This window comes from Peromyscus californicus, unplaced genomic scaffold (assembly GCF_007827085.1).
Source record: "Peromyscus californicus insignis strain IS unplaced genomic scaffold, ASM782708v3 Scaffold_4__1_contigs__length_199733344, whole genome shotgun sequence".
In the NCBI taxonomy this organism is placed as follows: Eukaryota; Metazoa; Chordata; class Mammalia; order Rodentia; family Cricetidae; genus Peromyscus; species Peromyscus californicus.
Window position 1 is genome coordinate 2,845,286 of NW_026294562.1, and position 72,089 is coordinate 2,917,374.

General features: G+C 39.7%; 1 protein-coding gene across 1 annotated transcript; it reads right to left on the reverse strand.

The window, feature by feature from the left end:
* Positions 1 to 3,066: 3,066 nt before the first annotated feature.
* On the reverse strand, positions 3,067 to 58,313 carry Ccdc172 (coiled-coil domain containing 172). The gene is made up of 9 exons (XM_052713271.1): positions 58,235 to 58,313; positions 58,019 to 58,104; positions 42,518 to 42,634; positions 40,934 to 41,099; positions 16,966 to 17,067; positions 15,895 to 15,997; positions 6,247 to 6,249; positions 3,786 to 3,873; positions 3,067 to 3,219 (listed from the first exon to the last, which is right to left on the reverse strand). Exons 1-9 carry the CDS (start codon positions 58,311 to 58,313, stop codon positions 3,067 to 3,069), a joined length of 897 nt encoding a protein of 298 aa, XP_052569231.1.
* Positions 58,314 to 72,089: the final 13,776 nt, after the last annotated feature.

The window sequence follows — 72,089 nt, forward strand, 5'->3', positions numbered from 1 at the left end:
TCTTGCATTAAAAAAAAAAAAGTAAAATAAAATCTGTTGTTTTGAGATAAAAGGGCCACAAACCTCCAAGACTTAATCCCTGCTTCAGGCTAATGACATAAAAATAGTTTTCATTTTTAGTTCACATTCTAAAAAATATTCTCTTGACAGAAAATGTTCTCAACTAGATTTTGAGAGGCAAACTTTGGGGTTTTCAAAAGACAGAGGGGAGTGAAGAGAAGTAGATAAAACAAAACAAAAACAAACAAAAAGCCATCCAAGCCCACCTTAGATCAACTCCAAATGCTGAAAGACTCTCTGGCGTGCTTAGCAACTCCACATTTCAAATTCATACTATAATAAACATTTGAATAAAGAACACCCTAGCCTGGTGTCCTAATGACTAAAACTGACTCCTTTTTTCTAGTCATGTCACTTGACTGCGACTGGGTTCTGGACTACAAATAAACGATTTGTACATCACAATATGACAGCTACTTATGATTGGTTGGTGCAAAATAGAAAGAGACTTTGTCCTCAGCCAAAGCTGGCAACAGGGCTTGTCAGGTGTGCTGTCTGTCCATCTGCAGCCATCCAGTGTGTCCATCTGGGAAGAGACTCAACAGACTGCTCCCAGCAGAGTCCCCCGACTGCTGCCTGGGTCTGACTCATTACAACACAGCGACCTCAACCTTCTTCGAGGCTGTTCAGAGCTCATCACGGTTTTACAAGTTCAAGGAAAGACAGGCAGGCAAATGCTCTTTAATCTTTGTTTCTTTTACAAAACAAACATGTTATGAACAAAACAATGATAAGACAGCCATATCTGGCTGTACAATCCTTAAAGCTTTCCCTTTTCTTTGTCCCTCCCTCCCTCCCAACAATAAGGTCTAAAAACAGAGAAAGGAATCTTCACCAGGACCATGTCCATATCCTATAATTTTATTGCTATTTTCCCTCTAGCCAAATGGCTCCATCAATCAACAGGAGAATATGTAGCAAACTATACATTCAAATACAGTCCCCAGCGGAGAATTAAGAATAAGAAATTGCTTCTTGAAAGACGTAGGGTAGCACTAAGGACCCATGGTGGCCTGCCAGGCAGCACGTGCAGTGCGGTGACTGCTTGGGTTAGTGGCACTTTGCTCGTCACTAAATGCACAGTCAATCCAATGAATTCATGTACAAGCTACCGCCCTCTAAAGCCACTATCTCACTTCCAGAGTAATTAAATTCAGATTTTATATATATCATCTCCAGACAATTTCAGTTAATTTTCCTTCCACGAGGTTTATGACTTACAAATATGTAAAAAGGAGAAGAGAGCAACAACTAAAGAACTCAGCCACCAGGAGCAGTTCAGCTTTAATAGTGTGGCTGCGGCTGCTGTTTCCTTTACTTCACAGAACCTGCTACTTGAACACAGTCCCAGCCAGGTCACATGGCTACTGCTTTGCATTGCTCTCCCACACAATGCTCACAGTACCATCCCTTTGATTATATGAACAATGACTTAAATCTTGAGTTATGTACCTTATTTCATTTTGAATAATGGAAACAGCAAATTTAGTCCTCTCAGGTCCAGCTCACATCACGCCTGATCCTGTCACTGAATACTCTACCACACATTCCATACGGCACACACAGATGGAGAGTCGTATCAGTGGCAGTTTATTCTGTGCACATGCCACTTCATGGAAGGGGACAAATAGGGTATTCCTTAAGCCACGTTAGTGTTTCACTCTAAAACCAGCCATGAACAAGAGTGACTGAGGGTGGAAAGGAGTGTCTGCATAAATCCACTCAGCACATTAATGCTATATAATAGTCTCAAGAGCTAAGATTTGGGCACAAACAGACCAGCCATGACTGATCCCAAAAACTGGTCCTGCTCTGCATCTGTATTATATATAAAACAGATTGCAATTCCCTGGCAGAACTGACGGCATCTGAACAGATGACAGTCACAGGAGTCAGCGCTCGTCTCCCACTACAGAGGTCTCAGGGACTGAACTCAGGTCACCTGGCTTGACAGGAAACAGTGTCACCTGCTAAAGCCATCACACTGGCCCCCAAAGGCAAGTGTTTTAAGTTTGCTACTTACCAAAACCAAGAGTATACAACAATTACAAAAATAGCTGTAGCAAGGTAAGACTCGCTTTGAAACTAAGACCAGACCTCAGCACTCTTCTTTTTCTGAACAGGTCCCATGTGGCACTAAATAAATTCAACAGTAACTACAAAGGAACATGGGTCCAACTAAACACTTTCAGACACTCTCCTCTCACCTAGCCTAGCCTAGGCTCTGACTGGGCAGCGCTGACACACTTTTAAGCACTAGTGAAAATACCCTTTCTAGGAGTCAGGACAGGTAACTGTGAGCGGTATATGATGTTGGCCATTCTATCCTCCCCAAGTGGAGACTTTCCTTTGCTCCCAACTGTCATTAGTAAGATAAGTGGTAGGCAGGAGCCACTGGCATATGTCTGCAAATGCCCCAGCTTCAAAGCTCTGTAGACACACAGAGGAATGAAAGGCCCCAGATGATCACTGTCGACAGACACTTTATGATTGGAAAAAAAGATTAAAATCAAAGTAAGCACTTTTGCCTGGCAGAAACGCCATGAACAAAACCGAGTCAATAACCTGAACACTTCTTTCACTGTGTGTTGACAGGACCTGAGGTAAGCTACAATAAAGAATGACACGCACCGATCAGCAAGGACGGATTGGCATTAAGAACCCTGGACTATGTTATCTTTTCCTTTCTCTTCCTTTAGAAAGCACACAGGGGCCTCCTAAGTAACAAGATAAAACTTAGTATGTAGATATACAGAAACCAACTCTAGATGTCAGCATGTGGACTATTCTGAACCTCGTGTTTACATGGGGATCTGCCATGCAGGTGCCATTCAGGGTTGATTGTAAGATGCCATGGTCAAGTGTGGGACAGCTCATCAACTCTGAGAAGTTACTTGTCCTGAAGACCCTTCTGAGTCAGTATCTGAAAAGCAAGCATGCAGTGCATATTCAAAAGAGAAAGTGAATTCTGACATGCTAGTTATCAAGCCCAGGGCCTTGCACATGCTAGGTGAGGGTACAATGATCCAGCTGCACACCTAACCCAAAGTCATTTCTTAAAGGGATCACACGAAATTTACCTAAATTTAACACAGCAATAATTCTTGGAATTTCTGACGTAGGTTTTCCAAAGTTCTTATAGAAAATCAAAACATAACTCTGTTTGAAAAACCAACAGTTTGCAGAAAATAAACAGGATGCAAAAGGCAGAGCATCAGATCAAAATTGTATTTAGTACACCCTGCTTTTGCATGTCTGTGCTAATCTGTATTAGCACACCCTGTGCATGTCTGTGCTAATCTGTAAGTTAGTTACAGCACTGCTCTCACACAGCCTGAAAATGTCTAAAGGGTCTGAGATCATGAGAGTCTGAGGTATAAAGCGCAGGATTAGATGTAGCAAGCACAGTTTATGCCTGCTAGAATCAGAGGCAGGCAAGTGCTAGACAGATTCCAGTGCAGCTGTCTTCTAACAGGACCGTTTCTGTGAAAGGATGGAACTCCGAGAGAAGCTGTCCTGCTCCCTGATGACAAGCTTATGGAGCTGGCCCTCCAGGAGCTCAAAACACCTCACGGCTTATATCCCAACTTTACTTTTGCTCACTTGCTTTAAGGGTTTTGCAGCGGTGCAAAGCCCTAGCTCCAGGGTATGCATGTCAGCGAAGTCTTGCTTCGCGGCAGAAAAGACAATGTTGGAGAGAGGAGACATGAAGAGTGGGGGCTTACCGACTCCAGAAATTCTACTTCTGTTTGGAGCACTTTGTAGATGCTTTCCATTTCATCTTCTTTATAAAGATCTAACTCCTGTTTAAGTCTGTTTTAAAAGCAAATCACTTCATTAGTTTGATATTAAGCTTTTACAATAATTTTATTACATACGGATTGGCAGGTTTGTAGCCTCAAAAATATCAGAATCAGGTTAAAAGCCAGAAATATTCAGGAAATTTAACCCTCTTGGATTCTATACAGACTACATAAAATTTTTAGAGGAAAAACTCTTACAAAGAAAGAAAGGTAGAAAATAAATCACAGATAAATTTCAGTAATTTAAAAAGTCCTCCTGGGTTATATGACAAGTACAGAACCAGCTCTCTACTGTGAAGGTGAATACACAGGGGAGTCACTGGGCTTCTCTGATCCTAACTCAAAACTTACGTTAAAAAATTACTTGTGACAGCTGCTTTTGCTCTAAAATTAAAGTTAACACATAGTACTTATATAATTAAAATATATCTGAGAATAAAATAAACTGAGAATTAAACATCAGTTTACTTTTATCAATTGTGTATTTAAATTTTGGAATAATTTATTGAGTAAAAAGGTTATTTTTGTCTGAATTCAGTGTGGAAAGTAGGGAAGAAGCTCTTTCTTCTCCAGTATAATGACTAACAAAGTCCTGAGCTGTGTGAGGGGTAGAACACCAGGGCCTTGACCATGGCTGGCTTGTGTGAAGCAGCCCCAAGGGCAGACTCTACAAGCCTGGATGTGCTCACAAAGCTAAGCAGCCAGGTGGAAGCTGACACCCTCAAAGGGAAGGATCTTAGATCAGCTCTGCTCCCTGTGTGCCAACAGTAGCCACAGAAACCCCTCTTTGAGGGCAGGCCTAACATAGTTAGACCCACTGGTCTTCCACAGAAGGAGAATAACAAGCTTGCAATAAAAAAAAATCACCAAGCACATTAATAAGAAAATCCAGTGTAAATCAGCGGAGGCCAGAAGCAGATTATACCCACATGTCAAAGAACCACACACTTACAAGGAAAACACACACAAAATGGGCACAAACTAAGCATAACGAGACCTCCAACTCTTAACGGGCTATTTACAAAAGCGATCCAATGTCTAATAAAGACATGAAATAGTGTCAACTGTGTGAGTCACGAGGGGCACACCAAGGAAAACACAAGGGACCATCAGGAGGGAGGTCACAGACCGTGGCACTCAGGAGGCAGAGTCAGGCAGGGCTTGTGTGCCAGGCCAGCCACAGCTACACAGTAAGATCCACTCAACGAGGAAAAGGAAAGAGAGGAGGAGAGGAGAGGGGAAAAAGAAACTGGAACTTTAGTGCTCTAGTGCAGGATAGCTCATTCCTTTTTTTTTTTTTTTTTTTTTTTTTTAACTTTTAACCCACCTCTTTATACTTAAGGTTTTTCGGGGCTTGGGGTAGGAAGCATATACACCTGTATTACTCTTTAATATGAAAATCTCTTATCTTTTAGCTGGCATGTTATGGCCACTTACTTAAATTTAATGTCATAGCTTATATGGTAGGACTCAAAACATATCCTTTTTCTAGTTGTTTTCTGTTTCTCCTGTAGGCTACTCATTCCTCCCCCTCTTTTCAGTAGATAATGGGGTTGCTTATTATCTCCTCTGTCGACTTTTTTTTCCTCCCGAGACAGGGTTTCTCTGTGTAATAGTCCTAGCTGTCCTGGAAATCACTTTGTAAACCAGGTTGGCCTCGAAGCTACAGAGATCTGCCTGCCTCCGCCTCCCAAGCGCTGGGATTAAAGGTGTGTACCCAGCTAGACTTTTTTCTTGTACCTACTTTAAAACTGTACACAGCTTACAGTTAAGTTTATAACACACACTCACCACTGTCTTATCACACACTACAGCACAACTGCACTCATAGGGAAGAACGGTACGGCAACGTATTTTCAATATTCCCCTCAAATTCTTTATTCTATTATCATCATACATTTCCCATATAAATCTAAAACATAGTGCTAATACTTTTCTTTGCTATTTATCTTGTAAAGTGACTTAAAATCACAAGGGAGCTTTTAAATTTACCTTTGCCGAACTTGTTTCTAGAACTAACTCCACCTTCCTATTTGGAATCACACCCTTCCTCTTAAAAAATGTGCTACAGCCTTCTTTTTCAGTGTGGTTTGTAATGGCAAGGATTCAATCAACTCATGTGTTCCTAAAACTATACTTATACTTTCAGTGTGAGATGTCATTACTTGTCTTCTGGTTACATCATGTCAGATAAGAGGTCTCATTCCTTTCTTGAGAGGTCTAAATATCCTCCATTTTACAAACTGGGTCTAAGTTTCAGTTTCTTAAACAAAGGGCTATTAATCAACAACTCCCCTAACAACAAGGAAGAGGGAGAGAGATCGTACAAGGTCAGTCCCATAGTATCTCAAAGCAATGACCAAAAAAGGACCATTCCAGTAACCTCCTGAAATAGACCCGGACTTGCCCAAATATGGAAAAACAAAAATAAAAATGTATAAATGTAACTGCTGCTTGTTTGACCAATCATGTTAGAAATGACTTAGCTGTTCCTGGAATTGCCCTAGCTCCTCTTAAAAGGACCTGCATGCCTTTGTCCCTGGTCGACATTTTGTACAAGTGGTGGGCCCCGCATGCTGGAAAATAAACGCTCTTTGCTTTCACACACCTTTGAGTCTGGAGTCTTCTTCAGCACTTTCTCGGACCCCTACATTCTCTTTCAGCCAATGTGTCTTTTCCCCTCTGCTTTCCTGCATGTTTTCTCTTTATGTCTGTTTTTCAGAGATGCAGGTGTGTATAGAAGTTGAATTTCCTGAGATGCTGCTTGGTGTTGTCTGAGCTCTTGTACTGTGTTTAAATGTATTTTGTTATTTTTATGAAATGTCCTGCTGAGACCTCTCACATATGCAGCCCTATAGACGAATTTCAAATGTACCAGGCTTAATTTAAAACAGACTCCAGAGGCTACATGGCCTATCATCCTGTTCACACAATGTGTTGGAAAACATGCGTGATGAAGGCGGTACCTTAGCTCCCTGGGGAAGAAGATGCTTTTCAATAAATCATGCTGGGACAACTGGACAACAGCCCGCAATGGATAAAAACTAAATTGATCTCAAAGGCAAAACTGGATTTGTACTTCACAGCATATCCACTCTAAATGGATCAAATATTTATATATTAAAAAAAATAAAACCATACGAGACAGGGCATAGGTAAATTGCTGTGTGTGACAGGAGTGGGTAGAACTTTCACTATGGTTCAAATACAAATGTGATTTAATTTAAAAGAAAAAAATTAAATTCAACTCTGTTAAAACTTTCTATAGCAGAAACCACATGTATAAAGACTAACAGGAGATGATAGTCTAGAAGAAATATCTACTATATAAAGGCTCTCTAAAGATAAAGACGTTTTCCAAACCAACACTCAAAAGGAAGTGGGGTGGTTCTAAAGAAGCAGTTTGTAGAATGACACACAAGTGGTTCTTAGAGGTATAAAAATGTTTCACCTAACTCATGACAAAACTTTCAAATGTTCGAGCCAAGGATGCTGGCTCTCTTCTTTTGGATGGAGCTTCACTCACTTGACTGCAAATACTTTTGGTGAGGCAATGAAGAAATAAATCTGCTTAAATATTTCCTAAATAAGATCCAAAATGGTACAACCTCAAGTGGGGAGAATGAAACACAACTAATTTGCCTATTTCCTATAGCCCTGCTTTTTCACATCTAGTAATATAAAGTACAAGACAACATAAACACAAGTATGATATGTAAATCAAAGTATTAAAAAACAAGTTTCCTGTCCATTGATATGGAATTGGTTAAAGAAACCATAACATACTCATTACAATAGAATATCATACAACCATGAGAATGAAGACGATCTCTTTCAACAGATGTAAGTTAATTCTAGCATGCACCATTAAATGATAAGCAGTAAGATGCAAAAGATCACATAAACTGTGTTAGTGTTTGTTTATCCATTTATTTCTGTAAAAGAAACACAGAAGGGTAAGCCAGAAGCTAATGGAAATGGTTATATGCAACAGTGAGGAGGAATGGAAGAAAGATGGGAATGAATGAGACCCTGCTATCTGTCTCTTTTCACATGACTTTAACTTTTGAACCATCCTGAAGGTTTTGATATCCATCACGTAAAGTTGAACCAACACAGCTAAGGGGAAGAGCCATTAATGCTTGACATAAAACAACACTCGAGTCAGAGGCTGGGGATGTGGTTTGGTGGTAGAGCACTTGCCTAGTACAAGCAGGACCTTGGTTTCTATACTAAGCAACCCTGGGTAGAAAAACAAGACCAAAACAAATTAATAAAGCAAAGAAACTAATTCAAGACATGAGTAGAAATTCAGCAGAGAGAAAGAGTCTGAAGAAAAAATTTGGAAGGAAAAACTTGAATAACTCAATGGAAGCTGGGCATGGTGGAACACACCTTTAATCCCAGCACTTGGGGGCAGAGGCAGGTGAATCTCTGTGCATTTGAGGTCAGTTTGCTCTACATATCAGTTCCAGGCCAGCCAGAACTGCATGCTGAGTGCAGTGTATTCTCAGGGCAGATGGTCCTGGACTGTACAAGGACGCTAGTTGAGCATGAGCCTGAGCAAGCCAGCAAGCAGTGCTCCTCCATGGTTTCAGTTTCAAGTTCCTGCCCTGACTTTTATCAGTGATAGACTGTGACCCAGAAGTGTAAGTCAGATAACTCCCACTCCTCCTTAAACCACTTTTGGTCAGTGATTATCACAGCAGTATCGATGAAAACCCAACAGTGTGTTTCTCTGTTAATATCCATATTATTTCTTTGAAACTGGACACCCTCTGGCATCAGTCTGTGAATTGCTAGGATTATAGGTGTGCACCACCATGCCCAGCTTCCTATATCCCAGCTCAGGTCCTCACTCTGTGTGGCAAGCAATTACTGACTGAGCTGTCTCCCAGCTCCCTGGGCTGCCTTTTCTACTTTCTATGCATTTTTATAGTTTGACTTTCTTAATATATTTCTCTATATTAATTCATATGGACTATCTCATTGCCATTTTATCTTTAAACGCTAAAGGAGGAATTCCTCTTTCATATATGATTTATGAAAGTAAGTGTATGAAAGAGGCATGGTCAGTTGTTCATGTTTTCCTTAGTCAAGGCCCTGCCCCCACCTGACAGGTACTATCCCCTCAGGAGGAGAAGGAAGTGAGGATAAGGCAGGCTCGGGTGGCTGGCCTCCACATCACCTTTCTCATGTATTTTGAAACAAGGTCTCACTATGTAGCTCTTGCTTCCCTGAAACTCACTACGTAGACCAGGTTGGCCTTGAACTCACAGAGATCCTTTTGCCTCTGTCTCCTGAGCACAGGAATTAAAGGTTTAATAATAATTCTATGAACACAAAAGGATCATTGCAATGTTACATATTACTTGTAAAGACTATTTTTTTTTTAATTTCAGGGGTAAATGGGTACATTTATAACAGAATATAACTTTGAAATCAATTGCGTCTAATACCAAACTTCCTCTCTATTTATGTAGAAGCTTCAATAACTACAGCATGCGCCAAGACTTCACAGAAAAGGGATCTCTCCCAGCTTGACACTCTATAATCAATGCTGTGGAGACATTTCTGTTAGTGAATAAATAATGAAGTTCTACCAGAAAAGATGCAGAGTTAACAGAAATATTCAACAAATGTAAAGCTACAAACGATCCTGAAATTAAACCAGAATTTTCATCTACTATAAATGTTTTTAAAAGAGAAAGTCAGTGTGGATTGGGCTCAGATACAATTATTTGACTAGACTTTTACAGAAACTTCTGAGCAAAGACCTTTTTACACTTACCATTATAAACAAGGAACAAATGAATGTATACTATTTTCTAAATGAAGGCTGGTGTCTTTGTTAGGATTGTAATTGCTATGATGAAACACCATAACCAAAAGCAACTTAGAGAGGAAAGGGTTCCATATAACAGTTCAGTATCAAAAACAGTGAGGGCAGGAACTCAAGCAGGGCAGGAATCTGGAGGCAGGAGCTGATGCAGAGTCCATGGAGGGTGCTGCTTACGTGTTGGCTCCCCATGGCTTGCTCAGCCTGCTTTCTCATAGAACCCAGGACTACCAGCTCAGGGATGACACCACCCACAATGGGCTACACCTTCCCACATTAATCATTAATTAAGAAAATGCTCTACAGGCTTGCATACAGCCTGATCTTATGGAGGCATTTTCTCAATCAGCATTCTCTCCTCTCAGATGGTTCTAGCCTGTGTCAAGTTGACATAAAATTAGCCAGCACAGCTAGATAACATTTCCCACTACACTGCTAGTAATTCTAAATAATGTCAGGAATATTCCTGTAAGTAGTTAAGGATATGTTTATAAAAATACACATAGACACTGGGTGGTGGTGGCACATGCTTTTAATTCCAACACTCGGGAGGCAGAGCCAGGTGGATCTATGTGAGTTCGAGGCCAGCCTGGGCTACAGAGTGAGTTGCAGGAAAGGCACCAAAACTACACAGAGAAACCCTGCTTCAGAAAAAAAAATACACATAGTCATGATGGTTTAAAAACAGACAATGTCAGCCGGGCGGTGGTGGCGCACGCCTTTAATCCCAGCATTCAGGAGGCAGAGCCAGGCGGATCTCTGTGAGTTCGAGGCCAGCCTGGGCTACAGCGCGAGATCCAGGAAAGGCGCAAAGCTACACAGAGAAACCCTGTCTCGAAAAACCAAAAAAAAAAAAAAAAAACCAACAACAACAAAAAAACAGACAATGTCATTTAGAACATGAAGCTCATTAATTCAAACTAATGTGAAGAATGCCTATAGCACCTAGCCAAACAATGAAACAATCAAGCAATAAATGTGATACCATTACCTGACTGTTCTAAATGCGCATGAACACACACGCATCAAATACTTACACACATGGACACAGACGGAAAAATGCACAAACTCAAACAGGATACTCACAAAACCTTAAAAAGTTGTTATGCTTCATGCATCAGAGTGACCTTTTATATTACTATAGTTCTTATATCTTTCTTCAATAAAAATATCCTACTCTCATAATTTAAATATGTATATACACTTGGGTAAATATATATATGTATATATATATATATGTATATATATACATATATGTAAAATGCATATTTATCAGTGCACCTGCTGGAGAGGCTGAGAGTACTTCAACCTCATAATGTGTTTGTGTATCTTATAAATCTAGGACCATCATTGTGCCCTCTCTGACCAGCTGAACTGGATGACCATGGAAGGGGCTTCCGAATGACTTTATTGTCACCTAGAAATGTGCTCAGAGTCTCTCAGTAGCAGATGCAGATTAATTTTTGTGCATTTTCCATTGCTAAAGCTCTTCACAAACCCACATTATCTTTTAAGTATTCAGAGTGAAAAATCTCATGTTGACTTTGTAGATTTCTTTCTAACACAAGCTTCTTGTTGTACCAAACACTGGTTATACAAGAGATGAAATCATTCAGAAAAGAAGTTTTATTGATTAAAAAAGAATGCCTGAAACACTTACAGTGGTCTGTTTTGTGATTTGTACTACTCAGAGTGGAAGAAGAAAAAACAAAACACTGCCACAGTGGTGCATACAAATAATCCCAGCACTTGGGAGGTGGAGGCAGGAGGATAAATGAGTTTTGCAGTCAACTTTGGATATATAAGGAAAGAAGGCAAACAATTAAGAACTATGTATAGTGAGGCCAGCAAGAAGGCGAAGAGGGTGAAGCCCTTGCTATGGAAGTTGACAACCCACATTCAACCCCAGGAACCTATGTGAAGGGGGAAAGAGAAAGCTAACTCCTGAAAGTTGGCCTCTGACCTCCACTGTAGCACAGGCATGCCCACATGCACATCATACACATATAAGCAACAGTAGTCATTATTATTATTTTTTAAAGAACTGTGTACTGGTAACCCTGGAGTTACTAACTAAACATAATAGACTTAGGGAGGTTGAAGGTACCCAAATATTAACTTCTTTCCTCTTCAAAGCTGCCTCTAAGTTCAGCACTCAGGAGGCAGAATTCTGCAGGCAGATCTCTGTGAGTTTGAGACCATCATAGTCTAAAAGTCAAATTCCAGCCAGGCTCTGTCTCAAAAACAAACAAACGAACAAAAACACCATCCTGAGGGTGTAGAGGCACAGTGGGATGCATCTCTACCACAGTCCAAAATGAATGTGAACAGGGAGGCCCTGAGCTCCTGGTGATGTCCCATACTGCCGAACTCTGGCCAGAGTCCCTCCTCCACAGAGTCAGACAGCTGGGCAGAGGGGAGATGAGAGGTTAAACTAGTTCCCTTTCTTTCACTGAAGACAATTAGTCAGAAGTGAAAAGAAGTCCCATTTCAAAGGATGCTACTCTAGTAGTTACAACACACGATATCAGTGCATCAACCCTGACAACACATAAGTGTTCTCACATTTTTGCAGTGAAAATTCAATGACATTCAGGCTCCATCACTGGGACAATGTGTGTCGGGCCCCACATTCCTGGACTGTGCTAGAAAGAAACACATCACTACAGCACACGAATATAACAAAAGTCTACGCACTGAGAACTAAAGAGCAGAAGAAAACTCCCATAATTCATTAATTCATTCATTTTCCTCTATTTATTGGACACTAGCATCTATCACAGTATTAAACTGTAAGTAACATTGGTACCCAGAGTAAACAAGATCCTTCTTACTTGGCACATAGTTTAAATGGACACTGACAAAATAATGTATGTAATTATAAGACAGGATATAGTATAAAGGAAAACTGCAGGATGCTACTGGCAAAAATAACTGGTGACATGATTTAGAAATAGGAGGGAGGATTGTCTAAAGAACTATTCAACGGATACCTAGAAGGGTCACTGCCCACCAAGGGTAGATAAGCAGGCAGCTAGAGCAGCAAACTGCTAAGTTGGGGAGGCAAGGGGAAGAGTCATTACAAAAGTCTTCAGGTGGATGGAAGCTTGGCAGGTTTGAAGTAGCAGAGCAAGAAGGGGCCATATTGAGGTTATTTAGGCCACAAGGACTTTAGGTTTCACTATGTTCCCTAGGAAGCCAGTGGACGGCTTTAGTAAAAAGGAATGATGGGATTCAATTTACCACAGACTGGAGGCTACCCGATGCAGACAAGGCAAGCAGAGAAAGGATTGTGACTGAGATCTAGTGAGAGAGAAAGAATGGTGGCTTGAACTTGGGTAAAAGCAATGGAAACAGAAGTGGAAAAATTCAATAAACATCCCATAGGGAGGGAAAAGTAGCAAAATATGGAGGTGGATTGGGGTGAAAGGCCTGACCAATGCCTAGAAAGCAGGCTCAGAGGTTGGCTCTTGAAACTGAGCTGGGTGTTAGCTGATGGAGCTGAAGAGGGAGACAGGGAAGAGTGAAGGCCTGTGCCACATTCTTGAGAATCACAAGTCAACAACACGAGCTGGTATAGACTATGAGGGCTTTAAATTGTGATAAGAGTTTTGTTCTTGTTGATCTGCTTGTTCAGTCGGGGAAATATCTTGTCAGATTCATTTCTAGTTTCTAATCAATTTGAAGAATTCAAGATTAAGAAAGATTTGGGGCAAAGATTTGGAAATTATGTTTAGATGATGAAACCAAGGCACCCAGGTAGGGCATGAAGCAAATGGAATCCATGCTTAATCTTTGGGAGACTTCTGCTTTTGAGGAACACACAGAAAGAAAAATGAGAGAGAAGCTGGGATACATGAAGGCATCATAAAGTGTGATATAAAAGCAAAACTCCAGTTATCTGATAATTACAGAGCATTTTTATGTGTCAATTTCTGTCCTAAGGTGTTCATACATACTGAGACTATTTACTGAGGTGTGTTCTATTGTCAACCTTACTTATAAATATGGAGACTGAGGCATAGGTAGTTAACTTGCCCAAGGTCACTGACCTAGGAAAGAGTAGAAATTGTAAATACTATTGCTGTGGAACAATCTCTAAATTCTGTAAATATGTATTACTCTCACTGGTTAATAAAGACCCAACTGACCTATACCTGGGTTGGAGAGATTGGGCAGGAGAGCCAGACTAGAAGGATTCTGGGAAGAACAGTGGAGTCAGAGGAGTCGCCAGGAGACACAGAGGGAGCAAGACATGCTGGGGGACAGGTAACGCTACAAGCCATATGATAGAATGTAGATGAATAGAAATAGGTGAATTTAAGTTGGAAGAACTAGCTAGTAACAAGCCTGAACTTTTAGCTGAGCATTTGTAATTAGTATGTTTAACTGGGAGCTGCTATTGGGACAGTAAGTTCTGCTTACATCCTATAAACCTCCAGGTTGAGACTTTAGGATTTCATACCCACTGTCCTCTCCAGACTGTCAGCAACACAACCCTCCACGCAGCTTCTGATGAATCATCCCGGCCTCTGGATTTCATGATAAATTTGACTGGGGCAACAAAGGAATGAAGAAGGGGCAGACACATAGGCAGACACACCTACAGGGAAGCCAGGATTGGGTGGCTGGGCTTAGGGCTTATATTAGGCTCAGCACTGGGGAGGGGGGGGAAAAACTGGTCTCAGTGGGAGGTCTCTGTAAGGCTGCAGCCTCAGCATATGGTCATCACAGAGGAAGGAGGAAGCTGTGTCAGTTTTTGCACACACTTGTCAATTACTCATTAAAAAAAAAAACACTTGTATATGGACCAGGGTCATTGCCTCTGAGCCTTATCAAGAGGAAGGTTCTGCCAGTTCCCATGGGTCTGAGGCCCTAATGTCCTTGACATGGCCCTGCCCAAGTCAACAACACACATTCATTGAGGACCTAACCCACTCTTCACACATTCACTCAAGGCTTCCTCAGTTCCTTATCTCCACTTCCGCACATTTAGTACATATTAACTCATCCCACCCTATTCAAAACAGAATCTTTGAAATAAATAAATAGGGAAATATTACCTATAGAAGGTCTCATTATACCCTTGTGGTTGCAGAAATACTGGGGTTGGCACTTTACATTAAACAAGACCATCAAATCACCTGGAAAACAGGCTAACTTTAAAAAAATATAAACCATAATCCTTACAAAAGAATTTTACACACACACACACACACACACACACACACACACACACACACACACACGAGTCCCTCTGCCTAGGGTTTCAGTTAACTGGAGTCTAATCTTCTCATTCAACCTAATCTGAAAATATTAACTGGAAAATTCCAGAAATAAACAACTCATACAATTTAAATAACTTATTGTAGAATATTAAAAGTATTCTATATATTATTAGTTGTTATCACTTACTGTGCCTAATTTATAGATTAAACATTCACAGGAATGTGTGTTTCTAATAGTATATACCAGGTTTGGGACTGTGGCTCTGGCAGCCACTGGCATCTTGGAATGTTTTCTCACATTGGGAAGAGGGTGACTGTTTATACGTAAAGATATTTGTGGAAAATTTCAGGTCACAGTTACCATAGATACCTAAAACCAAAGAAATTAAAGTGGGTAAGGAGGGGACTACTGAAGAAATAGACAGTAGGTTGTGAATTTTATCCTAGACTGTAAAAACTATAATGTTAGGACTGACAGAAAGGGGAGCAGCATTAACTACTGAAATGAAAGTAACAGTCTATGAACTAGAAAGTAAGAATGAATTCCCCACTATTCCCTGTGCATAGTGAACTGACATGTAGTATGTTCAGGCCAAGGGATGGTTTGCCTATCAGCAAGTTTCAGAATACACAAAGATGCAAACGACGTCTTTATCTGGAGCTTTAAAAACACACTCTCCCCCCCAAAAAAAAGGCCGGGCGGTGGTGGCGCACGCCTTTAATCCCAGCACTCGGGAGGCAGAGCCAGGCGGATCTCTGTGAGTTTGAGGCCAGCCTGGGCTACCAAGTGAGTTCCAGGAAAGGCGCAAAGCTACACAGGGAAACCCTGTCTCGAAAAACCAAAAAAAAAAAAAAAAAACAACAAAAAAAAAACACACACTCTCAGCTTTATACTGAAATCCATTTAACTTAAAAAAAACCTCACTATTAAATTTTATGTATAAACATAATAACAGAGGCTTACCTCAAGCATTCAGCATCATATTGAGGCTTTTCTTTGACTTTTATTTTTTCTGCCTCTAGGTATTTGGTGGTATAAATGGCTTCAGTCTCTTCATCTTTAAGAACTAAACAATTAAGAAAATTTCTATAATCATTTAATAATTGAACAAAGAAGTTATCTTTAGTCATTCATGAAAAACTCTTATTTTTGTGTTGTATATCAAATATACATAAAAATGATATTTATTTTCTAATTTAACATAGCAATTAAAGGCACAAAAGATCTTCACAGAATTTGGACCTAAGGAATATCAGCTCTTGCCAGGTCTGGTGGTGCAGGCCTGTAATCCCAGGTTTTCAATAGGCTAAGGCAGGAGAGTTGCAAGTTCAAGACCAGGATGGGCAACTTAAGCCCTTTCTTGAAACAAAAAATAGTAAAGAGTTGAAGGCACAGCTCAGCGCAGAAAGCCTGTGTGTAGCTAGAGTTTTCCTGCCTGGCCCACAGTCAGGGCAAATCTCTCTCACCTGCCAGTCCCACAGCTGATCAGACCCGACCAAGTAAACACAGAGACTTATATTGCTTACAAACTGTATGGCCGTGGCAGGCTTCTTGCTAACTGTTCTTACAGCTTAAATTAATCCATTTCTATTAATCTATACCTTGCCACGTGGCTCGTGGCTTACCGGCATCTTCACATGCTGTTTGTCATCATGGCGGCTGGCAGTGTCTCTCTGACTCAGCCTTCCACTTCCCAGCTTTATTCTCCTTGTCCCGCCTATACTTTGTGCCTAGCCACTGGCCAATCAGTGATTTATTTATTGACCAATCAGCAACACACTTGACATACAGACCATCCCACAGCACCTGTGTAGCCTGTGTCAGGCCTCAAACTCAATCCCCACAGCTGGAAAAGAAACAGACAAAAAGCAGCTGTAATAGTAACCAATTCAGCTGTGTGTTCTATCCATTATTTCTGTAAAACAGCAGAAGCACCACCCACTAGGATAATGTGTCTTTAAATACCAACCCAACACAGTCATACGCAGAACACTGTATTTACTAACAAGACAAATGGACTCATGAAGCTAATACCTTTAAGCTCTTTCTGGAGAATAAATAATTCTTTTAACAGTTGACTTTTTTGTTTTTGAAGTTCCTGTAACTTGGCACTGTTACATTCCATTGACTTCATTTCTAGAAACAAATACATTCATCATCAAAAAGTTACCCAGGAATAAATTTAATCAGGAGGTTAACAATCTGTACACTGAAAACTATCATTGGTGAGAGACAATGTGGTGAGAGACACAACTAAACAGAAACAACTCCATTCATGAAGAATCAATACTTTTAAACTATCCAAATTTCCCAGAGTATTATACATGTGCAGGGCCATTCCCATAAAATCTTTAACAGCATTATTCACAGAAATTGAAAATATAGAGAAATAAATAGAAGAAAGCATTTAGGCTTTGGTGTATTTAAATATGGCATCAATTATTAACCCTTTGTCATCCAATAAAAATCTAGGCAGCATATGGTCAACTTAAAGTCCCAATCGGATTCCCTTGATCACTTAAGGAACTGTCTTTATTAAACTAACCAGCATGCATCAGTCACTAGTATGATAGGTTAGTTGGGCTAGCAAAAGGGGATGTAGAAATATTCATTACCACCAAATGAAAGAAAAACTTCACAACTTCCCAAGATAATAAGGAAGCCATACATTGTGACTGAAACTTATTCAGGATGACCTCCCCACAAGCCAGGACATGACTACAGTTTCCCCAATGCCACTTGAGTTTCTCATACCTAAAAGCCTCTACCTACACCTTTAATTTTCCCAAATGACACCAATTGTCCTTAAGACTTGTCTCCTAGTTTTTTAAGTAATTTACTCTTCTGCCATTGATTTTGGGACTCCAATCCCATATTCTGTAGGTCTCTGAGTTTTTTAAAGTCTTAATTCCCCTCTATGTTTCTGCACTCTCTGGTTGGCTTACATACCTTCTAGGGAATTATCATCAGATACTGTACTCTTGAAGCCCTAGTGCTCTTTTTGTTTTCATAGAACATCTTTATTGAAATCAACTATGGTATGATTAACCCCTTAAAGCACACAATTCAGCAGGCTGTAGAATATTAACAGGCCCCACATCTGCCATCACTACGTTGGACCACTCCACTTCTGTCAGCACACGGCTTAGTTTCCCCAGATCCTCCTCCTCCTAGGCAACCACTGTTGCACTTTCTGTTTGTATGGATTTGCCTATTCTGTCAATGAACCAAAGAAGAGTCACAATATGCATAATTTTGTGTCTGGGTTATTTCACACAATGCAATAATTTTAAGGTCTATGTTGTACCATGCAGCTGTGTGTTGCGGAATATTTGTACACTGTGTGAAGATGTGTTGCTGTGAAGCTAAATGGCCAATAGCTAGGCAGGAGGTATAGGCAGGACTTCCAGGCAGAGAGAGAGGAAGTCAGAGGGATGAATCTAGGCTCGCAGGAGATGTAAGGAGATGCAGAACAAGTATGATGTGCAGAAAGAGAGGTAAAAGCCACCACATGGCAGAACATGGATTAATATAAATGGGTTAAGTTATAAAGCTAGTTAAAAATAAGCCTAAGCTAAGGCCAAGCTTTCATAATTAATAATAAGTTTCCATGTCATTATTTGGGAGGGACAGAGATAGACTCGTTATATTTGGCATTCCAAAGTGAGGCACAACCATACGAACAGAGAAGTCACACAAGCCGGCACTGCCAATAGTTGCCGCCTGGGCCTCTCCAAGAGCCCAGAGCCACTTGCAGGGACTCCACAAAGTGGACTCAACAACTTCCCAGAGCTGGAGCAGTAAACCTGCCAGCATGAAACTAGGCTCTTGGTGAACCGAGGGGGTGGGGGAAGCCAGCTACTAGAGGCACATGGAAAGAGGGCCTAACCATAGCCTTACAATTTAAGATTTCTCTTGTGAAGTCAGAGAATGCTACAGGTGCTTAGTAAAGCCAGGTATACACACACACACACACACACACACACACACACACACACACACACACACACACACACACTAAAAAGGTACAGTATACTTAAAAAGGTGCTTAAGAAAGAAATGAAAATAGGTATAGACAATCATAGAAAAAATAGTTTGAAAATAATAAAGTCTTTAAAAAAAGACTGAAGTAATATAAAAATAAGCCACTGTAAAGATGGAAAATATTATAACACAGAGAATTTGGACCTTATATGGTGCTTCATTAATTTTGAATTTTTTGAGTACTAATAAACAAGAAAAACAGCTGCTGAGAGACATTGAATTATGGAAACTGCTATATTATACCAACCTATATATTTTAAGAATGTCTTAACTTCAAACTGGAAATCAGAAAATATGTTGTGTTGTGGGAGAGGTTATGCCTTTGTTTCCATAGGAAACTATGGTGATATTTTATTTGTATTGAAATGTGATTTTATTTGTATGTTAATAAATAAAGTTGCCTGGGGGTCAGAGCTAATAGCAAGCCACAGCAGAAGCTGTAGGCCAAATACAGATGCCCAACATTACAGAGGAACCTTGGGTGACTGTACAGGCAGCCAGATGTCTTTGTCCTTTCTATAGTTTTGGAAGTTTCTTGCTCTGCACTTCCTGTTTATTCAAGTAATATTATATCTTTCTCAGGTCTTTGATGGGGGTTGAAGACTAGATAGTTATAGTTTTCCTTGTTACCAAATTTTAAAAAAACTTACAAAAGAGATGTAAAGTTTATAAAGGTTGAGAGACATAAAAGTTTAAGTTGTTTGTTTAAGAAAATGTTTTGAGGTCTAAAAAGATAGGTTTAGGTTGGTAATACAAGTTATGATAAAAAATCATTTAGGTATAAAACTGTGGACTAAGATAGAATAGATAATATAGTACTTTCTCTGAATTTGTCAAATACATATGGACTAAATGTTGTAAATGTAATTCTTACTTGATAATTATTCTTCCCTTTTTATTTAGACAAAAAGGGGGAAATATTTGCAGAATATCTGTACACTCTGTGAAGATGCATTGCTGTGATTAGTCTAATAAAAAGCCAGATGGCCAATAGCTAGGCAGGAGGTAGAGGTGGGACTTCCAGGCAGAGAGAGAGGAAGTCAGAGGGATAAATCTAGGCTTGCAGGAGATGCGAGGAGATGCAGAACAAGTGAGATGTGCAGGAAGAGAGGTAACAGTCATGAGCCACATGACAGAACGTAGATTAATATAAATGGGTTAAATTATAAGAGCTAGTGGGACAAGCCTAAGCTAAGGCCAAGCTTTCATAATTAGTAATAAGTCTCTGTGTCATTATTTGGAAGTTGGCTGGTGGGACACAGAAAGGCTCATAACACCTATGTTTTATTCTTTTTTTAATGAGCTCCTCCAATTTCTACCATATAGATATACTTTGTTTGGGCATTCAGCAGCTGTCAAAGTTTGGAGTTGCTTACACTTTGGGGCTACTATGATTGGTGCTTCTGTGAACACATTTGTACAAGTTCTTATGTGGCTCATGTTTAGTTTTCTTAAAAGCCTAGGATAGAATTGTTAATCCACCCATTCTTAGGATGGATGTTTTGAGGAATCACCTGTCTCCTAAAGCAGTTGCATACCACATTCCTTCAGCAATGATGAAGTTTTCCGTATCTTTGTATCCTTGCCAGCTCTACCGGTCCTTTACAGCCACGCTTATGCTATTTTGTTGCAGTTTTGATTAGCACTTCCCTGATGTTGAGTTTGATTTGGCCTTTCCTCTATCTTTTGGGGTATGTCTACATAAATATTTTGTCCATTTAAAATTGGGTTATCTTTCCAATATTTGTAAGAGTTGTCATATTCTGGCTACCACTCTTATCAGATGTATGATTTGTAAATAGTTTCTCCAATTAGTGGGTCTTTTCCCATTGTAGATAACATCCTTTAAAGAAGTCTAAATTATCTATACTTTGTACGCATATCACAATAATGCTATTATTCTGTTTTAAGTGCTCTGTCTACTCAAGGTATTCTGTTTTAAGTGCTCTGTCTCTCTGGCTCTCAAGTTTAGGATTTTGGTCCATCGTAAGTGACTTTTTGTACAGTATCAGAGCTGCCCAGTATTAAGACTGGCAGAAACTATTCTTTCCCAGTGAATTATGATGACATTATAATCACAAATCAGCTAACCATAAAAGAAATTACTTCTTGGCTTTAATTAAATTTAATTGATCTACATGACCATCTCTTACCAATGCCACATTATCTTTATTACTTTACTTCTTTGGAAGTTTATAATTGGGAAGTCTGAATCTTTTCTCATCAATATCAGTGTCAGTTTGCTGATTATTTCTCAGGTATGAAGCTAATTTTGATACACTGACTACATTCCTAAGTATTTTAGTTTTTCAATATTATTATAATAGATTTTTCTTTTAATTTTTTTAAAAATTATTTATTGTGTATGTGAGTACTGGCATGAATGTGTGTGTGGTGTGTACCTGCAGAGGTCAGAGGAGGCTAGCTAATCCCTGAAACTTAAGTTACAGATGGCTGTGAACCACCTGTGGGTGCTGGGGACAACCTGAATCCTCTACAGGAGCAACAAGTGTCTTAACCACTGGGCCATCACTCCAGCCCTATAAATAGTATTGTCTTAAATGCACTTGAAATGATTCAGTCTTGCATGCTGCACTTACACCCTGCAGCTCTGCTGAGCTTGCTGGCTCCAGGAGCTTTCCCTGGCTTCCTTGGGATTCATAAAGAGGTTAGACTATCAGTGGAGGTACTACCTCAGAGAAACAGTCTTGGAGAGGACAGGTTTCTTCTGGCTCTCAGCTTCAGAGGTTTTAGTCCAAAGCCTTCCAGCTCTACTTCTCTTGGGCCCATCATGGAACAGAATATTGAGGTGGGGGTACATGGTAGAGCTTCTTCATGGAAGCCAGAAAGTAGACAGTAAGTAGATAGGAACAAACACATCCCCACACGGTCTACTTCCTCCAACTAGATCCTAACTCCCACTAGCCCAACCAGCTATGACTTCATGATCTAATTATCTCTTAGTAGCATCAGGAGCTGGGGACCAGGCCTTCAACACATTTAAATCCCCAGTACTGTGTTAAGTAGTCATGACTAGTGTGGCTACACTTACTTTGTTCTTCGGTGGGAAATGTTCCTTCTTTTACCATTAAGAATAACATCAGATTTGTGTTTTTCATAAATACCCTTTAGGCTAAGGGAAGTCCCCTTCTAGCTTTAGTTGACTACATGTTTTATCAGTAAAGGGCACTTGATCCCACCAGTTATTTTTCTACATTTGCTTACTTTTCAGTACTGTCCATTTAGCTCCCCATTACACTCATGTCCCTGACTACTCTTACATGTATTGGGACAGTTTTCATTTTTTCTTCTAATTGCATCATCTCTGTCATTTCTGTTTACATGTTTGCTGATCCAATGGCCTCACTGCTGTAAGTTATAACTTTCGCTTGATAACATGTCTAGCAGTTTTCATACTGCACATCACACATTTTGTTTGCAATATCATTGAATGCTTGAGTTTTGCTTTCTTCTTCTAAGGCTTGCTGATGTTTGTATTAATGGAAAGGTAAAGTGCTTTTGGGTCAGAGTCAGACACTGTTTATAACATTTTTATAGGGTGAGTCTATGAGAACATTTAGTCTTAATCTATTTTTAATGTTTCTTTCAAATTTATTTTATATTTATTGTGTAAAAGTCTTTGCATTCATGTATGTGCACTATACATGTTCCTGGTGCTTCCCATAGTCAAAATAGGGCATTGAATCTTCTGGAACTGGAGCTATAGATGATGATGTAGGAATTGGGAACTAAACTAAGTCCTCTGCAAGAACAACAAGGGCTCTGAACCACTGAGCCATCACTCCAGACCTCACCCTAGGTTAACTCAATCTAACTTTATCAAGTAGGGCTTTCTATTTAATAGAAATTTTCTATTGTGACTTCATGGCATATCAACACCTCCTTATTCCATGTCACTGCTCAAAACTGCCGACTTTATCATTTCCTGGAACAACTTCTGTCCTGTTTGGAAGGTTTCCTCCATGTAAGGACCAGTTAAAAATCCTCCACAGGAGTACAGTTTAAACTTTGCTCTTGATTTCAGTGTAAATTTCTCCTCTTCGTGGACCTGTCCTGTAAGTTCTAGCCTCCTTGGCCTCCTTGAGCGCCAGTCTTCACATCTTCAGGTCAACCAACCACTTTGCATTACATAAGTTCTTCCACCCTGTGCAATAAAAACTGCATCCTTTTGAAAGCAGAGCAAATACGAGGCTGTGCTAATGTGTTTCTCCTCTCCACTGAATCACAACCCTGCATCATTTCTTGTTCTGAATATCTAAAATCATGTTTTCACATTTTTTCCAGTCATCCAGTTGTTTGTGGTAGGAGGGAATTCAGGAGTGGAAGCCATCCACACAGCATTCTTATCACCCTCTCACCGGTCTCTCTTCTATACTGCATTGCAAGCTCCTGAAAACATGACCTGGGCTTTGGCCATCTTTAGACTTCAGTTCTTATTTCTGGCATAGTATATGCAGAGCACATAACAGTCCACAAGAAAGCATGTGGAACTTAATTTAATGGATCATATAATTGCCTTTAACTATTTGTTTCTAGCCAAGATAGATGGCTCAGAGGTTAAGAACATTTATTCTTACAGAGGACCTAGGTTTGGTTCCCAGCATCCACATGGCAGCTCATGACCATCTGAAACTCCAGTTCCAAGGATTTGACTCACTTCTGACTCTTCTGGCTCCTGAACACATGTGGTGCACAGACACTTAGGCATAAACACACAAAATAAAAGAACTATACTTTTAAAATAATTGTTTCTGTTCATTCATTAAGTAAAATTTCTATGAAAAGAAAATCAACAACCTCACTCTGCTCTTTTCATAAATGGGAGGAAAAAAGAAAGATGCTAATGGTTAAATAATGACTCCAGGACACCACATGACCCTTAACACAGAGGAAAGGCATGGCATCGTACTCAGCATCATCAGACAAAACAGCTTGTAACACTTGGCAAGAATCATGGAGAAATTTTGGACTGAAGTATTCCTAAAACCGAGGATGTGTTGTTTTCAGCCCCCAATCTCTAGGCTAAATAATTTAAAGATTTATATATTTATTTTGTTTGCCAGCAAAAAATTAGGTGTGAGGAAATATGCACAACAAGGCACACAGAAAGAAAGATCTGGTGCAATGCAGGGGCCTTGGGAGACTGAAACCCAGTCTTACCTTGATTTGCTGTGGGATGTTCTGTATGTTAAATGTGTTGCTCTGATTGGTTAATAAATAAAACACTGATTGGCCAGTAGCCAGGAAGGAAGTATAGGCAGAACAAGGAGAGAAGAGACTTCTGAAAAGTAGAAGACTGAGACAGAGTAAAAAAAAATAATAATAAAAAAAAAATTAAAAAAAAAAAGGTTTCTGGGCTACACGTTGCTTAGATAAAAGTATAAGCCCACTATGGCTCCCAGCTCTAGCAATAAATTATCTCCACCATGTTGAAAAACTAAATTGGGCAGAGCTAATAGCCAAGACTTCTGCTTTAGTACTAACTGCTGCAGTTTAAAACAATAGTTACACAGTAAGACAGATTCAGATGAAACAAGACTTCAAATGGTTTACAATATATGTAAAAATATACATAGGCTTCAAAGAAAAAATATATATACAGTTATATAAACAAATAGATAACTTTCAAAAATAAAGTCTTTAAAGAGACATTAAAGGTATTATAAAAAATAAACTACGTAAAGATATATATTCCACAAAAAATCTAGATTGTGTTGTCTTTGGGATTTTTAACTACAAAAAATAATTTGATAGTAAAAGCTGTTGAGTTAAGCCAGTATATATATACATATGTATATATATATATACATATATATATATACATACACACATACATACATATATATATATATATATATGTATGTATGTATATATATAAAAGGTACCTTGACTTCAAAATTTAGATGTAAGGATATGTTGCTTTGGAAAGGAGGCTCTGCTTTTATTTCCACAAAAAGCCAGAGACTATGGATTTGTTCCAGATTAAGATACATCAGATTTGACCAGCCAAGACCCCCAAAAAGGTCTCAGATGACACCATGGCCCAGATGATCCAACATCCAAAATGGTTTCAAGGCAACTGTCTCAGATGATACACCCTGATGAACTACTCCATAATCCTAAAATTTTCTTTGTGTTCCCATAAGATACAGCGCCCCCCCCTCCAACAAGAAGTAGTATGAGAAGCTATGCCCAAATTCCCAAATATACCAAGTTGGCTTTAGAGATGGAATTGGCTCACCCCTTCTCTAAACCCAAATATATTGCCAAAAAAAAAAGGGTTAAAATATTCTTGTGTCCCATATCAAAAGAGCCCTCTGGTGTGGAACAACAACAACAACAAAAACCAAAACAATATTTTTATTTAAAACAGGTTGATTACAAATACAATCTCTTTCTAAAAAAACAAAAGAAAACAATATAGATATTAATGAGATAAAGGGGTAGATTATTAAACCTACTTTTAAAGAGCAACTTGTTTAAAAATGTTTTACATTGCTATGGATTGTAGTTTATTAATACAAATTTAAAGTTAATTTTGTTATGCTGTATGTGTATTTTTACTCGTTTAAAATATTATGTTTATACAACTCATTTAAATTGTAATAAAATAATTATTCTCCTATGATAGTCAAACTTGTAGCATGTTAGTTAAGTTTTGTAGGTATATAGATATATTTCAGATAGATAGGTAATCTTCAAACACTTCAAAACATGACATTTAAAATGTTTTTAAAAATTTAGACTTTCTGGACAGTGAGACATGTCTGCTCCTGGCAGCACCGATTTACTTCAGAGAGGAGGATGTGCATCAAAGACACTCCATATGGAGTTTATCTTCACCTTGGCAAAAATAGCCATTTGGGTAAGAAACTGTTCTTGCCTGGACTGCTTGATCAAAAGTTGCCTGCATCCTTTTCCCGTTTCTCAGGTAATAGTATATCCTTCTGGGGTCTTCGATGTAAAGTCTAAAGTTATAATTTTCCTTAGTTATAATAAAAGATAAGTTAGATATAAAACCTTAGACTCACAAATATAAGATAGATAGGGTATCTTCTTTAATTTTGCCAAATACAAATAGACTAGTTATTATAAATAAATATTGTAACTGTAATTCTTGCTTGATAGTTGTTTTGTAATCTGTAATTTTACTATGTAAAAGTTAAAACCTTCCTTTTAAAAAAAAAAGAAAAGGGGAAGTGCTGTGGGATGTTCTGTATGTTAAATGTGTTGCTCTGATTGGTTAATAAATAAAATACTGATTGGCCAGTATCCAGGCAGGAAGTATAGGCGGGACAAGGAGAGAAGAGAATTCTGAAAAGTAGAACTGAGACAGAGAGACACTGCCAGTCGCCGCCATGAAAAGATGTTAAGATACCGGTAAGCCATGAGCCACGTGGCAAAGTATAGATTAATAGAAATGGGTTAATTTAAGATACAAGAACTAGATAACAAAAAGCCTGCTGTGGCCAAACAGTTTGTAAGCAATATAAGTCTCTGTGTGTTTACTGGGTTGGGTCTAAGCGACTACAGGACTGGCAGGTGAGAGAGATTTGTCCTGACCGTGGGCCAGACAGGACTAGAGAAAACTCGAGCTACATTGATTGACATGGGTTTTAAGGGTCGTTGCGAGGGGTGGGGGGGGGGGGTGAGGGAGATCTTCCTCTTACCCTCATTTAGGGTTGGTCAGTTTGAACACAGACAGGTGGCTGATAGGTCCACAACTTTCGGGTAACCATGCCCTGGTGTGGCCTCAAACATGCTCAACAGCCCACAGGCAGGGTAGCTCTACTGACAGGGAAAAACTTGCTAGGCTTTAGTCTCAGGTCAGAAGGATGAGGAAAAATGGCCCATCTCCACAGCTCACCTCTTTATATCTAGCCATGGCTCCTCTCTCTTGAAGACTGATTCTTAAAGGACAAAAGAAAACAAATATACTGCCTCCCAACAAAGCTTACAAAACTGAAAGAACTGAACCTGTGTTTTAGGGTAAGCTGTCCTCTCCTTTTTCTGCTGCCTCCTTTTTAATTTTATATTTTAATTTACAGATTTACTGGGGTACAACTGATAATCACTTTTAGTTTCTTCCTCAGCCTTAAAGTCCAAGGCTTCCATCAACAGCTATATTGGTTTTTTTTGTTGTTGTTGTTGGATTTTTTTGTGTGGCAGCGGGGGGGGGGGGGGGGGGGTGTTGTTGTTAAGATTTTGAAATAGGGTCTTACTATGTAGCACTGGATAGCCTGAAACTTGCTGTGTAGACCAAGCTGGTTTCAAGCTCACAAAGTTCTGCCTGCCTCTTTCTACTGAGTACTGGAATTAAAAGTGTATATCACCAGGTCAGGCTAGTAACTAGGTTTTAAGGCTATAAATATTAAACCAAACTAAGAGAAGCAAAATTCATTCTCATCTTTTAACAAGAGTGCTTTCCCATATGCCCACTGCAAATCATTAATAGACTAATTAATAACAGATTAATTATTAGGCAAGGTCAAAATGAAATACATATCTTATTTTCTATCCAGGAAGAGCTAATTCACCAATTAAGAGAAATGAACATAAGAAATACTTTGAGAAAAATGTTATGATAATCATGGAAGTTATTATTCTGAAGGAAAATGATGAACCATCAATCTATAAATTTTCAAATGTTTAAAATAAATATACTTTCACAAATACACATATATATATATATATATAATATGAATTATTCCACATTCCTAATTACTCAGGCCCCAAATGCTGGCCTCAACACCTCTTTTCTATCACATGGATCAACACTGTTGATGCTCTGCTGCTACAATCCTTATCTGACTGCAACATCTCTTGCCTAGATCCCTGCTGCCCTCTCCTGCTCACTCTACATCTCCTTTTTTGGGATTTTACTTCTCTTAAGAATGCTTTCAGCTATCAGAATGATTTGTCTGTCTGTCAGTCCATCCATCTATCTGTCTATCTACCTACCTACCTATCTTATGTGTATGTGTGTGCACCATGTGTAGGCATGCATGCCCTCAGAGGCCGAAGGTGTTGGATCCCTGGAACTAGAATTACAGGTGGTTATGGTCTTCCAAGTTTTGAGTAGATTCCATAGAGATGTTTCTAGGGACCATGCATGTGGCAGTGGAAGCAGAGAAAGGAACTATTCAACTCTGAGCAGAGAGCGGAGACACCAGGGCAGGTTTCACTTCCATTTGTCTTTGGGCTTGTCAGGGTTTGCTCTTCCATTCCTGCTTTTAATTTGTGCCACCACATTTGTTACCCTGACACTTGCCTCTCCTAACTCTTCTATCTACCCTTGGCTGCCTCTGCTTTTATCTTCCTTTTGTCCTGTAACAGTGATGAGCCAGACAAGTGCACTGAGATTGAATAATCCCCATTTTTACTCTTCATGGCTGTTATTATATCCTTCTACTCAAGTGTCTCTTTTCTCTATCAGACATCTTCCTTGGTTTACTGTTATTTGTGAGTGTGCATGTATGTGTGTGTGTGTGTGTGTGTGTGTGTGTGTGTGTGTGTGTGCACGCGCACGCGCACTGCGCGTGTGTCCACATGTGTGTTGAGGCCAGAGAACAACCAGAGAAAGTATTGTTCACAATTTTTGGTGAAATCACTATAGTGTTTACAGGCACAAACATACATTAATCTCACTTATAAAGATTCAAATTTTTTTTCATTTTCCAGATTTTATTTTCTGTTAATTTGACAAAAGCAGTAAATTTTAATTGTTGAGACTTTACCAGTGGGGTTGAATTCTGAAACACCAGTTTCTTTGCCTTCCCAAGATTCAAAATTTTTAAATAAAATCATGTCAAATAGAATTTATTAGCATATTAGAAGACTACAAGATCATAGTAAGGTTAATGACAGAACATTTGTTAATAAAATCCATTACTCTAAGAAATTCACCAGGGGCTCTCTACTGGAGGCCACACCGGTACTAGGGACCCCAGGTAAGACACTGCCTGCCACCTGCTAACGCCCTTAAGCCCCACCCAGCAGCCCCTATAGCACCTTCTCCCCTGGCTCCATATCTCTGCCCACAACCCAGCAGAAGACTCCTGCTCTACTGGAGGCCACAAAAGTACTAGGAACCCCAGAAGACACCCACTCTACTGGAGACCATGCTGGTATTAGGAACCTCAGTGACCACACAGTTATCCAGAACCCTAGAGGTCAGGCCAGTTCAGGCCAGTTCACAGAACCCTAGAACCCCAGAAGCAAAGCAAGCACCCCAAACCCCAGAGGCCAAGCAGACTACCAAAACACCAGCAGAGACACACTACTGGACCTGAAGACTTGCTGGTCACCAGAACCACAGGCCACCCAGGCCAGAAGACCAGAGAGAAAAAAGAAAGCAAGGGCGACAACATCCAGAAAGCATCCATCCAACAAAAATAAACTCAGAAGTCAGCACCTAAATTGAAAATAACCCCAAACCCAGATCATAAACACAGCATCAACAACACCCAGGGCAAGATGGCACCATCAGAGCCCAGCTATCCTACTACAGCAAGCCCTGGGTATTCTAACCCAGTAGAAGCACAAGAAAATGACCCTAAATCCAATCTTAGAAGATGACAGAGGCCCTTAAAGAGAAAAATGAACAAATCCCTTAAAGAAATCCAGGAAAACACAAACAAATAGGTGAAGAAAATGAATTCAACTTTTCAAGACCTGAAAATGGAAACAGAAGCAATAAAGAAAACACAAACTGAGGGAGTCTTGGAGATGGAAAATATAGATAAGTGAACAGGAACTACATATGCAAGATCACCAACAGAATGTAAGAGATGGCAGAGAGAATCTAAGGAATAGAAGATATGACAGATCCAGAAAATCTGGAGCACTATGAAAAGACCAAACCTAAGAATAACAGGAATAGAAGAAGGAGAAGAAACACAGCTCAAGGGCCCAGAAAAATTATTTTCTTTTTCTTTTTATTAAGAGATTTTTCTATTTATTTTACATATCAACCAAGGATTCCCCTGTCCTCCCTCCTCCCACCCCCAGCCTTCCCCCCAAACCCATCCCCCATTCCCACCTCCTCCAAGGCAATGTCTCCCCTGGGGAGTCAGCAGAGCCTGGTATATTCAGTTGAGGCAGGTCCAGTCCCCTCCTCCCTGCTCCAAGGCTGTGCAAAGTGTCTCAGCCTAGGCACTAGGTGTTGCTGGAGAGCTTCTCTCCAGGTCCCATCAAGCCCCGCAGTCCCACAACCCACATATAAAATAATCACTCAGACGCTTATATTACTTATAAACTGTATGGCCGTGGCAGGCTTCTTATTAACTGTTTTTATATCTTAAATTAACCCATTTCTATAAATCTATACCTTGCCACGTGGCTCATGGCTTACCGGCATCTTTACATGTTGTTTGTCCTGGCGGTGGCTGGCAGTGTCTCCCCCTCCTTCTTCCTGTTCCCTCAATTCTCCTCTCTCCTTGTTCCGCCTATACTTCCTGTCTGGTCACTGGCCAATCAGTGTTTTATTTATATAGAGCGATATCCAAAACGACTAGGTTCCAAAAAGCTGGCTTATGCACTGAGAGGACAGTTGTTTTGCAAAAAAATATTTTTAACAAAATCATAGAAGAAAACTTTCCTAACCTAAAGAAGGAGATGCCAATAAAGGTTCACCGAGTTTACAGAAAAAATAGATTGGAAAAGAAAAGAAAGTCACCCTGCCACATAATAATCAAAACACTAAAGATACAGAACAAAGAAAATATTAAAAGCTGCAAGGGGGAAAGGCCAAGAAACATATAATGGCAGACCTATTAGAATTACACCTGACTTCTCAATGGAGACTCAAAAGGCCAGAAGGGCCTAGTAAGATGTCTTCCAGACTCTAAGAGACCGTAGATGCCAGCCCAGAATACTATACCCAGAAAAACTTTCAATCACTATACTTGGAGAAAATAAGATATTCCATGACAAAGTCAAATTTTAACAGTATCTAGTCACAAATCTAGCCCTATAGAAGGTGCTAGAAGGAAAACTAAGGATATTAGTTAATATCCCAATCTAAGGATATTAACTACACCCATGAAAACACAGAAAATAATCTCACACCAACAAAATCAAAAGAAGGGAAACACACACACACACACACACACACACACATACACACACACACACACTACCACCACCACCAACAACAACAACAAAATAACAGGAATTAACAATCATTGGTTATTAATATTCTCAATATTAATGGATTAAATTCACCAATAAAAAGACACGGGCTAACTAATAGATATGAAAACAGGATTCATCCTTTTGATGCATACAAGAAACACACTTCAACATCAAAGACAGACATAATCTCAGATGAAAGAGTTGGAAAAAGATATTCCAAGCAAATGGACCCAAGAAGCAAGCTGGTATAGCAATTCTAATACTTAACAAAATAGACTTCTAACCAAGACTAATCAAAAGAGATGGGAAAAAAATACTACATACTCATCAAAGGAAAAATCCACCAAAATGAAGTCTCAATTCTGAACATCTATGCCCTAAGCACAAGGGCACCCAAGTGCATAAAATAAACATCACTAAAGCTAAAGTCAGACATTGACCCTCACACATTGATAGGAGGCTTCAATATCACACTCTCACCAATGGTCAGATAATCCAGACAAAAACTAACAGATAAATACTGGAACTAACAGATGTTATGAACCAAATGGATCTAGCAGATTTCTACAAAACATTTCACCCAAACACAAAAGAATATACTATCTTCTCAGCTCTGACAGAATATTTTCCAAAAGTGACCACATACTTGGTCACAAAGTCAGTCTCAACAGATAAAAAAAACTGAAATTACCCCCTGCATCTTATCAGACCACCATGGGATAAAACTGAATTTCAACAACAGCAGAAACAAAAGAAACCCTACAAAGTCATGAAAATTGAATGACTCTCTACTAAATGACTATAGTAACAAGGAATTTAAAAAAAGAAAGATATTAAAGGCTTCCTAGAACTCAATGAAAATAAAAGCACAACAAAACAAAACTTATAGGAAACAATGAAAGCAGTGCTACATGGAAAGTTCACAGTACTAAGTACCTTCATAAAGAATTTAGAGAGATCTTATACTAGCAACAGCACACCTGAAATCTCTAGAGCAAAACGAAGCAAATGCACCCAAGAGAAGTAGATGGCAGGACATAATCAAAATGAGGGCTGACATCAGTAAAAGAGAACAATGCAAAGAATCAATAAAACAAAGAGTTGGTTCTTTGAGAAAATCAGCAGGATACGCAAACCCTTATTCAAACTAACTAAAAGGCAGAGAGAGAATATCCAAATTAACAAAATCAGAAATGAAAAGGGGGGACATATTAACAGACACAGAGAATCATTACATCATACTTCAAAAATCTGCACTCCATAAAATCAGAAAATCTTAAAGAAATGGACAAATTTCTTGATAGATACCAGGTACCAAAGTTAAATTAAGATGAAATAAACAATTTAAATAGACCTATAACCATCAAGGAAATAGAAACAGTCATTAAAATACTCCCAACCAAAAAAAGCCCAGAGCCAGATGGTTTTAGCACAGAATTCTACCAGACTTTCAAATAAGAGCTGGTACCAATGCTCCTCAAATTATTCCACAAAATATAAACAGAAGGAATATTACCAAATTCATTTTATGAGGCCAGAATGACTCTGATACCAAAACCACATTGTAACACAGAAAGAAAATTATAGACCAGTATCCCTCATGAATATTGATGCAAAAATACTCACATAAAATATCTGCAAAACAATTCAGGAACATATCAAAAAGATCATTCACCATGATCAAGCAGGATGCCTGAGATGCAGAAATGGATCAACATATGAAAATCTGTCAATGTAATCCACCATATAAACAACTGAAAGAAAAATATGCAAAATCATCTCATTATATGCCAAAAAAGCCTTTGACAAAAGCCAACACCCCTTCATCATAAAAGTATTGGAGAGATTAGAGATATAAGGGGAAAAAACTAAACATAATAAAGGCAATTTACAGCAAGCCTACAGCCAACATCAAAGTAAATAGAGAGAAACTCAAAGAAATTCCACTAAAATCCGGAACAAGACAAAGCTGTCCACTCTCTCCATATCTCTTCAGTATAGGACTTGAAGTTCTAGCTAGAGCAATAAGACAACTCAAGGAGATCAAGGGGATAGAAATTGGAAAGGAAGAAGTCAAAGTATCTTTATTTGCAGATGGTTGATAGAATACATAAGTGACCCCCAAAATTCTACCAGGGAACTCCTATAGCTGATAAACACCTTTAGCATAGTGGCAGGATACAGATTAACTAAAAAAAATAAAAATAAAAAAATTAGTAGCCATCCTATACACAATCAACGAACTGGCAGAGAAAGAAATCAAGGAAACAACACCCTTCACAATAGCCACAAATAATATAAAATATCTTGGAGTAACTCTAACCAAGCAAGTGAAAGACTTGTACGACAAGAACTTCGAGTCTCTGAAAAAAGAAATTGGAGAAGATGTCAGAAAATGGAAAGATCTCCCATGCTCATGGATAGGTAGGATTAACATAGTAAAAATGGCAATCTTAACAAAAGCAATCTACGGATTCAATGCAATCCCCATCAAAATCCCAACACAATTCTTTACAGACCTTGAAAGAACAATACTCAACTTTATATGGAAAAACAAAAAACCCAGGACAGCCAAAACAATCCTGTACAATAAAGAAACTTCTGGAGGTATCACCATCCCTGATTTCAAGCTCTAATCCAGAACTACAGCAATAAAACCCACATGGTATTTGCATAAAAAACTGACAGGTGGCTGGGCGGTGGTGGCGCACGCCTTTAATCCCAGTACTCAGGAGGCAGAGCCAGGTGGATCTCTGTGAGTTCGAGGCCAGCCTGGGCTACCAAATGAGTTCCAGGAAAGGCACAAAGCTACACAGGGAAACCTTGTCTCAAAAAACCAAAAAAAAAAGAAAAAACCTGACAGGTGGATCAACAAATCAAATTGAAGACCCAGACATAAATCCACACAACTGTGGACACCTGATTTTCGACAAAGAAACCAAATTATACAATGGAAAAAAGAAAGCATCTTCAACAACTGGTACTGTTAAAACTGGATGTCAAAATGAAGAAAAATGCAAATAGATCCCTAGCTATCATCCTGCTCAATCTTCAAGTCCAAGTGATGAAAGACTTCAACATAAATACAGATACACTGAACTTGATAGAAGAGAAACTAGAAAATAGCCTTGAACACATTGGCACAGGAGACAACTTCCTGAACAGAACCAATAGTACTGACACTAAGATTGAAAATTAATAAATGGGACCTCATGAAACTGAAAAGCTTCTGTAAGGCAAAAAACACTGTCAACAGAACAAAATGACAACCTACAGAATGGGAAAAAATCTTCACCAACCCCACATCCGACAGAAGACTGATTTCAAAATATATAAAGAACTCAAGAAACTAGACGTCAAAAAAACAAATAGCCGGGTGGTGGTGGCGCACGCCTTTAATCCCAGCACTCAGGAGGCAGAGGCAGGCGGATCTCTGTGAGTTCGAGGCCAGCCTGGTCTACAGCGCGAGATCCAGGAAAGGCGCAAAGCTACACAGAGAAACCCTGTCTCGAAAAACCAAAAAAAAAAAAAAAAATCCAATTTAAAAATGGGGTACAGAACTAAACAGAGAATTCTCAACAGAAGAATCTCAAATGGCAGAGAAACACTTAAAGAAATGTTCAACATCCTTAGCCTCCAGGGAAATGCAAATCAAAATGACTCTGCGATTCCATCTTATACCTGTTTGAATGGCTAAGATAAACAACACAAGTGACAGCTTATACTGGTGAGGATGTGGAGCAAGGGAACACTCCTCCATTGCTGGTAGAGTTCAAATTTGTGCAATCAATCTACCTCAAGACCCAACTATAGCACTCTTGGGCACATACACAAAGGATGCTTAATCATACCACAAGGACACCTGCTCAACTATGTTCACAGCAGCTTTACTTGTAATAGCCAGAACCTAGAAACAACCAAGATGCCCCTCAACTTAAGAATGGATAAAGAAAATGTGTTACATTTACACAATGTTATTATTCCGCTGCTAAAAACAATGACATCATGAAATTTGCAGGCAAATGGAAGGAAATAGAAAAAATTATCCTGAGTGAGATAACCCAGACACAGAAAAACAAACATGGTATGTGCTCACTCATAAGTGGACATTAACTGTAAAGTAAACAAGGACCATGCTATAACCCACAGACCCAGAAAGGCTAGGAAACAACAAGGGATGCTTGGATCTCTCTGGAAGGGGAAATAGATTTCTTTGGTGGTCTGGGAGCGGTTAGGGATGGGAACATGAGGGATCAGGTTGGGGGGAATGCAGGGTGAGAGTACTAAAAGAGAAAACTAGAAACTGGGACATTTGGGGGTGAGGTAGAAACCTAGAGCAAGGAAAACTCCTAGGAACCTACAAGTATGTCCCAACTAAGACTCCTAGCAAGATGGTATATGTAGCCTGAACTGGCCATCAACTGTGACCCGGCAAGACTTCCAGTGGAGGGAGTGGGAAACCAACCCAGCCACATAACCTACAACCTACATTCTGTCCTGCCTATGGGATGTGCTGGGTAAGAGTGGCAGAGATTGTGGGAGTGGCCAACCAATGACTGGTCCAGGCTGAGACCCCTGCCATGAGAGTAAGCCCACCCCTGACACTGTCTAGAGCACCAGGACCCAGAGGCTGGATGACCTAGAGACCAAACATGACTGGCAGGGAAAAAAAAGTCAATGTAATGATGCCTAACAGCATTCTGCTATACTCATAGAATGGTGCCTAGCCCAATTGTCATCAGAGAGGCTCCATCCAGCAACTGATGGAAACAGATGCAGAGACACACAGCCAAACATTAGGTGGAGCTTGGAGAATCCTGCTTAAGAGGAGGAGGAAGGATTGTAGGAGTCAAATGGGTCAAGGGCACCATAAGAAAACCCCAAAAATCAACTCACCTGGGCTCATAGAACTGAACCAACAACCAGGGAGCCTGCATGGGACTGGCTTAGGCCCTCTGCGTATATGGGACAGTTGCGTAGCTTGGTCTTCTTATGGGACTCCTAACAGTGGGAGCAGGGACTACCTGACTCTTTTGATTGCTTTTGGCACCTTATTCCTCATACTAGGTTACCCTGTCCAGCCTTTAGTCTTACTGCAATTTGATATGCCATGTTTTGTTGATAACCATGGGAGGCCTGCTCTTTTCTGAATAGAAAGGGAGGAGGAGTTGATGAGGGAAGCTGAAGAGGGGAGGTGGGAGGAGGAACTGGGAGGAGAGGAGGAAGGGGAAACCATGGTCAGAGCAAACAAACGAATGAATGAATGAATGAGGGGAGGAAATACATGGTCATTAAAGAAAGGGAAGCTGACTGGAAAGGGGGGCCATGGAAGGAGAGGGAGAGAGAGCAAATATCTTCAGTCTGACATCATGATTAGTAATAAAGCTCTAGAAGAAAGAAGGGACATTATCTAATGTCGTTCCTAGTATTCATTAGCATTCTTAAAAGCATTCACCAATAAAACTACATTTTAAAGATGGAATGAATATTGGAGAACCAAGAGAGTTATCACTAGGTGTAGCATACACAGTTATACACTGGAAACAACAAAATCAAGCTTGTGTTAGGGAATCTGAATATAGAAGAAGGTACTTTACCTGTAGACAGACCATAATCACGAGAAAACTCAATGGGGAAACCCACTTAAAATGTAGTGACACTTAGAGAAATAGTAAAAGCAAAAGTCAAGACAATTGAAACATTTTTTGTTTTTTTTTTTCTCTGTATGTATGTATGTATATGCAGGTACATGCACACTATGCCATGTACATGGTAGTCAAAAGACATCTTATAAGAGTTGTTTCTATAGGTCCCAGAGATCAGAGTCAGGACCTCAGATTTGGTAACAAGCACCTTAAGCTGCTGAGCCATCTGCTGCCCATGTTTAGTTTTCTGACGGGAAGACTCGAGATTAGGAAGATATCAGTTCTTCCCAAGTTCATTAGTAAACTTAGTGTAACTCAAATTAAAATACAAGATACCTTTGAACTTTACAAAACTTAACTTTTACCTAAGAAAATATATACACAATAATCAATATGAAAAGCAAGAAGAGAGGATTGCCCCACTAATTATCATATTATGATATGAAACTAAAATAAATAGAAAACAAAATAAGAGGCATACACAAACATATATGTAATATTAAGATATAACAAATGTAGACATTTAAAATGTCTGGAAACAGATGCACCATGTAACAAATAGCATTAAACAGCTAACCAGACATTTGGAAAAAGCTAAAGTTGAATCCCTAACTTCTTGCAGCAAAATAAATTCTAGATAGATGAAAACTACAAATAGTAAAAATGAAACAGGAGGGCCAGCAGGATGACTGACAGGAGGAGGGCCAGCAGGATGACTGACAGGAGGAGGGCCAGCAGGATGACTGACAGGAGGGCCAGCAGGATGACTGATAGGAGGGCCAGCAGGATGACTGACAGGAGGGCCAGCAGGATGACAGGGCAGGGAGAGCACTTGACTTTGATCTGGGGAGCACACAGTGGAGAGAAAACCAGTTCCTACAAACTGTCCTCTGACCTCCCCATATGCCTCTCTCTGCACATGCCCATTTGAAGACATACTTCACACACATATACTAAGTAAAATAAAGTGTAATTGTAACTTTTAAAATGAAAAATGAACAGGAAAATAGCATAAGTGATCATGGAAGAGCTAGTTTAAACTTAGTGTCAGAGAAAATCTAAGCTGAAAACAAAGGAGGAAAGACATTCAGGAAAGGATAGGATAGTGACTGCAAAACTAGTCTCTACCCAACCCCTCAGTTATGTTGTTTTACAGTTATGTCGTTTTATCCCCCAACACAGTGGCTGCCACTGAATCTACTGCTGTTTCAGCAGTAATTGTGGCTCTGCTGTTACTGGCCTGCTTCTCAGGCAGTGGCCCCGTGAGACTTTTTCATCCTGCTTGGTCTGCCCCCTGCTGCTGCCACCAAATGTAATTTTTAACTAAATCTCTATTGTTCTATTTACCAATAAAGACTTGGGAGTCAGAGGCTGTGGTGAAAACCTGCCAGCTCAGAGAGAGGTTGAGGAACAACTAGTTGACCTTTCCTCTTTGCCTGCATCTCAGAAAGAGAGCATCGCTTTCATCGCTTCAAACCAAAAAGGACAACCACACTCCAAGTCCCTCCCTACTACTTCTTGTGCATCTCTCTATCCATCTTCCAGACACCCTCTGACTACCTATGATTACTCTCTGTCAACTAGCTGCTGGCTCCGCCTCCTGACCCAAGGTTGATTTTATTTAATTAATGTGTAAACTCAGGGGGATCGTATATCCTGGTAAAGCCAAAGATAAACAATAAAGTAAGAAAAAAACACAATGCATGACAGAGCTCCTTAACTTGGAAAAGGCTGGAAATACTGTTGGCGATAGGGCAGTGAACACAACAAAGCCCTGCTGCTGTGGAGATGATATTCAGTATAAAACGGTCATAAAACACTTACTGGAGACCTTCTGAGAGCAGAAGCAAGAGTATCAGGTACCATGGAGGCACACCTATCAAATCTGTACTTCTGGGAGAAGAAAGACACAAGATAGAGGATTCTGACAGGATTTGTGGTACCAGAAACTTTTTTTCCCTTTTCAATTTTAGTGAGAGTACCACACAACTCCCTGAGTTTGACAGTCATTAACCCTATGAAGCCATCCCTAGAAATAGGAACACACGTTCCCATCAACACCAAACGCTCCCTTGACCCCTGTGTCCATTCCCTCTAGGTTCACAGTGTGGAGTGTGTACAGTTGTCGCTTCATGAGATCCCTTCGTGCTGTATTCTAGAAGTTTTGCCATTTTTTTATTGTTGAATATTCTGTTGTACATATATATAACTGTTGTCTAGCCATTCAATTCATAATAGACATTTAAATTATGTGCAGTCTTTGGCTACTATGAATTAAACTTCCAAAAACATCTGTTGCAGACACAGAGGTAATTTTTCTGGAGCATTTAGTTGTGGTGGATTGTATGACAAATGCATATTTAATTTTTAAGAAATTGCCAAACAATTCTTCAAAGCAATTTTACCATTGATTTTGTTTTTATTACTATTACATGGGTTTCAAATGTTCTTCATTTTTGTCAGCACCTGACTTGGTCAGTCTGTTTAATTTTGATTAAATGGATGCACAATGAAAGCTCACTGTATTTTAATTTATAACTTCTTCATGACTAAACATATTTTCCATGTGTCCACTGGTCATCAGTACTATACAGTGAAGTTCAAACCTTCCCCTGCTATAACAGGTCTTGTTGTCTTCTCATTTTGAAGTTGTAAGTTGTAAGTTATTTTCTAAGTAATAGTCCATGCACATAAATCACAAATGTTTTCCCCAACCCATACAATCTGTCTTCATTTTCCTAACATTTTTTTTCAATTTAGTTTATTTCCAGTGTGTATTTTTCCTTTTATGGTTCACATTTCTTGTTTTCCATAAAAGAGAAAAATTTTAAAAAACACTTAATATTGTTTCTTGGTGTTTCAGCAGAAGCCAAAACAAAGTCTGATCTCAGAAAAGAATTGTAGTTACAGCTTTTTTTTCTAGTGGAATTAACCTCAATAGATTCATCTGAGAGTCACGAAGTCTTTAAGAGAACTATTTCTATAATCCCAGTGATACTCAAAATGTCAAAGAAGCCCTTGAATGCCTGAACTCCTGGAGAACAGAAGCAAGCTTTTAAGAGGAGGAGCTGCAAGGACAGGACACCTATCACAAAAAAGGAACACCTCAGAAGGAAGCAGAACACAGGAGGAGCCAATGACGGCATGGGAACCACAACATGGCAGCGGGGAAAATCAAGTCCTAACCAGGAACAGCCAGCGTCTCTGTAATTGCACTTCAAAACTGCAATGGGACAATGGCACCCATGGTCTTCCTCTTTCTGATCTCATCTCAGCACACTGATCATCTGAGAAATTGTTATTTGCTATACTGTGAGGTTTTCAGATTAGGAGGTAATATCCTCAAGGAATTCCAGGGCAGTGACAATCAAGGAGTCTCCACATCAACTGGGCCTGATTCAGAGGAAGAGAAACCAAGTTCCTGCTGGACTAGAGCCTCTGGGGCCTGGGAACAGGTATGCTTTTGACACTCCCTGTTTCTATGTGTATTAAAGTCCTGTTATTTTCCCAAACAGCTCCTTCACTCCCCTCTCTTTGGGAATTGCTTTAATTCATTATCTTATCACAGACTCCAATAACATGCATTCAGATATTCCTGAGATGACACCCTCTACCCCTCTTTTCCCTTAAATCCTACTATACAGGGTTGATGAGAAAATGCAGTTCAGAGCAGCAGCTCTAACTTATCACATGGCTTATACATTTGTTTCTTACACCTTTACATTTCATATTCCTGGGACCTAGAACAGTGCCTAATAGTTACATGACACAGGAAACAACCGTTCACGTCAGATAGATGATCAAGCGCTCAGTTCACAATGTACTTCTGAAGATTTTGAAATTTATATTCACCATGGCAGTATACTCACGAAATAAGAGTTAACTGTGTAATGATGGAATTTACCTTAATACAGAAAATACATTCATTCAAAATGACTCATTGTAACTGCGCATGGTGGTGCACACCTGCAAACTTCCAAACTTGGAGAACTGGGACAGAAGGATCATACCAAGCCTGAGGCCAGCCTGAAACACACATTAAGTTCCAAGGCAGTTTGTGCTACATAGTGAGACCCTGTCTCAAAAACAAACAAGAGAACAAGCAAATAGCACTGTACATTCATTAACACAAACAAGTGAGGCGCCTGTGTCCGTACCTCCTCTCAAAACATTTGCCTGCTTTTCCAAGTCAGCAATTTCCATCTTGATATTTTCTTTCATCAGAATATCTCTTTTCTTAGTTATTTCATATTCATCATTGAAGTCTGTAATTTCCTTAATAAATTTTTCCTCTTCCTCTGTTGCTTTTTTCTTTGTAGCCTCCTGAAAAGCAGAAATGAGTGACCAAATATACACACTGGTTGCACTATTCTTCAGTGATTTAAACACAACAATTTGGAGTTACCAGCCAAAGTAACCTCAGCTCTGTCTCCTGCATCACCACAAACATGCTGGGCTGACCACCAAAGTGTGTTTAGAGATGGAGGCAGTCATACAACAATTTTCATGTGGAAGTTTTATCCTTACACATCTGGGAGAATTAGTAAAGCAGAAATTCTGACATTTCCCATTATGGTTGTGTCTGTGAATTTACTTTAGAATCATATGTGCTACTTTGTCAATATAATGTACAATTACGTGGAGGAGTAATAGTGAATGTGAAAATTACAACCTTTACTCAAAGGAACAATGGCTGCTTTATACACAAAAGAAAAACTGATTATCTGAAGGCAAATTATGCAATCATTTCAAAGTTAGTTCTAAATAAGCTTTTATGTTGTGAATCAAATATCCACAGGGCATGAAGATATGAATTCAAATCTTTGGACAGTGCAGAAGTCTAATTTCCTAACAGCACTAGAAACATTAGTCTTTTGTATTATTATTTGTTTGGCTGGCATGCCAACTCTGTGGAATCACTTTTAGAAGCTGGTCATGTCATGAGCTGTATTTTTTATTGTTACATATATCTCATGTACTTTTTCCATTTATTTATTTACTCTGTGTGTGTGTGTGTGAGTGAGTGTGGGCATGCACATGCCATGGCATACATGTGAAGGTCAGAGGACAACTTGCAGGAGTCAGCTTTCTCCTTCCACCATGTTGGTTTCAGGGATTGAAAGGTCATCAGACTTGGTGGAAAGCACCTTTACCCACTGAGCCCTCTTGTTGGCCCAAACGTATTTCTTTGAAATGTCAACTTATGACTTATGACTAGTCACATCTCCAAACTAGTCGGTCTCTCTCTCTCTCTCTCTCTCTCTCTCTCTCTCTCTCTCTCTCTCTCTCTATATATATATATATATATATATATATATATATATATATATATATATATAATACTCATAACTACCACTCAGCTTGCTGGCTTTGACTTAAGATAAAAAGACAAACAATACATTTTCACCCATGCTCATAAATATGCCTAAAAGTATAAGCCTCTCTGTTTTTCAGGAGCATTAAAACTAGGTCTCAACACCAGAGTGAATCAAAGCCGTAGCATTCTTTTTCTTAGGCTCATTAGAACTGCAAATAATTCCTGTGTTATATCCTTGCCAGCACAAGTCTTTCAAACCATATTACTCTCCCAGTCAGCTTTAAACAGCCCTTAATATTTTTTATTTGAACAGTACTGTCAGCTGATATGCGTACAGATAATTTTCTCAAAGTAAAGCTGTGCATATTTAAATGCCTTTGACATGGTTACTGACTTCGATGTTTCTAGGTGGCTAGAGACTTACCAAGGCTTGGAGCAGTGCATCCCTTTGGTTCATAATTTCACTGCACTGTCTCTCTAAGGCATTTTCATGGGTTTTCAAAAGCTCTAAAATGAATGATTTTTCAGAAAACTGCTGAACCTTCAAAAGAAAAATACAGAAATCAGAATGAAGCAAATGAATACATGTTTTAGGGGCTCAGTTAATTGAACAGGTATGTAATTGTATATATAAGACTTTTTCTGTAAAATCTTCAAGACACAATATTAAATTTCCATTCAATGTCTTCCTGTATGCAGTGTTAAAAGTGACTCACAGCAGTAAGTTTACAGCGTCCTTCCCCAGCACAACCACAGGTTCCTCATGGGCACGGTTCATTTATTTTCCTCACCACACTCAGCATAGTTCTTAGCTGAGTACTGAAGCATCTGACCATCCACATTGAAATCCACTTCTGGACAGCTTGTTCTAAGGAACAGGCTTCTTGTCTCACAATTTATAATGAATGAATCAATCACTAAAAAATAGGATAAAATCTATAGCCTAAACCCAGTCTTGTGACTATAGCTATATGAAATAAGACATAAATTTGGTTAAATATCCCAAATGTATTTTGAGAACACAGTCTTCTTATTTTATTTATTTATGGGGAGAGGGGGTCTCTTATTTTCAGAGACCTCAGCAGTTAGATAGCAGTGGTAGCACTGATAAGTTGCTGAGGGCCAACAGAGTGAGATCCAGCCCAGCCCCTTCTAGGCACTCAGCCAACAGATTTCTTTCTTTTTTGTGGTGATATTATGTTCCCCAAAATATTGTGCACCCTAATAAACTTATCTGGGGTCAGAGAACAGAATAGCCACTAGACATAGAGGCCAGAAAATGGTGGCACACACGCCTTTAATTCTAGCATTCCAGAGGCAGAGATCCGCCTGGATCTCTGTGAGTTCAAAGCCACACTGGAAACAGCCAGGAGTGGTAACAAGAACCTTTAATCCCAGGAAGTGATGGCAGGAAGCAGAAAGGTATATAAGGCATGAAAACCAGGAAATAGAGCTGGTTAAGCTTTTAGGCTTTTGAGCAGCACAGTTCAGCTGAGGTTCATTTGGATGAGGACTCAGAGGCTTCCAGTCTGCGGAAACAGGATCAGCTGAGGAATTGGCAAGGTGAGGTGGCTGTGGCTTGTTCTGCTTCTCTGATCTTCCAGCGTTCACCCCAATACTTGGCTCCAGGTTTGTTTTTATTAATAAGACCTTCTAAGATTCATGTTACCCCTCCTTCCTCCTCTCCTTTCCTTTCCTCTCCTCTCCTCTCCTCTCCTCCCCTCCCCTCCCCCTAGAGTTCAGAAGGCCAACCTACCAGAACTAAGGGTTCTGTTAGAGGAAACCATCATGCAAGCCATTATGGGATTATTGCCTTTTGAATGAACTGGCTGTCTCTTGTTGTAAACTTCTTGTGCAATAACAGCTGTGATTCTCCCATTTACTGTGCATTTCCATGTAATGTATACATGTAATCTCATGACTACATCTCAATCTTATGGGCACACATAATTGTGGGTAGTCTAGAAGATGGTTTCTTATTTAACTGTACAGCTTTTATGATTAGAAACATACTAAAATATGCTTCATACTAGGTCTATTGTTCCATGTGGACTGTAGACACTTAGAGGTCTTGTTCTCCATCCTTAGCTACTGACAAGGTAAATATTGGCCAAAGTGTCCTCATAGAACTTTCACAGAGCAGAATTGCAGGTGTCTGGCCTTGTTGGATCAACACTCTTCAGAAGAATTATAGTGAACCAGAAGTGATAGTGCAGGTGTCTGGCCTTGGTGTATCTTAGTCCTTCAAGAGATCAATAGCACCTATGTTGCCCTAAGCTTCCTCCATAGGCACCTCCCGACTCTGATTCAAATAACAATTAACACTTTGTATTTATTTCTACACCAGTTTTTAATACAAGATTTTAAGCTCAGTAGACTAATCACATACACACACATATATGCTTGGGGGAACAAGAAGAGAGGAAGATGGAAAGAACTAGATAGATAGGAGGGAACAGCAGAAGGAACTGAGAGCAGGAGGGACTGAGAGGAGCTAAGTATGAGAAGAGAAAAGCAACTGTGTAGATAGAATGGATTTAGAAGAATAAAGTGAATGGACTAAAGAATTCAGTGTGCTTAGATTCACTGAATGTCCCTCAGATTAGAATCCTCAGCTGGTTGTTAGACTTTTCCATGGACTCTGGGAGAAAACAATAAAGGCTGGACCTTTTATTGTTTTGGGTACTTTTCTTTCTTTCTTTGTTTTTGTTTGTTTGTTTGTTTGTTTTTAAAGACAAAGCTTCTTTGTGTACAGTCCTGGCTGTCCTGGAACTTGTTTGGTACACCAGGTTGGCCTGGAACTCACAGAAATCTGCCTGCCTCTGCCTCCCAAGTGCTGGGATTAAAGGTGTGTGCCACCACTAACTGGCCAACAGATTTCTTACAAACAGGATCAGAGACCAACATTTCCCCCTTCCTCCCCACAGAACTCACTTTTAAATTTTCATACCCCATTTTGTTTCAAAGAACAAATGATTTCATAAGCACTGATATTAGGTAGAAACTATTGTTTCATTTGGACTTTTAAAATGGCACCTTCTGAGACATGAATTGAATATCAGAATGAAAGTCAGTGAAATGGATGCTGGGCTGAAAACAGTTTTTTCTACAGTGTTCGGTACTGGCCCTCATGAGAATGTATCACCTCCAGTTTAGGGGCTGTTCTCATCTCTACAGAGAAAAGAAAAATGACATAAATTCAACTGCACTTGCAGAAAGCAAGATTTATATTAGTTATAAGGACTTCCTCAAGGTGAGAGACAGGCTGTGAAACCTCTGTCCCAGAAGATACTGAAGAGTAAAGAGCCTGGAACAGCCTATTCCAGAGGCAAAGGGTTGGCTTCAAAGACATTTTGAAATATTATAGCTACTAAGTCCTAGAAATACTGGCATTTAGAAAAAAACAGCTTTAGTAAAATAGAAACATGATCTTCCATTTATATAAGGCCACAGCACAGCTGCCCCAACCTACAGTCCTAGGTGCAGTCCCCATCAACCACACCATGAGAAAGACGCCGACAGAGGAAGATGGAGATGTATAATTTGCATGACCGAAGAAGGTATGATGGTAACAAACAAGGAGGATCTTGTGTCTGCAATGCAGAACAGAAAGTGTGTCTCCCAGACTTCAGGATCAGACACAAGGCAACAGGGAAGACAAGGGTAGGGATCACAACCTCTCCTCCATCTGTTTAGTGTAAGAACACGACACCTCAGGGCTGCTTCATGATTATTATACAGATGACAATAACATAAGGTCTACAAGTTTAAGATTTATTTATAAAGGATGTATAATTAATTACGGGCAAGTATGGAGCTAAAATCCAGGTCTTCCAATATCCTTCATGCTATATCATGACATTAAAATGGAAATGCTAAAGATATTTCAAGGTAATTCTGGCAATAAGAAGGACTTCAGCACACCAGCAGTAAAAGTTAGATCACGGAAGTTCTAGAGACAATTAGAAAAACTACCAGACAGGGTCCTCCTGTGTCCAGAACACAGAACCGCACTGTGGATAGTAGCCAGAGCTGCACAGAAATGCTTCAGACCCACAGGTGAGGCATGAGTATGTCCAGCCATGTGACACTATAGTATCCCATACAGAGATCATGTTTAAAAACTGTGGGATTGAGTTACCAAAATAATAAATAAAAATTGCAGATGAATCTCACTGGGCGGTGGTGGCACATGCCTTTAATCCCAGCACTCAGGAGGCAGAGCCATGCGGATCTCTGTGAGTTCGAGACCAGCCTGGTCTACAGAGCAAGAGCTAGGACAGGCACCAAAACTACACAAAGAAACCCTGTCTCAAAAAATACCAAAAAAAAAAAATTGCAGAAGAATCTTATGTTTTCACTAAGTACTCTGGAGTGGTATGCACGCCTCCTGCAGGCCAAGGGCCGATCAGCTGTTTTAATGGACTAAGGCACTTCAAATAGTGTGTCCTTTAGAATCGAATTCTTGACCTATGTTTGTTTCCATATTGATTCCCAGAACCCACAGGGTAGGAGGAGAAAAACCAACTGCACAAAGCTGTCCTCTGAACTCCACACACCCACACCCACCACACCTCCCACCTCTCTCCCTCTCTCTCTCTCTCTCTCTCTCACACACACACACACACACACACACACACACACACACACACACACACACACACATGTTGTTTAAAAAGCTCACAGCATGGCCGGGCAGTGGTGGCGCACACCTTTAATCCCAGCACTCGGGAGGCAGAGCCAGGCGGATCTCTGTGAGTTCGCAAAGCTACACAGAGAAACCCTGTCTCGAAAAACCAAAAAAAAAAAAAAAAAAGCTCACAGCAAGTGAGGGAAAACGCACAACAGAGAATGTGAGAGACGTGGAAAGTCACCAGCCATCAGGAAGGGAAAAGATGGGCTTCCAATACGCTACTTCACAGCACTAAGGTCATGAGTGGGTCAAGGTTTCAGGCTGTAGAGGAGATTGAAGATGAGTAACCTGTCTCCACACTTTATGGAACTAAAGGGACAAGTGGTTGTTTCTGCCTGGTTTTGTTTTCAGAGGCAACAGCTCTTGTGGCCTCTCCCCAGGAAGCAGGGAATTATGCTTCCTGCTCTCTCCATTATCCCAACTACTGTCTTAAGCTGCTTTCCAAGTCTGTGTGCTTGAACACCAGGCCACTGATGGGACCATTTTAGTGGCTCTTCTAACACAACCCTGACTACACTGGGGATCAAAAGCAGAGGCCACTCACAGAATCACTAACTGCCTGGGAGATTCCTTAGCTCTGCTTTGTTACAAGAGGGAGCTGATAGGAAGACACCTTAAAATACAAACTATGCTGTAAGAAATACTCCCCCACACAGCAAGTTTGAACTGACACACCAACGTGCCCTCGGCAGCTTGAGCCATTTAGTTTAAAGTGAACAGGAACTAAAGAAATGATTGACTCTGTCTCCTCAACTGCCCAGGATCTCAAGACTTCATGCAATACAAAGAACGGGCTGGGAAGTTCCCAATGGCAGGAATACAAGTTTCTCTTTCTCATCTCTGTCTATCTTCTGACTGAAAATGAAAATATCTGCATTAAGCCTTAACATTTCATTCTAGACTCAAACTGTCAAGTTCTGTCAGAAAATGCTGTTTTATAGCCTCTCCCTTGTTAGTCCTGCCTCTTCTTCCCTGTCTAGTCCCCTGGGCACAGAGCTGACTTATCCGGTGATGGGGTCTGTGTCCAACAAAGCTGCCATCTGCTGCTCTCCTGTCCCTGCGGCCTGCATGCCTCAGATATTTCCCTACAGCTCAGAAACTGAAAGTGACAAGGGCATTTTAGATTACCATTCAGTCCAAAGTGATGAGTCACTCTTCCTGCTGCTGACACTGTTAAAACCAGCTCAGCCTTGAGCAAGCAGCACTGTGCCGGGCAGGTGATCTTCCAAAAGCAAAAGGCAACTTTACAGAAGAGGCACAAGGGGAGACATGCAGATTTCATATTCCTAAAATCACACAAGGACTGAGGGGAAAGCCTAGGGTTATGGAAGCCGGGGCAAAAGATCGTTCAAATGCCAGGTGCATCAAACAGCAGACTGCACCAGACGTTAAGGCTTCAGCTTTTTTTCTTTCTTTCTTTTGAAACAAGGGTTCACTATGTAGCCTTGGCTGGCCAAGATTTCCCTATGTAAACCCGACTGGCCTCAAACTTCTAGAGATCCACCTGCCTCTGCCTCCCTAGTGCTGAGATTAGAGGCATGAGCCACCACACCTAGCTTTTTTAGCTTTAGCTTTTTTTTTTTTTTTTTTTTTTTTTTTTTTTTTTTTTTTTAGTTTTTTGAGACAGGGTTTCTCTGTGTAGCTTTGTGCCTTTCCTGGATCTCGCTCTGTAGACCAGGCTGGCCTCGAACTCACAGAGATCCGCCTGGCGCTGCCTCCCGAGTGCTGGGATTAAAGGCGTGCACCACCACCGCCCGGCCTTAGCTTTAGCTTTCTAAAAAACAGGTACTTGTGTGTTTCTAAATCACAGTTGTCCCATTATGACACAGTAACTCTCAAGTGGCAAGCAAAAATAGGTTCAGTACAGGAAACTGTCAGCATGTCTGCGTACCCATCGTTCTCCAACCTCCCACAATCTCCTCCCCTTCTCTGACCCATTGTTTTTCCTGGCTACTCCTTAAACATACCAGAACCACTTCATCTACATCTTTTGCACAGAATTGTCATTCATTCATCTTACTGGATCCTTCAGAGTACCAAAACAATATTGTTTAAAATCCAGTGGAGGATTTTCAGGCTTTCTCAAGACTGAAAAAAATTCAAAAGCAAATGCATAAATAAGGACTTAAACAAATACATAAATAAATATTAAAATAAGTAGTATCAAAGATTCTAACAACATAAACAAACGCTGATGAGAAAAATATACCATAAGCCAAGATTTAAATGACAAAGGGTAATTGGTATAGCATAAAAAGCTGGAATCTACAAGAAATTAAAAACTGTGTAAGTTAATAACATTTAAATTGAAACTATAAAGGAGGCAATTTTCTTATGTTATAAAAACTTACTAGCTGGGCAGTGGTGGTGCACACCTTTAATCCCAGCACTTGGGAGGCAGAGCTAGGCAGATCTCTGTGAGTTCGAGGCCAGCCTGGTCTACGAAGCAAGTCCCAGGACAGGCACCAAAACTACACAGAGAAACCCTGCCTCGGAAAAAAAAATAAAAACAACCCTTACTAATTTCTAGTATATAAATGATGTTTTGTCAATTTTCACTGGAATATTCCTTCTGGGAGAAAGTCTTAAAAGTATGTTTTGGTTTAAAAAATGTGTCTTTGTTGATACAATTTGAGTTGTTTTATCCTAAAAACAAGTGGAATATGTGCACAGAGATATATGTGCAGGACTACCATCACAACTGTGTTAATGGCAGTAATTTACAAATATGTGAATACTTTCAGTAGAAAAGCAGCTAACTAAAATATGGCACAGTATTTATTGGAATATTATACAGCTACAAAAATTGCTTTAGATTTATATTCATAGAGAACCCTAAGTATAATAAAGAGAAAATGCAAATTATTTGAGGAAAAATAGGCCGGTATTAAGTAATGTAAAAAATTATAAATACAGGGGGCTGGAGAGATGTTTCAGGAGCTTAAAGTAAATACTATTGCAGTAAACCTGATTTCAGTTCCCAGAACCCACGTTCCTCTTGCCTATTTCCAAGTTTTTGATAATTCTCATGACAAGCATAAGGCTTTCTTTCAAGAATCATAGGAAAAATTAAAACTAATTCTAAGCTGTTTCATGAGAACCTCAGAAGTCTTGAGTTTATAGTCAGCATTATATAACTGAAGCTGTTTAATGCCAATTCCTCTATTAAGAAAGGTATCACAGGGCTGGAGAGATGACTCGGCTGGCCAGAGCACCTGCTGCTCTTCCAGAGGTCCACAGTTCCATTCCCAGCACCCAAGTCAGGCTTCTTCTGGTCTCCACAGCACATACACACATATGCACATGTTTACACAGATGCAAACACATGTATAAATAGTTAAATATAAGGTACCATGTAATTTATTTACTAATCATAGTGTGACTTAGAGGTTGTACAGTGGATGGTTATTGAATGACTGGAGATGCTTAGGAAAAGTGAGAGTCATAATTAACTGATTTTCTAAGAAATCATAAATCACAAAGTAAATCTAAAAGGGTATTTTTCTGTGCTGTAGCTTATGGGGCTGCAAACTCAAATTCAATCTCACTTTCTGCAAATTGAGGCAAAACTCACTTTTCTTCTAAGTATTTTCCTCTTGGTTCCAAGAGATCATTTTTTTCTGTTCAAAGCATTTCTGTTGTTTCATGTTATACAGTTTATTTAGAACACTTCTTTTGAAAATAGGGATGGAAGCAGAATCCTGAATTTTACAATCAGGAACAGCTGAGTGGATTTTCTACTCTGTGGACACAAGCCATTAAGCGTGCCACTTGGATGGTTTACAATCCCCTGCATCGTAAGAGCTACTATGCGTGTTGTTCTAGTCTAATCTAAACCGTTATTCTAAATATTCTTTGGATTTTCCAATAGTCATGAAGACAGCACTAAGAAAAGGGAGTCCAATGATAAATGCCATATATGCTATTTTCTTTAATTTGAGGGTAATCACTTTAGATCTGTGACCATGAAAAAGAGGTATGACTTTGTAGAGGCCAGGCCTCCTCACAGAAGAACCCCTCACAAGCATGGTATTTATCAGGAGCCCATGCCAGGAATGAGTGTGCCAAAGAGTCAACAAACACCTAGAAGGGTCTTCGGCAGGTGTCAGGAAGGAATCAGAAAGACAATCCAAAATAAGGCACCACTCCAGACCCATGAGCACAGCTTGTTTAAAAGCCAGTGAAACAGAAGGTAGCAAGTTTTAGCAAGGACAGACACAGAGCCCTCATATACACTGGTGTAAACACAAAAGTGTGAAGTCATTGTGAAAAACATCTCACATTTCCTGAAGAAAAAAAATCAAATACACAACAATCCCAAAGGTCCCAAATCCCAATTCCACTCCTAAATGGAGTACTCAAGAGATTTGAAAATATATGTTACTCAAACACGTGTATACAACTATTCATGGCAATGTTATTCAAAACACCTAAATAATCTGAGTGGTCAGTGATACACAAAAATAGTGTATGGATACAAGAAACATTATTCACCCACAAAAGGGAATTGAATACCACTTATCATGCTACATGGATAAGCCTGGAAACACTGTCACAGTCAAAGATGAGTCACAAAATGTTACTACTGGGTACCTCCATCTATACATGTCCAGAGGAAAAAGAAATGGATTGACTAGGACGTGTGGCTGGTGGACCCTGGGGTCTTAGGAGGGTTTGGGGTGGTTGCTAACAGATGTAGTATTTCTTTTGGGGGACATGAAAATGTTATAAAATCAATGATCACAGTGTAACCTTGTGAAAAGATAATAAATCATTGCTTTCTAACTTTAAAGAACGTAATTATTTTTTTGGAAAGTGACCTAGCAGCTCATCTTTAAAAAAAGGGCATTACATAAGCTTAAGTGCCCTGTATACCCTTCCCTGATTACAGTTATCTGCCACCCCAACAGGGACAATCACTATCTTGATGTGCTATTTATCATCCCATGAATGTCATTATGCTCTGACTATATTTACACACCCTCACAGGACAGTCTTGTGCTCTGTGTATTTGGTTCTTTCACACTTACATAGCTTCTACAGGTTGCTTTTTAGCCCCTTATGTTTTGAGGATGAATTATTCTCCAGTCACTAAGCATTCTTTTCTTCATACTAACACCTGACACTTGGGATTCTAAAGCCATATTCCTTGTAATAGAAAAACCAAGTTGATCTTTGACCCCCTGCTGTGGGATGGTCTGTATGTCAAATTGCTCTGATTGGCCAATAAATAAAACACTGATTGGCCAGTGGCTAGGCAGGAAGTATAGGTGGGACAAGGAGAGAGGAGAATTCTGGGAAGTGGAAGGCTGAGTGAGGGAGTCACTGCCAGCCACCACCATGACAAGCAGCATATGAAGATGCCGGTAAGCCACGAGCCACGTGGCAAGGTATAGATTTATGGAAATGGATTAATTTAAGCTATAAGAACAGTTAGCAAGAAGCCTGCCATGGCCATACAGTTTGTAAGCAATATAAGTCTCTGTGTTTACTTGTTTGGGTCTGAGCAGCTGTGGGACTGGCGGGTGTGAGAGATTTGTCCTGACTGTGGGCCAGGCAGGAAACTCTAGCTACAACCCCCCTTTTTATTAGTTCATTTGTGGGCTTTCTCCAGGTATCCCAAACTGCTACTAAATCAATTTAGAAAAAAAGTCCACTTTATATCCTGAAATGCTTTTAAAGGTGTTTGCATAGAGAAATTCATCCTTAGCTGAGAGATAATTCGGGGCAAGGGAGACTCTTTCAGAATGTTCTGTGGAATGTGATGCAAAGAGTGAATGATAGATATTACCCACAATTAATGACAGACATTATCTATTTCAAATGGCAGCAGGGGTTTCTATACGGCCATTCAGATTTTACCACTAAACCCTTTTCCACAGACACTATGGTTGCCTCCCTGATACACACTCTTCATTTCCTTACGAACCAGTTAATGTTTTTCTGAAATATGGGCCATCCTCACTGACTGGTTCAAAGGTCATCACTTATCTACATGATGGAGGGTGGGAGTATCCCTGCCTGCAAGGTAGCCTATAAACATCCTCTGTCTCTGAACGGCGAAGTCCATGACCTTAGGAGTTATTAGTACCTATGTGGGGACACAAGGACAGCCACGCATCGCACCATTTCACTTGACTAGTACAATTCCAATTGTTTGGTGCCAATAATTCAGGCACTCCCAGGAGGCTGAGACAAGTGGGTCGTCAAGGGCTCAAGGACAGCCTAGGATGGAAGCAGATTTTAAGGCCAGCCTCAGCTACAGATTTAAATCCTGTCTCCAAAACCAAACAACAACAAAATCCTAGACTCACCTGCCAATGCTGAATACTAAATTCTAACACTTGAGTTACAGGTTGAAATTTTTGAGGACTTTCCTCTTAAAACACTTAAACACTGGGCTGCATGGTAGAGAAGCAACTTTTGGTCCTTCTCCCTCCAAGCTTCAGGAACACTGCCTAGGACCAGAACAGTGCTCAGGAAGGATGCACGGTGCGGGGAAGGACGGTGACAACAAACGCAGAACCAGCGACTATGTAGCATGAATCTTAAAGAGTCTTTATTAATAAAACAAACCCAGAGCCAAGTATTGGGGTGAACACTGGAAGATCAGAGAGACAGAAGAGGCCACAGCTAACCTCACCTGGCCAACTTCTCAGCTGATCTTGTTTCTTCAGACTGGAAGTCTCTGTGTCCTCATATCCGAATGGATCTCAGCTGAACTGTGCTGCTCAAAACCTAAAAGCTTAACCAGCCAAATCTTCTTGTTCCTTGTCTTCACGCCTTATATACCTTTCTGCTATCTGCCATCACTCCCTGGGATTAAAGGTTCACTTCTTGGGATTAAAGGCATGTGTCACCATGCCTAGCTGTTTCCAATGTGGCCTTGAACTCACAGAGATCCAGAGGGATTTCTACCTCTGGAATGCTAGGATTAAAGGTGTGAGTGCCACCCATTTTCTAGCCTCTGTATCTAGTGGCTGTTCTGTCTCTGACCCCAGATAAGTTTATTAGGGTGCACAATATTTTGGGGAACACAATACCACCACATGACTACTTTAGGACTTCCTCGAGCAGCTTTAATAAACGGCCTGGGAACACCCTTTCAGACCTGGACTACATGGGAGGAAAAAAGCAACTGACTATTATTCAGTGAAGCCACAAAGGCAAAGTTTTTGTTATCAGTGGCCCAATGCAAGGACAACTGAGGAAGCCAGCCATGAATCAAATGTTGGGTCTCCAGTTCAGTGAGTCAGTGACATCCCAATGTTCTTTAAGCAGAATTTCTGCTGTGCCCTAAGCTTACAAGAGTCTTCTTTCATCCATGTTTTTAAGTAAATTTAAGTCAAGATAAAATTAAGTATAAGCAGGATAGGATACAACATTTTCTTTAATATACAAGTTATAAAAGAAAACAAATCACCTCAACTAAAAACTTCCAATTTAATATTATAAATAATAATTTATAGTTTTATTCTTCCCTTGATTTAATAATTCAGTACCAAGAGATGACTTCTCAAGTTCTGAGAGGGTGACTGTCTTTACCAATTAAATGTCAGAATGTCTACATTTATAATTAAAAACATAATTGGAACCATTTTGTTACTTCATTCCAATATATTTTCTTTAAAATTCATAAAACATTATTTTATTGTTCTTAAGATATTTCTGAGCCGGGCGGTGGTGGCGCATGCCTTTAATCCCAGCTCTCGGGAGGCAGAGGCAGGAGGATCTCTGTGAGTTCGAGGCCAGCCTGGTCTACAAAGTGAGTTCCAGGAAAGGCGCAAAACTACAGAGAAACCCTGTCTCGAAAAACCAACAACAACAACAAAAAGATATTTCTGCATACAAACAAATAACATTATTCAGACCAAGCAGGTTATTTTCAGGAATATATATGTATATAGATATACATACAGGCATGCAATATAAAAGTAGGCCATGCTTCTGAAGGAGAGCAGGGAGGTTTATGGGATGGTTTGGATAGAGAAAGGAGAAGGGGAAAATGTTGTAATTATATTATAATCATAAATTTAAAAAGTGAAAAAAAGATATTTATCCAGCAAGTTGAAAAGGGAAGAATATGTAAAATAAGCTAATGTAGCCTAATCCTTTCCTCCACTTATCCCTCCCACATGAGTATGGCACAGTATTGGATTTTAAATAAGATGTTTATAAAAACTACCCAAGCTATAATTACACGCCAATTTTTACATAGAAGAAACTCAATGGGTTGCTTCCAAGAAACTACAATAGTTCTCTAAGCCCTAATTTTAGCTTCTCTGACATCCATACTACAAAACCTTCCATCAACAGCTGGAAGCTCTAGGCACACCAGTAAGCGTGAACACAAACCCCGGCACGCTCCTAGTCTTCTGCTTTCACATTACCGAGCTTAACCAGGCGCTGTAGCTGCCCAAGTCACAAAGCACTCATACAATCTGAGACTTTCTGCAACCATATATTTTAAAGGTCTCATCCAGCCCTGAAAGGCAAATGCTATCATTCAAGTTCTAATTACATGCTACCTAGGTTCTACAGACTAGGGGAAAAAAGAATACTACACTTCCTAAATATATTTTTTGACCACAAGCAATTTCCTTAATAAATGCCCAAATGGTTTTTGAATATATGAATATACAATAGCTCAAGTACTGCTCTATTCGAGTTATGTGCTAGCTTCTCTTCATGCTGTTTCTGTTTGATAAATGGGTCAATAAATACCAAGTCAAATAGATTCAAGTAAATAGATTTTCATTGTTATTGGCAGACATATAATTAACTCTGAGAAAAAAGAAACAGAGAATCAATTTATGATTACTTCTTTAGCTCTTTCCATTACTCATTTACATTATAATCTTAATTCCGCTTTAAAATCTTTATACATACACATCTTGGCTCTAATTATAAATCAAATTACCTCAACTACAAGTTAATGTTTTATGAACTATGACCCTCATATGCTAGTTTTATTAGTAAGATATAATTATATTATTACCCATGTATATGAGCTGATTAAAAAGCAATGGACATTTATGAGCCTATATTAATTAGTAATTTCAATGAATGCTTTTAAACAATATTAGAGATTTGCTGTGTTTTCTCTAGCACAAACAATTAAATAGACATTTTCTGTAAGTATGTGTAGATATCAACACCACATTTCTATTCTTGGGTAAAATAGGTAGCTAATAAAGAAAGTATTTCAAAGAATAATAATTTGTCTTACAAAGGAAACATTACAAAGAAAAAACATTTCATTTAAAATAAAACATTACTATCTAATGTCAGGTCAGTATCTTCACCAATTCCAGAAAAATGCACTTTATACAAAAACTTACACAAGTGACCTTTAAAAAATATTGCCCAGGCCGGGTAATGGTGGCACACGCCTTTAATCCCAGCACTCGGGAGGCAGAGGCAGGCAGATCTCTGTGAGTTCGAGGCCAGTCTGGGCTACTAAGTGAGTTCCAGGAAAGGCGCAAAGCTACACAGAGAAACCCTGTCTCGAAGGGAAAAAAAAAAAAGACAGTTTCATCATGACACTGCTCACCTGTTGCCCATCCCACCAGCTTTCGGCACTGTCACTAGGGGCTACTTTCTCCTTTACTACAGGAAAAATAAGAGCTAGGGGCTCAATGAATAATAGCCCCAAATTGTGTTTTAAAAGACAGCCAGTTTCTTTCAGTTGAAAAGGGAAGAAATGAAAGGCTGGTCGGTGGTACTCATAGTTAGGAGGAATAAATGCTGGTATTCTACTATATTCTACCGTTCAAGGTGACTATAGCTAATAACATATACTAAAAAATTTCAAATATATGTAATATTTTCACCGCAAAGACAGGATAAGTGTTGGCACAGATACATTAACCTGGACTTGAGCATTATAAAATGTATTAAAAAACACATGGAACCCATAAATATGCACAAGTGTTACTTGTCAAATTAAGACAGTCCTCCCTTGTTATGTATCACACTCTTAGTAATGAACACACTCACATACTAAACAACAAACACAAGGAGAACAAGGTGGATAAGAAAAGAAAAATCTAAGTATGTTCCTCTCAAAGCAACAGGGGCTGCAAACAAGAGTATATGTTGATGTTTAGTAAAGGAATTTTACATAGCTGTCCAGGGAGGGCTTTATGATGTATGAGCAAGATGGGGAAAGAAGAATGGACGCTCACTGGGTGGTGAAGGCTCCAGAATTCTTTTATGCACAGAAAACTGAAAATTCTTCACAATTGTAAGCTAAATGAAGAGTAATAATTTACAAATTTATAATTTATATTTCATTTACATATAAATTTATATTTAATATGTAATAAAATGAAATTTTTATAGGCAAAAAATAGAGTAATTAAGTAAACAGATTACCTATCACAGAGCTTACTTAGTTCATCGTTAGGTGTTGAAACACTATTCTTGGATGCCTGTGTCCTTCTAACAGGGGAGGCCTCCCATGTGGTCTTGCCATCTTCACTCTTTGCAATCAGGGCAAAGAGCTCCCAAAGCACTTTCACTGCCCCTCTCCGGTCAAATCTAGCAACATTTTCCTCCTACTGTACACACCAGCCCCCTGCTGGGGTCTGGGGCCCTCCCTCAATGTGCCTGGGGCAGTTCTGCCCCTCCCTTTGCTACAAAAGGTTTCTTCTACTACATCTCTTTGCTCCTCCAAAATTCTACCCGTAGTTCAAAATCTTTCTTGAAGCTATCAGACTCCCTTGGTCCTATTTTTTAAAACCCAGAACTTTACACATGCAGCAGAAGAGAGGAATGAGAGAGAGTAAAGCATTCTTTTAGAGGAGACAGGCCCAAAAATGTGGTAGTGAACTGAAAAGCAGAAAGTCAAGACTCATTGAAAGATACATACAATCCATTACATCCACATAGCACACTTAAATTATTTAGCATTTAAACGTTTTATGCTGCACTAACTCCTTATCGAACAATTATCCTTTCAATGACATTGTGTTCTCTTATACACTTTAACCATCCCACAGAAGGGATGATGAATTCGTTATTTAAGGCTAGCTTCCTTGGAGTCACTTCCTACCAAAAACTAAAGATATCACCGGATTCAGAACTTTAAATATTAGACAACACAGAACTACAGTATACAAGTCATGAGTTTCCTAGTTGAAGGATAAGTAGTTAAACAGTAAAATTTTCCCCAAAGCCAAGTTCAGATACCTTCTCAAGTAACAACTAGCACGCTCTGTGCATCAGTACCTTAGATTCCAACTTGACTTTCTCTTCATTCAGATCCTCTGTAGCTTTCTTCATCTTCCCGCGACACCGGGTAATTTCTGACCTCACTGTAACACACACAGTCTTCACTCACGGTCATCGCGAGGGTCAAGTCTCCATCTCCTCCCTCCCTCGGGGACCTGCCCTCCCCTCCCTCCCCGGGTCAGAAGACAAAGGCCCCGGGCAGGACCAGCTCACCTTCCCGCAGCTCCCTGCGGCTCTCCTCGGCCTGGTGCTCTGTGAAGAGGATGTGCTGGAACAAGGACTCCAGGCTCATCTCGGCTCCTGCGGTCCCAGGGCCTGGCCCTCCCGCCTCTCCCCAGCACCCTCACCTCTCAAGAAAGAGATGCTCACGGTCAAGGGGTCGGGAACGTTCCCCCAGGTACGCCCAGGTGGAGAAGGCCTCGGCTAGTCTCGCGAGAACTCAACTACCGGAACCCGGTGGGGCCATTCTGCAGCCATTCTGGGCTCCAAGGTTTGGGCCATTTCTAGAGTTGGGATGACGAGTCTCCAAGACACAGTATCATAAAGTGCAAAGTACCCATGGTTCTAAATATAAACTTTTGCAAAGTCTCATCCTTGGAGGCTAGCAAAGACTCCTACAAATGTACAATGCCTGAGATTCTGCCATAATCATTCCTTTGTAATCAGGGCATATCTTTTTTGTCTCCTCCGAAATTAATCATTCATTGCCTTTTGTAATCAAGCCTTGGTAATATTAACACTTCAATATCTGCACAATGTGTGTCAGAGACCAAAGTGGTTGCTAATTAAAGCTTAAATGTGAAAGGCACCTTTGGGGCTTTTGCTTGAGTTTTTTTTAATATTAAAAAAATATTTTCAGTTTTGGTAGGTCAAAATATTGATATTGTAATAAACATTTGACTTTATTCTGAATATAAAATTGACACTGGCTAAACTTTTTAAAAATAACTTCTAGTTTGAATGTGCTTAAAATTAAGTAAAATAAGGTAAATGCAAATTTTGTCACATACAATAGGCTTAATTAATAGCCCATAATGCCTTAATATAATCAGTTATAAATTTTAACTTATTCTAAATTTCTACCTTAATTTTCATTAAGTCGTGTCTACATAAAATTTAATATTTAAATTAACAGAATACACACTGAAAACTATAATGAAGTGAAAAAGAATTACTCAGCTATTCAGAAGCAAATACTGATGAAAAATTTCCCAGTCTTTTGGGTAACCCTTCATGCCAAGCATTTTTTTGAAGTCTCATGAATAAGGAGTAACAATGTTATTTTGTTGCTTATGTAATATTCAACTGCATAATAATCATTATGTAATTATATAATATAATAATAAATACTATTTATCTGCTAAGCACTCTGTTTCTAAGCATTATAAGTCTGTTTCAGATGACTTTTGTCATTCCTTTTCTAATATAGTTACAGAGACAGACACAAAATATTCCAATAAAAAATTACTCCAATGAACTATTTAGTTCAGTCACCAACTGAAATCTTGATGTGTATCAATTCTTTTAACCAAGACATGCATCCTGTTTTTGTTAATTAAAGGACTCAGGTAGTGAGACCTAAGTAACTTGTCCACAGTCATGTGTAAGACAAATTGCTAAACAGTCTTATTAATAAAAACCCAGAGTCAGATATTGGGGTGAAAAACTGAGAGATCAGAGGAATAGGACAAGCCACAGACAACATCACCTCACTGACACCTCAGTCTCCAAAGAGACCTACTTCCTGTATACCCGCGCCTATATGCCTTTCTGTTCTGCCATCTCACTTCCTCTCTCTTCCCAGCTACATCACTTCCTGTCTGTCTGTACAGACCTCCAGACCTTTATGGTTAACTAGTGCTGAAATTTAAGGCGTGTGCCACCACAGTTGACTCTGTTCCCAGTGTGGCCTTGAACTCACAGAGATCCAAACGGATCTCTGCCTCCCAAGTGATAGGATTAAAGGCATGTGCTACCACTGCCTGACCTCTATGTTTACTATAGTGGCTGGCTTTTTCCTCTGAGCCTCAGATAAACTTTATTGGGGTGCACAAAGAAAATATCACCACAGCCATGTGTGATCAGGATTCAAATCCTATGCCCCATGAAGAGGCATACTTTGTACATGAAAGTAACTGAAACCAAGAAATTAGGGATTGAGAGTCATGAATTCAGTTTTTGGACTCAGCTGTAATTTTCTTATTGCATCATAAGCATAATGAACTTACCATTTTATTTATAACTCTTCATGAATATGTTTTGTAACTCATGATCCTCTGTTACATGTGTGCATGTGTGTGTGTAGTTTAGATATATGGAAAGAAGCCAAACTATTCTATCTATCCAAGGATGGAAGATGGCACGGATTATGGTTTGAACCATTTTCTTTGAGTACCCGCATGGAAGTTCCTAAACTGTGTCACAGTGACCATCAAAGGAAAGGACTTCTGGAGATAAACTACATTACTAATGGACATTGCTCCCTTCAGAGTTATTTCTTGTGATCTTGCATAGGTGCCATCCTCACAGAAAGGATGGTTTTCAAAAACATGATGCTTTTTAAACATTGCAATTTTATTAGTGAACACTCAAACTCCATCTGCTATTTAACACGCTCTATGTGTGCTGAAACTAGGCAGAGTGAATTCTGGGAAACCTTTGGAAGCCCGCCTGCCTCTCTCACACATGAGTTCAGAAGAGAACCACCAGAAATTCAAGAGAAGGACGGTGCAGATAAGCGCCACCATCATGATCTGCAGTCATCTTTACACCCCAGAACATTCTAGCACTTCTAAATATTAGTAGAATCTTCTTAGATGTATTACAACTATAGACACTAGCTGGGTTTTAAATTTTAATTTTGTTTATTGAAGCAAGCATAATTATGTAAGCCTGCAATTCAAATTTTGCCATTTTCATGATAATGAATTGAAGTAACATCATATTAAGATACTAAAATCTAACTTTATTCATACGTTTTGTATAGTGTTGAGACTATTTTCTCTTATAGCAATGTATGTTGATTACATCTCATAACGTACAGAGCAAGGTTGACATTATTTAAATTTATGCCAAATAAAAATGTATATGACATGATAAAACTTTGTGGGCATACAGTTTTCTAAAAATGTATCTTCTGAGTCTAAAAATGGGAAATGATTCATTCAACAATTGTTTAATGAGTTTCTGCTTTTCATTCAACATTCATTCGACAAATATTATTGAACATCTCCTATGTGCCATGCTAGAGAAGCAACCACAAGATTTAATAAAAACAGAGCTACATAAAAAAACCATTCTTCTTCCCCTGGATAATTCTAACCTCATTGGAGAATTATTATATTTCTCAGCATTTTGGCAGCAGGATAAACAACTGCTTTCAGATGCTTCAACAGATGTGCTTCAGAAAGAAAGTCAATTATTTGCATTATGACACCCACGTGTGATTCCCAGACCTAAACTTTCCATCTGTGCACGTCTCACGGAATTGCCTACCTATGGAACACGAGTGAAGATCATTCATTGTGTCTCACCCTCAGCATCCGCGTGTGATCACTTAGCACCTGGGCTGTGCAGACATCAATAATTGTTTCGCCAGAAGGGCTTATATAAGGCTCTATTGCGCCCGTGATTTAAAATGCATTTCTTCTCTTTTCTTAGATTGATGACTTTCCTAAGTTCTAACCCAGGTTTGTAAATACCCACTAGCCCAGGGCATATATATTGCAATGAAAGGAGGAAAAATAATTCATTTAGTTTATGTTTTTCTTAGGGCATCTACCATAAAGAAAAAAATATTGTGGGTTCAACCAAGTTTAACAACCATTTATTGAGTACCTACTAAGTTTGGAATTCTCTCCTGAGTATTAAGAAGGCTACAAAGTTGGAAAGATACCAGCCCTGCCCTCCTGGAGGTCACTGTCTATCCAGTGGGGCAGAGGTTACACAAATAACTTCAGAATAAGTGCTATATAATATTTTCATACCTGTGCTTTTAAAATTTGGTAGACATGAGAGAATATGTCTGATATAGACCATCTAGGAAAACTTGCCAGTAGAAGTAAATGAAAGTCAGACTTTTAATAGAAAAGAAGGGAAAAACAGCAGAAAGTCATATGGGGCCAATATTAAGTATTTCACATTTTCATGTATGTGATATAGATTCATTTAATGCTTCCAGCAGGTGAGTGGAATATCTGTATTGGTCTGCAGAGTAAATTGAACGCACTGGGTTAGAAGCACTAAGAGAACAAGACTACCAGTTTGCTTGTTGAATACTGAGCAGCATGCTATCTTAGTCCATCTGGGCCACTGTCACAAAGTCCCATAAACTGGGTAGCTTAGAAACACTGCAAATCTATTTCTGACCATTTTAGAAGCAGTGAATTTCAACATTAAGGCGTTTGTATATTCAGTGTGGGCTTGTTTCCTAGTTCAGAGATGCTTACCATCTTCACTGTCACAGGGTAGGCGGGACTAGTTAGCGTCTCGCAGCCTTCTCAATAGGAACACAAATTTCAGTCATGTGAGGCCTGACCTCACCATCTAAGAGGTTCATCAAAGCACCACATCTGGCAGCACCAGCTTAGAAGTTAGGACCAGACAAGTGAAGTGGGGAGGGAGATACAAACATTCACACCACAGTGCTCACTGTGTGCCAGCCACCATGGAAATCAATGACATGAAAAAAATCATAATCAACTCAATAACCCAATGGGAACAGTTCTTTGTTGTTTGGACCCCCCAGGCGCAGAGAGCTGGGTAAGTCTTCCACAGTCCAGGAGCAGGAAGTAGCAGAGTCAGGATGCGCATCTCCATCATCTTTGAGCTTCTTTGGTCTCTGAAACCTCAAGAGAGAAGATGTTTCGAGCATCTGTTTCACTCAAAGGTAGACATCTCCAAAATTGCTTATTATCAATTAATACTTATGAAGACAATTTCAGATATATATCCTATATTTCAATATGAATTAAAATAAAATATGACCGAAGGAAATACAGTTGTGAGTTGAAGTTGGTGATGCATGCCTTTAATCCAGTACTCAGGAAGCAGAGTCAGGCAGATCTCTGTGAGTTTGAGGTCAGCCATGGTTACAGAGTTTAAAAAAAAATGGTAACAGGCCTTACCTTTAAAATTTAACCAGTTGTGTATCCGATGTGTGAAGCTAGAACAGAAATCTCTGTGAAGCACTGCATTAGGTTCTCAGTATTTATATTAGCTTCCTATGCATTCTGGAACAGCACCACATTAAAGGCTCTGAACAAGAGAACTGTGTTCTACAGCTCAGGGAGCTGCACATCAGAACAAGTTGGTGTCATTGTGCTGGGACTCTTGGGACATGGATCTCCCATCTCTTCCTCTGGTGTCATTTGGAATTCCCCAGGTGTGTGCCTTTCTCTTCCCTCTTTTCTCCTTTGAAGGATACCAGTTATCTTAGGTAAGAGGACTACAGCTCACCAATATGACCTCATCTTAGCTAATCATGCCTGCAAATATCCCAGTTTCAAGAACAGTCACATTCTGCAGTACTGGGGGCAATGACTTCAACACATCTCTGGAGAGGACGATCCACCCAGAACAGCCCTGAAAAGTCAAGCTGTAGGAAGCAGTTAGGCTTTTTAATGGATTTGTTTTTGTTTTTGTTTTCAAATGAAACATAATTTTCAATATTAAAGTCAAAGCATGTTAGTGGTGTAAAGGGGTTTTAGGAATATATCACACAGGAATTGAGAGATGGTCAGTGACTAAGAATGTGCACTACTCTTGCAGTGGACATGAGTTCGGTTCCCAGCACCCACACTGGGCAGCTCAGAACCAGCTATAGCTCCAGATGAAAGGAAATCCAACATCCCTGGTTTCCAAGGGCACCTGCACTTGTGTACATACCCATGCATGCACATACTCATAATTAATTAACAAATAAAAGGAAATCTTTAAAAATAATTTAAAAAGTCCTATACAGTCTTTCCTCCTTCCATCATTTTTTTGAAGGGTATCTCTGTGTAGCCCTGGTTGTCCTGGAACTAACTCACTCTGTAGACAAGGCTGGCCTTGGATCCACCTGCCTCTGTCTCTGGAGTCCTGGGATTAAAAGTGTGCTACAGTTATTTTTGAATTTATAGTCACAGGAGCACTGGACAAGTGCTCTGCCAGTGAGCCATACCTCCAAACAGTCAATTCTGTTTGTTTGTTTGTTTGTTTGTTTGAGACAGGGTTTCTCTGTGTAGCCCTGGCTATCCTGGAACTCACCCTGTAGATCAGGCTGGCCTGGAACTCAGAGATCTGCCTGCTTCTGCCTCTGTGCACAGATTAAAGGTGTGCACCACCACCGCCCCGTGCCAAATAGTCCATTCTCAATCACTGATTAAGTGTTTAATGGACAGAAAAACTTTCTTTTTGCCTCTGAAATAGAATGTGTGAAAAATTCCACCAATATTTTAAGAGTCATTAAAGGTCAAGGTCTTTGGGGGGAAAGAATCTGTGGTGTAACTAAGGAAAGAGAGTTTTATATCATCAGAATCAAGACCTCAACATAGAGACCACAAAAGTAGGTACCTGTTGTCATAAGGGCAGCCTGTCATGCCCAGAAGACAGAAACACAATGACACTTGGAAATCATATTCTCTGCCACATATAGTTCATTTGTTTATTTAATGAATACTTATTGGGTAGGTACTATACATAAGGCAAACAGGAATGTGCTGTGATAAAGATGACTAAGACAAGGAGTTTGCAATGAGTATGAATCAAGTCATAGTTTCCATGACAACAAAATTTAGTGGTTTGGAACTACATAAATGAATAAAAGAAAAATTAAAGAGTTTTTTCTTGTTACTGATTCCTTGTTTAAATTATTAATATAGGACTGGGGGATGGCTCAGAAGGTAAAGGCATTTGCCTCCAAGCCTGATGATGTGAGTTCCATCCCCAGAACTCACATGATAGAAGGAGAGAACTGACTCCTGCAAGCTGTCCTCTGACCTTCACACTCTGGCTGTGGCCTGATCATGTGGGTGTATGTATACACATACAGACACAGACACAGACTCAGACACACACAAAAGTAATAATTTAAAAAATTATTAGCATAGCCTTTGCTTATCTAATACATCCTCACTAAAGAACTGGCTACTTATTTTTTTTAAGTTTTATTATGTTATTTTTAACTTCCTGGGGGATGGTGTGTCACTGCACTCAGGTTAATGCCAGAGGACAACTGTGGGCATTGGTTCTCTCCTTTTAGCATGTGGGTCCCAGTAATGAAACTCAGGTCGTCACTCGCTCTGACCCCCAGGCAACTTTATTTAAAATACCACCACAGCAGTGCCTTTAACTGCTGAGCCGTCTCCCTGGTTCTAAACAATTGGGTCTTAATTCCTGAGTGAGTCTAAACTTAAACCACATGTTGCACTCTTATCCATGTTGTTATTGCAATCTATGAATGATGTTTTTTTATTAATTTAAGTGAATAGTGACTATTTGGGAAGTTGGGTTAAATTTTAATATTGCTATTATTTTCTCTGACACTGGATCCTTTAAAAAATTCAGTGTACATATTTACCTATACATAAATAGATGGGATGAGCTCCAAATTCTATTTACTCTTAAACACTTTGCTAAGTTGCTCATTTATCAGGATAAAATTACATTGTGCTTTCAATGCTTAAAATGACCTTATTGGCCTTAGTACAATAGTATTACATTATATAATCCAGACACTGACATTATTTTTCTTCTACGATGCTGTAGACAGCTCAAAATGTTTTATCATAGTGTACATGGCTCATAAACCTTATCTTTTATTTGACATTGCAGGCTGTTGATAATAGAATATCAAAAACTCTTGGAGAGGGCTAAAGGAAATAATTAGTACATATTTAAATAAATGAGCACACACACAACCTATCTAAATCTAAGAATATCACAAGTATCTCACAGTTAATTGAGTGGGATGAAAAAAGTAAGTGAAAGGAATTTAATGTCTGAGACATACATGGAAATATTGCAGTGTTAGAATGACGGAGGTGATCTAGATCATCTTCATTTGGCACTTACACATCTGCTTACGAAATGTGTATGGACCTGTGTGTGGTGGTATTGTGTTCCCCAAAATATTGTGTACCCTAATAAATTTATCTGGGGTCAGAGAACAGACAGCCACTAGATACAGAGGCTAGAAAATGGTGGCACTCACGCCTTTAATCCTAGCATTCCAGAGACAGAAATCCCTCTGGATCTCTGTGAATTCAAGGCCACACTGGAAACAGCCAGGCATGGTGACACATGCCTTTAATCCCAGAAAGCGAATCTTTAATCCCAGGGAGTGGTGGTAGAAGACAGAAAGGTATATAAGGCGTGAGGACCAGAAACTAGAAGCATTTGGCTGGTTAAGCATTTTGGCTGGTTAAGCTTTCAGGCTTTGAGCAGCAGTTCAGCTGAGACCCATTCTGGATGAGGACTCAAAAGCCTCCAGTCTGAGGAAACATGACCAGCTGAGGATCCGGCGAGGTAAGGTAGCTGTGGCTTGTTCTGGTTCTCTGATCTTCCAGTTCACCCCAATACCTGGCTCAGGTTTGATTTTATTAATGAGAACTTTTAAGATTCCTGATACATCTGTGCTTTCAAACCTGTTTGCAAATCTAACCTCTAACTTTACCACTTCAATGTAGTTTCCAGAGCAGAGCATAAGCCAGCTGAGACCCCACTCAGCTTCATGGTTTAGCCCCCAGTGACTACATCCAAGGACTGTGCTTACAGGATCCAAACACTCATAAAAGAGATTCACGATGATAATCTCAGAAGGAATTAATAAAGCCTGAGAGAACTTGTCAAAAAAATGTCCTCAAGATGATTTTATTTCGGTAATTGTTGTATTTTAAATGCTTTCATTTTCTTTTGTGATGTCTTTTATCTTACTTAGAGATGCTATTACTCATAAAATATGATATTCTGTCCATGAGGTTGTAACTGTAAATGAAACAACACTCTCATCTAGGCACTGATAAAGAGATTTAAATCCCCTGCTTTAGTGTAAGCCGATTACCACAAAGGTCACAAAACAGGTTTTCACATCCTTTAAGTGCTGCTGTGATATTTTATGTAACTGACCAAACACCTTTTCTTTCTTTTATTCTGTCCCAGAATTTGATTGGCAAACTATTTGGAAGGTCTACAAGATGGACTAGCTTTTGTATGCCTCGAGAAGTGGCATTATAGCCTTTGGGTGCAGCCGTGAGGACTGACTGAAGGCATCATTCAGCAAATGTTTATTGGGGACCGAGTGTGATAAATGGTGTGGCACAACAATGAGCAAAAACAATGATCTTTCTACACTAACCAATTCTACGGGACAACAAGAAAGAGGATACACACACTCATTCATTCATTGTAAACACAGTAATGTAGATGTCGAACATATTGATGTGGGATAGGCTCTTGAGGATAACACATTTAACCTCCAACAGTTCTTCAGGCTGGGTAGGCTGCAGAATGGAAAAAAATGCCAGTGGGGTTCGTTCACAGAAGGACTTGATGAAAGGCACCGGGTTCAATCATACAGAGCCTCAAAAGACAATGCAAGGGTTTTGGACATTATTCAAAATTTGGTGGCAGATTCTAAAAGCTTATTTGGCGGAAATGACTGTATTTTAAGATGAAAAAAAAAAATAACAAAAATCTTCTGTTTCCTAAGTGGGGCAACAGTCTGTCATAGCAGACTAGTTGACACACATTGACCTAGGTCCAGGGTTCTCATTGGCTGATAACCAGCTGTGTAGCCCTGAGAAAGTTATTGACTTTCTCTATTCACCTGTTTTCAAAAGGGAATCTGTAAACGAATTTCTAAACAGTCTTATTAAATAAAAAAACACGGAGTCAGATATAAGGGTGAACACCTGAGATCAGGGAAATAGGAAAAGCCACAGCTAACATTACCTCACCAACTCCACAGCTTCCAAAAGTGAGATACTTCCTGTCTACCCATGCTTATATGCTTTGCTGTTCTGCCATCTGATTTGCTCTCTCTTTCCAGCTACATCACTTCCTCTTCCTGCCCAGCTCTGTCACTTCCTGTCTGTTTGTACAAACTTCCAGACCTCCATGGTTAACTAGTGTTGGAATTTAAGGCATGTGCCACCATACCTGGCTCTGTTCCCAGTGTGGTCTTGAACTCACAGAGATCCGGCAGATCCCTCTGCCTGCCAAGTGATAGGATTAAAGGCATGTGCTACCATTGCCTGACTTCTGTGTTTACTTAAAATGGCTGGCTTTTTCCTCTGCTCTCCAGGCAAGCTTTACTAAAGCACAAATAAAATATCACCACATTTCAGCACAAATAAAATATCACCACAGGAATCAAAGATTCTGAGTGAATGAAAGGGGAGCTACAGAAGAGAGAAAGAGGAAACTCAATACTTACAAATGGAAATTTCAAATTGTGATGGACATAGACAAGAACTGTATGATTTATTAAAATCATGGCCTTGGCCACCTTAGTTAAAGGTGTATCAAGACCTCAGGGAAGAAAAAACAATCAAGATCCAAGCCAGGATTCTCTTTATATCCCTTAAATTTAATTGCATGAAAGCCTGTATATCATAGAAATCCCTTGATATACCTATTCTGGCTGTAAACCTGTTGAAATATTCACACAGGTATTGTAAATAATCACTGCCTGATCCCTCCAGTGCCAACACCACCACTTATGCTGTCCCACCTCCAGAGCCGTGCAGATCTACCCACATCTGATCCGTAACCAATCAACAAAACCCACTGGGATCCTTCTCTGTGTCAGTTCTAAGGGCCCCGCACCTGCTGCAGGGTGTTGACATTTTATAGCTGCTCTAACAAATCATCACAAACTTAAATGTACTTACCAAGACAGCTGTGCTGTGTGACACTGCAGCCCCTGAAGTCTGACAGGACGTCTGTCCTAGTGAGCAGAAGTGTTCACAGTACTTCTGGGGACCTTGGGGGACCACACGTTTTCTTGCTGTGTCCAGTTTGTAAAATCTGACACACTCATTGGTTTCTGGTTTCTTTTTTGGGGACAGCAAAGTAATCCTTAAAGTTCTCTACTGTCTCACAGCCCATGACCCCTTTGCTTTGCATGTGCCCTATAACTCAGCATAACCTCCTCATCTCAAAAGCCTTAATCACATCCTAAAAATCCCTTTGGCTAAGTGAAGTATCATCCCTGATGTTTGGGGATTGAGTTATAGATATCTTTGGGGCCATTACTCTCTTTCCATGGTGGTTATATATTTAACCATCACACTTTAGTATATGCAGTAAGATTCTCAGAATGCTCACAAAAATGTGTCACAATCAAAACAGAAGATATGAAATAAAAGACTATGAGCTACACAGAAAAACCTAAAAGTAAACCCATAGCTCAAGAACTTTCTGGAGCACTGAAGACTTTGGATTATCTCCTCCTAGTTAGTAGATACCAATACAAAACAAAATGAGGAAAAAAAAGATAAGAGTTGAGGAAAAATAGGGGAAGGTTGTCTATCTCACTGCCAATGTCCAAATCTCTTGTGGGCTTAGAAGTGGAGTAGGACGGAGGAGAGGCCCTGAGATTAGCAGATTAGGAGTAGGAAAAGAAGAGGCTCCACACTGAAGAACAGTGAGGAGGGGATGAGCAGTGGAGAACAATGACAGTCTGAATTCATGCAGCCGTTCAATGCCCATGGGACTGACTGAAGAGGTTTGGGGAAATGTTAAGATAAGTAAGGGAGAGCTAATCTAGTGTACTTTATCTTCTCTGGGGAGGCAGGGGCCGTATCTAGTGGATCTTTGTATATCAGACAGTGACTTGTACATAGTGAGAGTAAATGTCCTGAAATAAAACCAGAAGATGCAGTCCAGTGCTAGGCTGGACCCATGGATCTTAGGCACCCCATTGACTGCAGCTTCCAGAAGGGTCAGGCAAGCAGCAGGTGCTCAACGTCAACCATTCAGTGCTGAATGAATAAAAAGAAGTGGATGTATGTACACAGTGGAAGAGACAACAGTTTTTACTGAAAACAACAAATATTTGGATATCTGTTTCAATAACAAGAAAAGGCTGGAAACCAATACTCTATTAAGTATATTGACATCTTGATACACTCTATCAAAGCCTAAGTGATAGAATAATCTTAAAAGCCCATATTCAGATCTATGAATAGAGTTGCAAGATATGTTAAATAAAAATATACCATGTTCCATTAAACTTGAATGTTTGACAAACATCAAATAATTTTTCAGTGTGTATACCAAATATAGCACAGCAATAAATCTTTAAGGTTACATTGCACTTTGGGTAAATTATGACTTTGTAAAGATATCCTATTTTTATAGATGGAATTACTTAAGAAAACAAAGGAAGTATGTCCCCCAGATAAATACGCTCAAAATGGAGCTAGGGAATGGTAGAAATGAATGGTGTTGTACAGGCTTCATTAAGTGCACAGTTTTTTTTTCTGGGTCCCAGGGCCCACAGGGAAGAGTGAAATGTATCTCCTTATGCTTTCTGTGGAGCTGTCACCAAGCAGTAATCAGCAAGGATAAATCGGAAGGGACAGTCAGTGAGATCAGCAAGAGCTGCCATACCCATGCTACCTGACTCACAGCCTTAGAAAAGGCATGGTGTTGCTGTAGATTCATTTGTGCCTAATCCCAAGAATTTTTAATGATTTCTCCCCCCAACCCCCAACAGGCATTTACACACTACCTGCCTGGTAGGCCTGAAAATACCAGATGGTGCTTGGGAACAAAGCAGACTCGTTGCCGTGGAAACGAGATACTATCCCAGCTCCATGCAGCTGCCATCTTTTTTTTTTTTTTTTTCCTGGCCTTTCACTGAGGTGTTCTGATAGGAACAAGAACTGATAAAGTACACAGTCTCCCCACCCCCAACACACACATACACCCTCACCAACCTTGGAATACACCCAGTACTCTCAGGTTCCTAAAACAGCAGGAAATGACTTGATTTCCAGCTCCTCCAATCAGGGTATGAGTGGTAAGCCCCTGCTTTGACATCATCTCTTCCCTTAAACAGCAATGATGCATCTGTTGTTCCTAAGTTAGACAATCCTTTGTTACCTCAGCTTTGACATTCCTGGAAGTGCAAAGGAAGTGTCATCACTGCAATGTTTCTGCCTTGAAGGAGAGTGGAGAGTGGCCTCTTCTATTCCCTCAGTTCCCCTCAGGAGCTAGTAGAATGCTGAGCACTCAGGAGGATGGTGATGAGTTCTTGTGGCTTAAGGTCCAGTTTTGAAGGATGCAATTATTGGCCTCAAGCCCTCGCCTCTGCCTTACTTCTTCTGGCAGCTATGAGATCCTCAAGGGAGTATGACTGTTGGGGAGGTCTTCAAGGCAGATGGAAAGAGGAGACCACAATATCTATAAACCAAGTTAGGTCTTAGTGCCTTGAAGCCATGGCTTAAATAGTTGTATTTAGCAATGAAGGGGTATTAGAGTTGAAGCACTGGGGGCAGTGGCTCCTGCTTCCACAAACTCACAAGTGCATTTTGACTTTAAGTAACACACACAAGTCCTCTTGTAATTCGGGAGGTCAGAAGTCCAAGACTAGTTTCACTGGGTTGGCAGAAGAGCTCAGGGGTTGAGGACGCAGCTCATGGGTACACAAAGAAATGAAGGAAGATCACAGCATGTGTGAGGTACTGGATTTAATCTCCAGTACATGAAGAAATAAAGGAAGATGGAGAAAGGGAGAGGGAGAGGAAAGGAGGGACAGGAAGAGAGAGAAGGGAGAGAGAGAGGGAGGTCTGCTTGTTCCTTATGGAACAGAATCTGTCTTTTTCCACTTCACAACCCCATCTATGTTCTCTGGTGCTGTATTTCCAGCCAATGGGATGCTCTCTTTTCTTCCACTGTTACTCTATGTTCTCTTCCTTGTCTTCCTCTTATAAGAACACTTTGCTCATATTTAGGGTCCTATAAAGTATTTCAGAACAATATCCATATCCCAGAATGTAGCAGGACTTTCTTGTTGGAATTTCTTTGGACCACCAGCCCCCAAATAATGACATGAAGACTTATTATTAATTACAAAAGC

Bases quoted from the DNA above. Each gene is read 5' to 3' on its own strand.
- Ccdc172 (XM_052713271.1), bottom strand. From the start codon at position 58,313: ATGAGCCTGGAGTCCTTGTTCCAGCACATCCTCTTCACAGAGCACCAG. The intron at 58,105-58,234 runs GTGAGCTGGTCC...TGTGTGTTACAG, and splicing joins CCGCAGGGAGCTGCGGGAAG to TGAGGTCAGAAATTACCCGG. The intron at 41,100-42,517 runs GTAAGTCTCTAG...TCTGCTTTTCAG, and splicing joins ATGCACTGCTCCAAGCCTTG to GAGGCTACAAAGAAAAAAGC.